The sequence below is a fragment of the Prionailurus viverrinus genome, chromosome F1, assembly GCF_022837055.1.
Source record: "Prionailurus viverrinus isolate Anna chromosome F1, UM_Priviv_1.0, whole genome shotgun sequence".
NCBI lineage: Eukaryota > Metazoa > Chordata > Mammalia > Carnivora > Felidae > Prionailurus > Prionailurus viverrinus.
In genome coordinates, this window is record NC_062577.1 from 46,406,660 (window position 1) to 46,478,748 (window position 72,089).

The following is a 72,089-nucleotide window of genomic DNA, read 5'->3' on the forward strand; positions in this document are numbered from 1 at the left end:
CACTTTCCCTAAATAAGTCATATCAAAATTGTCTTTCATTACATTGTGTATGTCTTCTACCATCATCAGACAAGTCTTACTGACTGAGTCATCACAGCATGTCTCACTATATAGTAATATGCTGCTATATATTAATATATTCCAGTACATAATTGACTTTTAGTGATCTCAATTAGTCATGAAGTTCAAGAATTTCATATAAGCAGCACCAACCTTACTCTCAAAGATTCACTTTATTTAATTTAAGGAATGCCATTTTTAGCCACTTTTTAGTTCACTTTGCACATACTTATCACACTCTGTTGAAGACATTCACTTATCTGTTTTCTCAACATACTATGCCTGCTTCAAATATAAACACACACACACACACACACACACACACACACACACACAAGCTTGTCTTGGTCTTCTTCATGTCTCTACTACTAAAAGTTTCTGTAAACCTTATCTTACTTATCTGTAAAATCAAACTAATACTGTATACATCTCAAAATCATTGTGAAGACTAAATGAATTCATATGTCTGGTGTTCTTTTCCACATACATTTCCAGAGAACCTTACTTATAGTATAAAAACTTCTTGTTATATTTATTCCAAAAAAGTCACTGAGCCACTCTTACCTAAAAGGCAATAAATAAAGATAATATATATATTATCTTTAATATATATATATCTTATATATATTAATATATTTTATTATATATATAATATATAATAAATATATATTATATATTAAATATATATATTAAAGATAATATATATTAATATATAATATAATATAAATAATATAATATAATATTAATATATATATTACCTTTAATATATATATCTTTAATATATATACATATTATATATATATATATATATAGTATATATATATATGTATAACTAAGACATGGTTCCTGGCCTTGAGGAAATTTCAGTCAAGTAGAAGTGTACCAGTCATTAATTGTTGTAAAATAAACTATCCCAAGGGTGACCAGTGTCCAGATTGCCTGAGATTGTGGAGATTCTTGGCACACACTGTCAGTTTAAAACAGAGATAGCCCTTAGTAAGCTGGGTCAAGAAAGTCACCATCCATCCATCCCAAATCTTAGTGGCTTAAAGCAAAAATGGTTAATTGTTTCTCATGAGGCTGGCCAACTCTTCTGCTGGTTTTCCCTGGGCGTATGCAGCTACATCCAACTGGAGAGGCAGCTGGGCTTTTCTGATCACATGGTCCCTGATCCAACCAATTTCTTCACAGCATGGTGGGTGGTCTCAGTTGTAGGACCATAAGTGACCATAAGCCCCACTGCTCAGCAAGCCTTTATTTTCTTCACATTTGCTCCTGTCCTACTGGCCAAAGCAAGTTGGAAGGTGAGTCTTAAGTCAGTGTGGGAAGAGCATACAAAGGGCATAAATCCCTGGAGGCATTACTCTCTTGGAGCCTTTACTGCCAAGATCTACACTCACACAGAGAGTTCAAATATCATGGTCTTCTTGTAAGTGATACAAATGATACAACAGAGGTGGTGTAGAAAAACGAAAGTGGGAGGGAAGAGCAGAGGGCTCAGATCCCCTGGCCAGGGACTGAGCTCTATTCATTGCTTTTTATACCTTAGTTAGCTAATTTCTAGAAGCTTCATTTCGTCATCACTAATACCACCCATGCCAACTTCACAAGGTTATTATGCTATAAAAATGTAAGCTTAAGATATAAAAATACAAAATATTTAAAGATTAACTAAATTATCTTCGGATATGTTTCTTTTTGTTACTTAAATCTTATGACAAGGTTTAAAAAGTCCTAGTAAACAAGCAGTTTACAATTCTTTTTAGAAATTAATAAATGCAGTTACTTGTTAATATAGTTACCTGCTTTAATTATTTTATTTATATTGTCTTCAAATATTATTTTATTCTCCTTACTGTTTCAACTTCCTAGTTGTTTTTATGAATCAAAAGTTGATAATTTTCATTTGGGGGCCAATGAGTTAAAATGGAAACTGATACTTGCCCAAACTTGGAACAAAAGCTATTACCAAGCACACAGAAGTAATCACATCTCACTGTTTGAATATCATGTTCCTTAATCCATTGTAGCATCATGTTAAGATTCAAATATTGTGATTTCTACATTGTCCACTCATGTTAAATTTCACTCAATTTTGATTTATTTTTTAAAAAACAACTATTGTAGGTGGCTCAGTCAGTAAAGCATCTGACTCTTGATTTCAGCTCAGGTCATGATCTCATGGTTCACGGTTTCAAGCCCTGTATCTGGCTCCACACTGACAATGTGGAGCCTTCTTGGGGTTCTCTGTCTCTCTCTGCCCCTCCTGTGCTCTACCTGTCTCCCCAAATAAATAAATAAACTTAAAAAAAACTATTGTATTTTGAATTTAGTAGGCTCTACCCATGTGGTCATTTTATATTTATTTATTTTTATTTGCTTTTTTATTAAATATAATTTATTGTCAAGTTGGTTTCCATACAACACCCAGTGCTCATCCCAACATGTGCCCTCCTCAATGACATGTGGTCATTTTAGACCTGTGCCATTGCCTTTTCCATATGACTTGGACAAAATGTATCTGTTTGAAATCCATTTCATAATGTTTTAACTGTTTATGTAGTATAAGTGACTTCAGAGTATTTTTTCTTTTTCTTTAGACTAAATCCACTGTGTAGCGATTTCCCTTAGGTAAAAATAGGGAGCTAGTATCTGGGTTTTAAAGTTTGTCTAGGTTCACGTGTCAGCTCCCCGAGTTAATAGCTGGGTGTCTTTGAACAAGTTACTTAAACTTTCTCTGCCTTTTCTATTAAATGGGATGATAATAGTATGTTATCTCATGGTATTGCCATGGATAATTAGTAATTTAACAAATGCTAAATGCTTATAACAACTTCTGGCACAAAAGAATGGCTAAGTCAATGTTACCTTTCTTACTACTACTATTACTTATGTTTCATCACAAAACAAACTAAATTTTTCCTCCAGCATTGGTTTATTTATGCATTCATTCAACAAATATTTAAGGGTCTGCTCCATGTCAAGCACTGTTCTAGTAAAGGGATCAGGAGTGTCAGGGTGGAGCAACAGGAACAGGTTGCAATGCTCAAGGTAGCTCTCATTGAGTAGAGGATATTTATGCAATACTTTGAAGGAGGTGCTGAAATAAGCAAGGATGACAGCTGGAGGAGTGATGTTCTAGGTAGAGGAACAGAGAGACTCTAATCCTAACGTGAAGCAGGTGGAAGTATGCCTGGGGTGTTTAAAGGACAAGGAGGCCAGTAGGATTGGTTGGAGCTGAATAAAGAGAGGGAAGAATAGTAGGGGGTCAAAGACAGCTATCGCAGAGGCAGATCACACAGAGACTTCTAAACTTCTGTAAGGACTTGACTTTCCTGCTGAGGGAAATGAGGAGCCCTTCCAGGATTTTGATTGAATGTTTTAAAAGGCTGCTGTGTTGGGTAAAGTGGTAAAGAAACAGAGACCAGACTCCACTGTTAGTGATCTTGCCAAGGTCAGTCATCAAATACCTCGTTGCTCCTATACCCTAAGGGCACTTTCAGTCCTTATGTTACCCAAATTTCCAGCAGTTGGTATCACTAGATCATTCCTTTTCTGTAAAGCGCTCATTCCCTGCCTATTCTGAAGGCACACTTCTTTTTTTTTTTTTTATTTTTTATTTTTTATTTTTTTTTCAACGTTTATTTATTTTGGGGACAGAGAGAGACAGAGCATGAACGGGGGAGGGGCAGAGAGAGAGGGAGACACAGAATCGGAAACAGGCTCCAGGCTCCGAGCCATCAGCCCAGAGCCTGACGCGGGGCTCGAACTCACGGACCGTGAGATCGTGACCTGGCTGAAGTCGGACGCTTAACCGACTGCGCCACCCAGGCGCCCCTGAAGGCACACTTCTTAATGTTCTTCTTACTCCCTAGCTTTTTCTTCTTTGTCTCCTTTATTAGCTGCACTTTCTGTGCCTTTTAAATATTAGTATTGCTCCAAGTTCTCATTCTACACACTATACAGTGGCATAAAGGATATCTAAGTGGAATTAATTTGACCTGGTTCACCTGTCTCAAATAATTACTAGGTGTATGTTCTTGGGCAGATTAGTGAACCTCTAAGTTTCTGTAGAATGAGTATAAAGTTACCTGCTGATGTGTTGTGATGTGAGGTCCAGGAGTGAAAAGTCAAGAAAGAATTCTTGGGATGTTTTCAGTGCAAAAGGGTGGTTTTATTAAGCACGGGGGCAGGACCCATGGGCAGAAAGAGCTGCACTGGGATTGTGGGGAGTGACTGATTATATACTTTTTAGTTGGTGGGGGTTAGAGACAACATAAGTCTCTAAGAAATTTGGAAGCAAGGCTTCCAGGACCTTGAGGGGCTAGATGCTGGTAAGATAAGGTCATTTACTACTGTCTAGTAAAACATTTCTCATGAGACCCTTCAGCTGTATATCAGTGGGCCATATGTTTGGAGGATGATTTCTAACATGTATCTTGGGGAAAAAGGATAAAAGAAGTTTCCAAAGCGATTTTCATATGTTCAGGAAGACTTACAGGATCCTGGAGGTGGAGCTAATGTCAAGCTAAGGTTGCCTTTTGCCTTTAGCAAAGTATTAGTTAACACTGAAGCAGGTGAGCTCCTGGGGGAAGGTCACTGTGCCTGTCTCAAGTACTTGTCAAAGGTCTGCAAGTCGTAAGAAAATTTATTTTTTTCTAAATTTCTTTTGCCTTTATTCTCTAGATCACATACTTTATTGTTATGAAACAAATTTCATATTGTTATGAAAACCAAATCATATGTTTAAACAAATTTAATGTTTATTTATTTTTGAGAGAGACAGAGAGAGAGAGAGAGAGAGAGAGAGCAAGCCAGGGAGAGGCAGAGAGAGAGGAAGAAACAGAATCTGAGCTGTCATCTCAGAGCCCAACCAGGGCTCTAACCCATGAACTGTGAAGTCACGACTTGAGCTGAAGTCGGAGGCTTAACTGACTGAGTCACTCAGGCTCCCCAAATCATATCTTGTTTTGAGGACTGAACTAAATGTGCTTAATCCAGTGCATGGAATATAGTAAGTGCATGTAAGTAGTATTTTACCACCTGGGCAATGGAAAACATTCCCAAGCCTTCATTTTCTAATGAGAAGCTGATGACTTCCAGATGTATATCTTAAAGTCAGTTATGTAGCATATACTTTTGTAATATCAGACATACATATTTAATTTCCTACTAAATATTTCCAATTTAGTTATTCATAAACATTTCACACTCAGTATATGGAAAGCAGAGCTAATCCTTTTAGCTCTTTCCTCCAACCTGTTCTCCTTCCTTTGTTCTTAACAGAGTAGAAGGTGCTGACATCCACTTAGGTAACATCCATTTAGGACTCTCTAAGTTGGCTCCCTGTATCTAGAATCGCCTGCTCCAATTTGTTCTCCACCTTGAAGCTATTTTTCAAATACAAATTACAAATTACATTGTTCATTTGCTTTAAATTTTCATCATAACCACAATTTGGCCAGAGAATAAAGTAACACTCTTTAACATGTCTATCAACCCTCTCCTTGAGTTAGCTCACACCTTTCTTTTTCACACCTTTTCCAATATCCACTTTCTACCATGTTTTCTAGTTATACTAAATTACAGCAAAACCTTGGTTTGTGAGCATAATTTGTTTTGGAAACAAGCTTATAATCCACAGCCCTTGTATATCAAAGCGAATCTCCCCATAATCAATAATGGAAACTCAGATGATTGGTTCTGTAACCCAAAAATATTCATACATAAATGATTACAATACTGTAACATAATAGAAAATAATAAAGAAAATACAAAATATGAAGAAAAATAACCAAATTAACCTGAACTTATCTTTGAAAACCTTTCTCTGGTGTGAAGGAGGCAACAGAGAGGAGGGTTATTGTGTAGGATGACTTTAACTATCACTAATGGAATCACTGCTATTTATTGGCTCAATAGGATCTTTTTCATTTTTTTAATGTTTATTTATTTACCTTGAGAGAGAGACAGAGAGGGAGAGAGAGAGAGACAGAGAGAGAGAGGCAGAGAGAGAGAGAGAGAGAGAGAGAGAGAACATGAGCAGGGTAGGGGCAGAGAGAGAGAGGGAGAATGAGAATCTCAAGCAGGCTCCGTGCTGCTGGCACAGAGCCCCAAGTGGGGCTTGAACTCAGGAACCATGAGATTATGACCTGAGCCGAGACCAAGAATCAGATGCTTAAATGACTGAGCCACCCAGGTGCCCCAATAGAATCTTTTTCCGCATGGGGGCCATTGTATATGCTTACGCGGATGTTGACTACAGTACATTATTAAACTCTTGTCATATACTGTATTTAGTGTAACTGGCAATAAGGCAGCAGAGGAAAGGGTCCATATCTGCAGGCAGCCTGACCTAGAATGAAGCAAAGCATTCCTAAGCTTACCCTTGTATGGAGAAGCAAAGGACTGTCCAGAGGTGCTTTGAAATGACAAAAAATATACTAGTGCCAGTTGTGGGCATCTTCCAATGTTCTGAAAAATCGTTGACTCCTGCCAAACATTGTGGCCTGAGACCAAGCATCTGAGCATGGAAGACAATCCCGCGGAGAGAGAGAGAGACAGAGAGAGACAGAGAGAGAGACAGAGAGAGAACCATTGTGATCATGTGACATTTGGCATCGTGCAAGACATATGCCAGAATAGCTCGTTTATCAAATTAAAATTATTAGAAATGTTTTCTCATCTTGCAGAACACTTGCAGAACAAGTTTCTCTCAATCCGGAATTTTACTGTACTTTAAAACATTGACTAAGCTTTTACTTCTGACTAGAGCATTTTGCCGTGACAACCTTTCCATCTCTGAAGTTTTCTCCAGTCTTTCTTCTGAAGTCTATTTTGGGCATGTGCCACATGTTCTATACTCTATAATTTTTCTATCATTGCCTGTATCCCACAAAGTTAATTATTTTTTTGACAGAGAGCAAGCGTGTGTGCAGGTGTGAGCAAGCAGGGAAGGGGCACAGGAAGAGAGAGAGAGAGACAGAGAGAGAGAGAGAGAGACAGAGAGAGAGAAAATCTTAAGCAGACTCCATGCCCAACACGGAGCCCAACACGGGGATCGATCTCATGACAGCGATATCATGACGAGCTGAAATCAAGAGTCAGACGCTTAAAGACTGATCCACTCAGTTTCCCCCACGAAATTGAAATTTTAATTTTTTTATCTCTCTATAGATCTTAATCTTTATAATGGTCAAATCATGTCTTTCTTGCTCTGGTTCACAGCATACTTTTAGCTTCCCTAACTTATTTTTTTCTCCACATTCCCTCCTAGTGTCATCACTTATAATTTTGCTAGTTTATACCTTCTTTCTCTTATTTACGGGTTTATAATAGAGAATTCAGGTCTCCTACTGCTTTATGGTGTATTTTTTCTAGGTAACACTTCTGAAGAATACAGCCATACACTATTTTGAAGGTTGAAGGAAATTCTCTATACAATCTCTTCTAAAATTATAATTCTGAGATTCTGCGAATCATGCCACATGGAAACATGGGTTTGACCATTGGCATTTAGCACTGTTTCAGGTTGTTTCTCAATGTTAAGGTGCTAAAAATGACTTACAAAATTAATTCTTAAAATGGGGATTCTGTAAGTTTTACAACCCAAACTCCCAGCTTACTCTATCTTTCTCATATATCCCATCATTCACTTATAATGTATTGATAGACTACCAAGTTGGTTAGGCTGAACATGTGGGGAGGAAGAAAGATAAATGTATATACTGAAAAAGACTCAGAGGAAAAACTGCTAGATCATGCTTTAGAATTAACATATTTTTATCATTCAATGTTTCAAATATTTGAGTGTCTATTTATGAAAAGCCTTTTGTTTTCTTCTTTCTTTTTTTTAAACACTACTTAGTTGCATCACAATATATTTAGCTCTAGCCAGAACACCTAGAATTACTCTAGACTTTTCTTTCTCTTTCACCTTTTCTGTCTAGTCAGTCTCTAATTAAAACACATTTTTGTGGTGTCTTTTCTCTATATCTATTTACCTTATTCTCATTATTTATAGTGTCTCAGTTGGACTATCAACCAATTTCCTAACTGGTTTCCTTATCACCAGGTTGTTTCAAAAATTATGAGCAATACCCTACCTTTCCTTTTAAATCCCTGTTTGTGTCTCCTAGATTCCATGAGAAAATAGATCCTCTTTATCATAACATATAAACCTTAAAACATGGTCCCAGTCTGATTCTAACCTGCCCTTAAAGTCATATCCCTTTCCATTCCCTTCACTCACTGTTCTTCCATTAGCCCTCATCAGTTGTGCATCGTAAGGATCCAGATCTTTACATTTCCTGGAATTTCCTGGAATAGTACCCTCAAATTTTGCTACAGATTGTTTATACCTAACTTAAATTTTACTGTTTCTGTTAAGCCATTTATGATGGTTAATATTATGTGTCAACTTGACTGGATTGGGGATGCCCACATACTTAGCATTTAGGATTAGCATTTGAAACAGTAGACTTGGTTAAGCCAATGGCCTTTCCCAATGTGGGTGAGCATCATCCAATCCATTGAGGGCCTGAAAAGAATAAAATGTGGAAGGAGGGAGAGTTCACCCTCCCTTTTTTTCTCCCTGGTTGTTGGAGCTGAGACAGCAGTCTTCTCTTGTTCTTGGACTGGCACTTCCATATTCTGCTCCCCTGGTTCTCAGGCCTTCAGAGTGGGACTGAACTATACTCTTGGCTTTCCTGGGTCTCCAGCTTGCAGATAGCACACTGTGGGACTGCTCAGCTTCCCTAAGTGCATGATCTGATTCCTCCTAATAAATTATCTCTATCTCTATCTCTCTCTATCTTTATCTCTAATCTATATCATCTATATCTATCTATAATCTCCTATTGGTTTTCTTTCTCTGGAGAACCCAAACTGATATATCATCTCTGATAACTCTGAGGACTTAATCATTAAAAGATTTGTGGTCTGTAGCAATTTGTCTGGTATAGTGCATCAAGTATTTGGATTCTAAAGTTAAATTACCTTAGTTTCCCCACCACCTCTAGCACTTAATAGCTGAGACGACTTGTTAACTTCTCAACATTTCTAGTTTTTTTCATGAATAAGTTGAGGATCATACTAATAACACTGAAGATATTTTTGAGGAATAAATTAAAGAATTCAGTAGAAGCTTGAGATAGTCGACTTCCACTACAACTGGTAGAGTGTAACTGTACAGGCTTCTTTTGGTTATTTGTCTATTATGATTTATATTTACCAACTAAATTTTGAATACCTTGATTTACAAACCAGTGTATTCCTCTTTTTCCTATTTCCCTTGCCAAGCAAAGGGTCTATAATATAATAGGCATTCAAATATCTATTGAAAGCTGTAATAAAAAAATGTATGTACCATAGTTGAGATTTTGAAAATGACTATTGGATGTCAAATAGAGGCCAATGGAGCATAGCATTCATGGGAAGGTAGCATTTGATGTAGGACTTAAATAATGCAAGTAGGGCAGGAAAATCCAAGTGAACAGATCACCATGATCAATGACAAAGCTGGGAAAGATGGAGTCCAATTTTCTTAGCACATAAAATATAAACATGAAGTGAGTATATATTATAAAGACTTTGAATGGTAGAAGGAAGTTTATTTCCAATGCAATTGACAGGTTTTGAGCAGGAAGTAGACTCACTCTAAAGGGTTTGTGAATCGAATTAACTGGATAATGGAGTTGAAATGGAAGAGCTTGGGAGAAGTGATTTCAGGATGACTTCCGGTTTTGAGCATGGGAATTTAGAGAATTGTTATATTTAACATTCAGGAATGCTAGGCATAGATTTGGTGTTAGAATGAGATAAGCTGAATTTTGGACTTGTTCTTTTTGAAATATATTATTATTAAGGTGAGTGTCTTAGTTCAGGCTGCTAAAACTAAAATACCATAGACTCAACAAACAGCAAACAGCAACCATTTATTTCTTATTGTTATTGAAACTGGAAGCCCAACATCAGGCTGCCAGCATGGGCTCTTGCTCAGGGCCCTCTGCATGGTTTAAAGAGGACTGCCTTCTTGCTATATCCTCACATGGTGGAGAGAGAGTTCTAGTCTCTTCATCCCTTTATTAGGTCACCCAATGCATCATGGGGGCTGTACTCTCATGACCTAATAACCTCACAAAAACCCAATGTCTAAATACTGTCACATTGGTGATTAGGCTTCAACATATGAATTTGGAGGGGATACAAAGATTCAGTCGACAGCAGTGAGTATATTGACAGTTAAAAACACTGATCTGGAATTCCAAAGAAAGAAGTGGGAATCAAGCATAGGAGAGGAAGTGGGTGATATTGTGGGCACTGAAGATCAATCACTTCTCCCAAATAAAGAGAAATCAAGAGAACAATGAGGATGAGGCTTGGGACACTGAAGATTTCCAATTTTATGGGCTGAAGGAAAGAGGAATGAGTAGAAGATTGAGAAAAGAAGTGATCAGGGATAAGAGGGGAATGCAAAAACTGCAGCATTGCAGAGACAAAGGCAGAGCAGTTTCAGGAAATAAGAGTTCAGCTATGTGACATGTTGGTTCTGTTGAGAAATGAATTTACAGGGACAAGAGACAATATGGAACCCTGTAAGGGGCTTGTGTACTGGAGTCACCAGAACCTAGGTGTATTATCTGCTTTTGCCTCTTCCTAGTTATGATTCCTTAGGCAATTTACTTTCCTAAGCATCAGTTACTTAAAAGATAGACTAGAGTACCAACCTTCCAAGTTATCTGTGTGGATTACATGCAATAATAGCATACGTGAACCTGTCAGCCCAGTCCTCAATGTATAGTAAGTGCCTGTATCATCATCTAGCACAGCACTGTGTGTCTGGTGTGACTGACAAACCGAATTTCTACTTTAATTTTAAATTTTAACAGCCACCAACTAGTCTGGCCTAGAGTGAAGACTGGGCTGCTTGCAAGAAGATAGAACACCATTTGCCATATGACTTTCTGGAGGTGAGGGGTTTAGGCTTGCAAGGATGCTCTGTTCCATGTGGTCTTTCAGGAATTCAGGTTCCTTCAGCTAAAGTCTCCTCTTCCTTTGCGTGTTTCATGCTTTCTCAGAACCAGGACTATGTTCCTACCTTTGGAAGGTGATTTCTTCCTTTTTTAAAAAAAATTTTAATGTTTATTTCTTTTTGAGAGAGAGAGAGACAGAAACAGAGCATGAACAGGGAAGGGTCAGGGAGAGAGGGAGTCCCAGAATCTGAAGCAGGCTCCAGGTCTTGAGCTGTTAGCACAGAGCCCATCATGGGGCTCGAACTCATGAACCGTGAGATCAGGACCTGAGCCAAAGCCAGTAGCTTAACCAACTGAGCCACCCAGGCACCCCGGAATGTGATTTCATTTTAGGTGATACACAACTTCTCCTCAGTTTCCATTGGTACAAAATTGGCCACATGGTCTCAACTTGCTGCAAGTCTGGCTATATGCCTAAATAAAACCAATTACTTTTAGAAAGAGGAGTATAGAGATTTAGAAACAATTAACAGTCCAACATAAAATGTGATAGAAGTACCCGGGTGGCTCAGTTGGTTAAGCCTGCGACTCTTAATTTCGACTTAGATAATGGTGTCATGGTTTGTGAGTTCAAACCCTGCATTGTGCTCCTCACTGACAGCATGGAGCCTGCTTGGGATTTTCTCTCCCTCTCTCTGCCCCTCCCCCTCCCATGTGTCCTCTCTCACCCGTGCATGTTCACACATACTCTCTCTCTCCAAATAAATAAATACACTTTAAAAAGTCATAAATATCAGTTACTTTGTTGTTAGTCCATTACAAGAGATATACTACACATTTTAGTAGTATGTGTCATTGGTATACTTCTTCAATTTAGAATTCTGTGATCACTCTCAGAGAGAGTAATCATGGTACATTTGTACTGAACCTGCTCGTCACATCCTAAAGGTCTCCAAGAAGAGACATTTGCAGATCCTTATAATGATAAAATTATTTTTCTGGTCAGACTATATGCATGGTTTCATTGTCTTTTATTTGATGACCAACATTCATTCCTCCTCTTCTTTACTTAATGTGCTTCACTTTTCTTTGAAATAAATTTTCCTCAACTGTCAATATTACACTTTGGGGGTGAAATTAGTTCCTACATGAGCTACTAGGGTGTACCTCCTGCAAGTGTAAAATTTTGGGGAGCAATTATCTTCTACTTGAGTTTCAAGAGTGGGGCCACACTGCCTAAAATAATCAGTACATCACATTGTGTGCTAACAGCTATTGACACAGCAGTGGGCATGTGGAGCAAATATGTACCATATGTGGGGAGTCTGGAATTTTGCTTGGAGTAATGAAGGATGTGAAGCTTGGGACCTGCTGAAGCTGTGAGTCTGGGCCTGCAGAAAGCCGCACCAGGGAGCAAAGATTGGATGTTGGAGGTATGTTTTTGATTGATAAAGTCATATATAATGCCTGTGTACTGACTGGAATTTTCAGTTAATGAGCCAAATTTTTAATTTTTTTTAATTCAACCTGAGTTGGGGTTTCTTGATGTTTCAACTGAAAAATTATGAGTCACACACAAAGAAATAAAGAGAAAAATATCTTCATCTGCAGCTTTCATCCCAGGCTCCAGATTTTTGAAACATGAGGAAAAAGTTAGGTTTCATAATTGACTGAAAAGTTACTTCAGTCGTCAGTTTCTAGTCAGAAAACAGAAATCATTCTAGGAATTTCAAACAGAGGAAATCATTTTAGTGATTGGTTGCAAATTGATGAAAGGGTTGAAGGAAAATAGCATTGCGAGAGTCCACAGTCACCTGGCAGGAGGACCGCACTGATTACGGGATGCCGGGAGATGCACTGTGTCTGATACAGCACAAGCTCTGAATTTCACCGTGCCGGTTAGAGCCAGAAGTGTGCTTCAGCTTACATCATATTTCCTTTGCAAACTATTAATCTCCAAGATGAAGTATGACTTTTTGGAGAAGGTTTTTAAAAGGAGATTTAATAAAATATATATTTCCTAGCACTGCATCCATGGCAACTGTTCAAGAACACAGTTTAGTTGCCCTTTCTGTTACTTGACTTGCATACCAGATATAGAAATATGGTCCTGAAGGAGCAGTCACTGCAAAACGAAACAAAACCAACAAGCAAAAAACACCTGAGAAAGAATGGAGATGTACTTGGATTAGTATACACTGCATAAGGATGCTATTTGGTGTAATTTTTCTGGGCTTGCCTTTGAGAATGCTATTTTGACAGAGAAATTAAGTCATCATTTACCACAGAATGATCCAAAGAAAAATGAGCATTGTATCTCTCTGAAAATGCAAGTTGATGTAGGGAGAGGCTGATGGAATCAATGAATCACTTCCCTGATATATTTTTGCCACCTCAGCATAGATCATTAACCTAATGGATTATGTTTTGTAGTAGATGCATTTTTTTGGTCTGTGTACTAAAATAACATATAGAACCTTCCCATTTTAATGGTCACTTAACCTTCACTGTGTAAAAGGCTTAAGTGGATTTAAACATTTGTTTTAAAATCCATACCATCTATCTTAGATACTAAGTAGCTAGAAGCTTTCCTTGGCTCTCCCTTACGAGTAGCAACCATTGTTGGCTGGCGCGAAAACACTGTACATGCCTTTGGTTTAGATCTGAGGCACTTTTATTTTTGGAGAAATTGGGAAGTAGAAAAGTTTGCCCTCAGAGTCCTATCTAGATTCTCTCATTTAGTCCCCCATCTTTCAGTCTTAGCTACTCCAATCTTTTTTTTTAATGTTTATTTATTTGGGGGGTGGGGTGGGGTACAGAGCTTCTGAAGTAGGCTCTGTGCTGACAGCAGACAGCCTGATGCAGGGTTTGAACTCATAAACCACAAGATCATGACCTGACCTGAAGTCAGATGCTCAACAGACTAAGCCACCCAAGCATCCCTAGATACTCCAATGTTAAAAGAAATTTCCAATAAAGGGATTTATAGTTATATTAAAGATTTGTGCTGCTTAAAAAAGTAGTCATAGTTTAAAAAAGATCCTAGTAAAAGGATAATTCTTATTTACAAAGAAATAAATCATTAATATTAGCATTTTACGTAGTTTGCAAGTTATTTTGGAAAAAACCTGGTAATTCAGCCATTAATCAGGAAACATTTACTGAACACATATTTTAGGCCAGACTTTTTTTTTCTGGAGTTTGGAGTGACAAAGGTAAATAAAAGAAGATCCTTCACTTCCCAGAGTTTACAGACTAGTGAAGAAAATTTATAAATAATAGATAAATAAACATAGGTCAAAATAATATAATAAATAATTATACAGTGATAACCTCTATGATAGAGGAGAAGTATAGGGAAAGTATAGAGAAAAATATAGGGAACATCAAATACCCCAAAACACAGGCGTTGTTCAGAATGAATCTGGAAGGAAAGCCTTATGCTGAATTGTAAACTATAAGGAAAGTTGGAAATGGTGACTAATGCTGGAGAGCAATTGGGGGTGATCTGAGCATAGACGTAATCAGAAGCATACTTCATATGCAGATAGTGATGTTACCGGGCTGCCTCCAAGCCTTATTACAGAACTGTGGCTGTTGATAGAGAACCCTACCGGGGATTGTGGGTACCCAAGTGAAACAGAAGAAGGAGTCCAAGTGTGTTTACAGAGAGCCCCCAGGCCTCTGCCAGGACAGCACGTTTTGTGGAAGGTGTTGATCCCAAATCCAACTTAGCACCAAGAATGTTTAAGAGTCCACCTCAGTCTAGAGGCAAGAGAATAACAGGTAGGGTAGTTACGGGCTTAGGGAGTGCACCATATCCCTCAAGTAACATCATGCAGACGACTGAGAACATAAGACTGACCCATGCATTCCAGAAGGACTTAGATCTATACAGCGGGACTTTTCCTGGGGAAGCCCTCCACATGCTTTTCCTTAATTCACAAGTTTTTTGCTTTGGGTTCTGTATCTGCACTATGACAAATGCATGCTCACTGACACAGCTCTCGAAGAGCAGGAAGCAGGTCACAGTCAGCCCACAATACTGCAAATAGTATCGAAATCATTAGCCAGCTTGATGAGGCCCAGTTCTGCCAAGAGAGACTTCAGTCAGACTTCCTAATAAATGCTGAAGTTCAGTTTCAGTCAGCACACCCACCTGAAACCTGGTGTTTTAGGAACTGTCACCTAGCAAAAAGTCTGTGGATTGGCCAGAATTTTGATTGCCTATTTGACTCAAAGAGGTTGTTAATTTCTTAATAATGGTGAGATTTTAATAAAGAAAAATAGGACAATTGAGCAAAGGGAGTGAGGCATAATGATTTCCAATCATTTCCCCATTTGTTTCTGTACCACAATTTCAAAGAAAATGAATCAATTAATCAAATAAAGATGTTTATTTTTAAATATAAATTCCAAGCACACAAGACTATGTGATATTTTCTGAGTATATCATGCAGTTTCACGACTTCATGCTTTTCTAGTTCCTTCTGTAAGTCTCTTGCCACATATCTGTCATTTGGAAATATACTCACTCTCCAGTGCTCAACTAAAGTGTCCCTGATCCGTTTGCCTTTCCTTGAGACCACTTCAGGAAGGATTAAACACACCATAGTGCATTTGCTACTAAATTTCTCATGCCACTTATTTGTATCCTTTTTGCTATTATAATTAGAGCTCTTCATGTCTCTTTCCTAATCTAGATTAAACAACATTCATAATAGTACATTTATCGAATTCTGAACAGATGCATTCATTTACTCCTTAAAAGACTCCTGTAAGGTTGATGCTACTGTTGTACCCCCTTTTACAGATAAAGAAACTGAGACACAGAAGGGACTTTCTCAAGATGACTCTAGCAAGTTGCTGAGCAGGTTTCTAAATCCAGAAGTCTGACTATAGACACTCTCTTAACCACTAAGCTCCAAATGACAGATTTTATATAAAAGAAAACTTTGTATAAGTACACAAAACCAAAGACCACATTGTAAGGTGTAAAGCAGTAAAAGGGGACAATCCATTTATGGTGAAATATAATCATGCGTTTTCTCCTATGTTATCAAAATGCAGCAGCATGGTTAACTTGGCATCTATAGAAATAAATGGCACTTAGATACAGAACACGCTTCATGGTAATTTTTCTTCTTTACTTGCATTTTGTCACTTTCTTTGGAATTAGGTCACAAACATACTCTAAAAACGGTCTCGAAGCAAGACTGAAACCTTCCGAAAATTAATTTCTTGATCAAAATGTTTTCTGGGAACTTACATTAAATTCTAGGCAACTTTCTTTAAGGAAAACTCCCAATATCTGTCTTCTAAGACTTCAAATCTGAGAGTTTTCTTCTTACCATCTGCTTGTTGATGAGAAGGAAGTTAATATTCAGTCATTTTTAGTTGCACTGCTTAATTTTTTTAATATATGAATCGTGCAATGTAGCTTTTGACTGGATTTATGTGTGTTGTTTCCGAGGAATTAATTTATTCTACTTTACTCATTTTTAATTTGTGCTCCTGGAAGAAACAAGACTCAAAATGCTAGATATTTTACAAGACATTTAAAGTGAATATGAATGTTAGTACTAAAATTTAGGTGAGGCCAAGGACTAAAAAATCTGTTTAATTCTATAGCAGAAGCATGTGCTTTCATTTGAAAGAAGGAAACCTTTCTCTGTAAGTAGGAGCTACTTGCCAAAGCATGATGGCACCCTTGGCTCTATCTTGATGTTGAGATAATGTTTTTCCATGGCATTAGATGGTCATGTTTACAATTATGTTTAGAAATTATTTTAAAGAAACACACATGCAAAAATGGATTATCTTAATGCAAAAGTTGTTTCTCTTCTCAAAGTTTTCCACTGTAGTTAGGGTTGTCATAAAAAATAACAGCAGTGAGCAAAGTCTCCATAACCTCCACTTCTGGTATTGAAGGAAAAAAATATATATATATAATGAAATCTATATAATGAAAAATATATATCTTACATAGTATAAATGTATATTTTACATAATATAAATATATACTTTATATGAAAATATATAAGCATATATAAGTAAATATATTGCATTCATGTAAAGCATTATAGAATTCCTCTAATTTTTTTTTTTTATTTTTTTTTAACATTTATTTATTTTTGAGACAGAGAGAGACAGAGCATGAATGGGGGAGGGTCAGAGAGAGGGAGACACAGAGTCTGAAACAGGCTCCAGGCTCTGAGCTGTCAACACAGAGCCCGATGCGGGGCTTGAACTCACGGACCGCGAGATCATGACCTGAGCCGAAGTCGGCCACTCAACCGACTGAGCCACCCAGGCGCCCCTAATTTTTAATAATTCTCTTACTAACCGTCCATGTGAGAAATCATGGAAAACTGCTGATGTGAGAATATATTCAGAATATTTTAAGCAAAGATTTTTTTTAACCCACTAGAAAAATACTCTTATGCTCAAGTCTCTAATTTAGTTATGTTATTAGTTACTATTAATGGTGTTACAGATCTGCTTCCTTTTGGAAGAGATAAAAATGGAAAAAAGTGTTTAATAATGTACAAATAGCTAGAGACTATTAGTTAGATATAGGATGAGAAAAGTATTGATTGAGATGAAGATAAAAAAGGAATGGTATCAAACAGGGGCATAACAGGTATGTATAATCATCATTCCAGAACTCTGATACTAAGTTAAAATCTGTATGTTTATTTATTTTCATTTTTTATTTTTATCTTATTTTGTAAAATGTTTATTTATTTATTTTGAGAGAGAGAGAGTGTGTGCATGTGCATGTAGGTTAAGGGCCAGAGAGAGAGGGAGAGAGAGAATCCCAAGCATGCTCTGTGCTCTCAGCACAGAGCCCTACGTGGGGCTCAATCTCGAAAACCATGAGATCATGACCTGAGCCGAGATCAAGAGTCAGACACTTGACTGACTGGGACACCCAGGCACCTATATTTTTAAAAATTATTTTATTGTTGAATAATAAAGTTGCCAATTATTATTTATTACTTTCTCGATTTTTTTAAAAGTTTTTATTTAAATTCCAGTTACTTAACATATAGTGTAGTATTGGTTTCAGGAGTAGAATATAGTGATTCATCACTTACATATAACACCCAGTTCATCACTAATGTCCTCCTTAATATCCATTAAAGCCTGTATGTTTAAATTAATGTTGAACAAGACACAAGTAAGAGAGTGCTTTTATTGAACCAACTGAGCAACGCAGGTGCCTCACAAATCCCTTTGTTTAAAATAAAGTTTATCTATTTTGAGGGAGAGAAAAGAGTGGGGGAGGGGCTCAGAGAGAGGGAGAGAGAGAATCCCAAGCAGGCTCCTCACTGTCAGTGCAGAGCCCAATGTGGGGCTCAAACTAAAGAACCATGAGATCATGACCTGAGCAAAAGTCAGACACTTAACAAACTGTGTGTGCCCCCACACAAATCCCATTTATCCAAGCAGCCTGAATAGCTGTATTCTGGAGGTTCATCTAAGTCATTTCTTCCTGTCTTTGTTTCATGGAATTATTAGTTAATGATATAGGTATTAATATATATCTGTGCCCTTTGCAACCATGTAGTAAGGTTGCAAAGTCATAGCTCATGTTGTTTTTCACATTTTTATTTTATTTATCTGTCACTCTTAACATTTTTGGGTTTCATTTGTTTGTTTTGTTTTGTTGTTTTTTGTTTTTTGTTTTTTTTTTTTTTTTTAGAGAGAGAAAGAGTGCAGAAGCAGAGGAAAGGGAGAGGGAGGATCCCAAGTAGGCCCCATGCTCTGCGAGGAGACAATTGCAGGGATTGATCCCATGACCCTGGATCATGACCTCAGCTGAAACCAAGAGTCAGAGATGCTCAACTGACTGAGCCACCAAGGTGACTCCAAATACCCATCATTCTTAGCACCAAGTATAGGGTCTATCTTCTATGAGAATGTGTGACCCAACATTCAAGAAATGAGCAGTATGGGCAGATAATAGTGGGGGGAAAGGAATTGAATAAAATCTGAGTGCGGGCAGAGCAAAATATTAGCTTCAAATATGAAAAAAATAACAACAGCCCAATTTTACATGCATAGGTAAGTTTGAGATGTCTCATGACAGGACATACTGAATCCCACTGGAATCCATGCATACAAATTATTCTGATAACACTTGAATCAAACTGGTTTGCCCATAACAATTGCAACATAGTCATATATTATCATAACATGTTCTTATCTCTGTCTTAGACAATTTGTATGGATGATTAAAACTAGTTTCCAAATGTTAACTCAAGTGAAGGGTATTTCTTATGCTATTTCATAGCATACTTACTTCTCAAGTTGCAAGACAGTCAGCATTTGAAATGTAGAACCATTTCTTTTCCATGCATTGTTTATTTTTTCTACGTGCTTGCTCATTCTTCTTTACCCTTTTACCCGATTCCTGTTCTACACCCTCCACTCAACATAGGCAACAATATTAATGTGCTTATTGTGTTTATTATTTTACGTGTTCCTTTTCAAATGATCATTTTGTCTGCAGACTGAATATACACAAATAGGATTATATGACATAATTTACTTTTCAAAAAAGTAATCAGTACATTTCTAAGATTATTTATCTTCCTAGATTTCCCTCTAATGTGTTGCTTCTAACTGCCTCCTGATATTTCATGATGCACTGCCACCACGGTTTACCCATCTATTCCACCCATCTCCATAAACAATCCTTCACTGAGCATCTATTTACATGTCATCTAAACTACCTTTGTGAAAATCTTGCTGGGATGTGTGATCAGGAGCAGATTGTATATATTTTATATTTAATTAAGTAATTCAAGACTGCTTTCCAGCAAGGTCTCACCAGTATAACTTTCCACAGTGGAGAATGAGGGCTTATACACGCCCAGCACTTTGTATTAGACAGCTTTCTAATAGAAAAGTGTTGTGTCCTTATTGCTTTAATTTGCATTTCCCTAATAACTATGATTTTGAGCATCACTCTTCTATTTGTCATCTCATTTGTTTTTCTCTGCTGGAAAGGATTTGACATGCCTTTGCTTATTTTTGTTTTTGGATTGCAGGGTTTTTTTCCCTTGTTTTAGATTTATTTCTATACTTTTTTCTTATTGGATTGTGTTTTGAAAGGTTTATTTAAGAAATTATTTTTTTTTGGTTTTGGTCATAGTGATTTCCTAACATTTCTTCCAGTGAACATTTATTCTAGATTTAAGTCTTTAGTCCATCTAAACATTCCATTTTTGCGTGGTATTAAGTAGGGATCCAGTTTTATATTTATCCATATAGTGAGCCAGTTTTTCTACACCAAACAATCTTTCATTTTCTAGTTGATCTCTAGGGTACCCTATTCATAGTGTATCTGTATGCAGGTCTGTCTGTGAGCTCTCCATTTTGGTTTATTGGTTCATTTGCGGGTTGTTGTTGTTGTTGTTGTTTTGCACCAATGGCTTTTGAATTGGTCAGAACAGGGTATGTTATGCTGTGGTAACAAACAGCTTGAAAATATCAGTGACTTAGAACAGTAGAGGTTTAGTTCTCATTCATGCTGCAGATCCCATGCAGGTCTGAAAGGAGCTCCAGTCGTCTCAGTTTCTTAGGAGCACGGCCTGTGGGAGCAACCTGCAAGGTGTGTGCTGTTGTTCATGGACCACAGGGAAGGAAGGGCTAGAGGGTTTCGTGTTGTCCATTCAATAAACGCTCCAGTGCAAAAGTGAAATATCTAACTTTGGCTTATAATTTACCCTCCAAAACAAGGGTTCAGGGAGCAGCATTCTTCCATGTGATCACAACCTGGAAACCCAGACGTGTTTAGTGAACAGGATTAATACTGCTATAACTTATAATTTCTGAATATCATATTCTCTTATTTACACAGCCTTAATATACTCTCTCTTAATTCTCTCCTCTCTAAACACAGAGCTACTTAGTCCAATTTTTTCTAATCTCTTAATAGGGTCACTTAATAACTCCCAGCATTTCCAAATTGCTCTCCAATTTGGCTTCCCTGCTTACAGGGTTACTTTTAACCCTGTCTATCTCCAATTCCAATTTATCACTTTCACTACTATTAATTTAATTATTCTAAATTCAATACTGATATTTTGAATAACCAGCTCAAAGCTGATAATTTTCTCTCCTTGCCACTTGGAATGGCATGGTATATACATAGCCTTTCCCCAACTTGTTCTGCCCTCTCAAATATTTCTCCAGACACACTATGGTCCTTGTATTTACCCAAATGCACAGGAACATTTTATGCCTTAGTGTCTATGTCCAGTAGTTTTTTTTCCTTTGTGTTCTTTTCTCATTTGCTACTTTCTAAATTTTAGGATCCTTCATACTCTAATACTTTAATCATATTTTTTGTCAAAGTAATCACAGTGTCTTTTTCCCTTATTAACTCGCACAAACGTAATGTAAGTATCTTGAAGAAATATGTTACATAGGATTTGACTTTATATTATTTCTTTCTAACATGTAGTTACCATTCAGAAAATATTTTATTAAATTCAAGAGTGCATGAAAGAATAAGCAGGTAAAATATATTAATGCTCTTCATTTATGAATTCCTATAAGGTTCAGTTCTGGGGCCTTAGAATTTCTGGGACTTAACCAGAGTTATTCTTGAACCCCTCTGAAACTTTAGGAAATGTTGCCAGGTTTTTCCACTTAGATTAGATTTCTCTGATTAATAAGTTGCCCTGACTTTGTAGAAGAAAGACTTTAGCAAAGACTTGGTGGAAAGATTCTATGGCTCAGTGCAATGGTTAGAACTTCTAAGCTAGGTGATAAGTGTCAACAGTTCTTCTTGTAAATCACTTGGAAGTTCACATTAGATAATTCAGAAATTCCATATCTAGTATAAATGTAAAGGTAAAAATAGTATGAAATACACACACACACACACACACACACATGCACGCTCACACACACACACAAATACTCCCATTATATTTCACATAATGTAGTTAGAAAATAAACCTTCCTAAGATATGTTTACAATGAGTTTAATTAGATGACCTAAAGCCAGGTGTTTTAACAATGCTGTAGGTATTTTACATTTAGGAAAATATATTATAAACAAACTGTTAAATATATCTTCTTCCAAAGGATACGAGATCCCAAGGAGCCATTGATTTGCACATTGCTTAGCAACATAATCATAACATTTCTAACATTTAGAAACTGAGAATGCAAAAGATATAACCCTATAGTTGTTTCCATGTCCTGTTGTGGGGTATGGAGACCATTTTTTCTATTGTATGCAATGAGCAACTTAAAAAAATACAGTCCAGGCAATCCATTTGCATGAAGTTTTATTAAAGGGCATATTTTTGAATAGTTTTGAGAGTTTCTCGCACTCTGTATTTCTTATTAGATTTTCTATGACCCCATGTGGGAGGAATGGCTAAAATCTGGGAAGAAAGAGTTAGAATTTGAAGTGACTTTGACATATTTGAGAAATGGTTAGTAGTAATTTTTTGTGTTACTTTCATTCTCCAATGCAGTGCTTGATCTGACTGCTAAAAACAGAACAAAGAAAATTCATTTAAATTTGAGCAAGAGTAATTTGGATCAAGCAAAAGAAAAGTCTTTTAATGGTTCAAAGAGAAGTTAGACATAAAAGTGGATTACTCATGAAAGCCATACTTTTCCATTCACTGAATTAAATATGGACAAACCATGATTTGGACCAAAAAGTTAAGATATGGATAATGGAGTAAAATCAATGGCCAAACTCTAAATGACTATTTCCTCTTTTGCTTACTTTGCATATCAATGTTTTCTTGCTATTAGGTACATAAAATAATTAGCTCCAGGAAAATAAATAAATACATATTATGTACATATGCAATGATTATTTTAATAAAATCATAATGGGGCGCCTGGGTGGCTCAGTTGGTTAGGCGACCGACTTCGGCTCAGGTCATGATCTTGCGATTCATGAGTTGGAGCCCCGCATCGGGCTCTGCACTGACAGCTCAGAGCCTGGAGCTTGCTTTGGATTCTGTGTCCCCTTCTCTCTCTGTCCCTTCCCCTGCCCACACTCTATGTCTTTCTGTCTCTCAATAATAAATAAACATTAAAAAAATTAAAAAAAATAAAATCATAATGGTTAGTGTTTATTGTAAACTAGAAGACTTTGGAGGAGTGGTTTAGCTGAAATCTCCACATGACCTACATGATAGAGACAAACCAAACACTCAGGTTTCTCTCTTTGAAAGTTTGGATATAAAAACACAGAATCATATGTTTTAGGGGCAAAAGTTGACCTATACACAAACTATCAGCAGCTTTTTGCTGGTGACACTGTATAATAAAGAATTTGGCCTTGGCCAAACAGACGTTGACCCTTTGCCCTTTGCTTCTAAGAGGCAACCTATGTTATACAAGAGGGAAATACTTTTATTTAGGTTGGAGACTGACCACACACAATAGTCATAGAAAGACCTACTGTGTGATTTTTAGTGGAAACTCTGGATCATTCACAAATCAGGGGGCCGGAGAATGAGTTCCACCATGTGGGCAAATAATCTATTAATGCCTACCTGATCAATCTCCAATAAAGACTCTAGACATTGAGACTCAGGCAAACTTCCCTGGTTAGCAATACTCTGTGTACATTGTCACACATCAGTCTGGGAGGGTAATGTTTCCTGTGGACAACAGAAGCTTCAGATTTAGAACACTTCAAAATTCTGTCTTATGTGTCTCTGCCTGTGACTTATTCTTATTTGTACACTTTCAATGTAACAAACCATACCGTCCCCATGGCTATAATGGCTTTGAATGAGTTCTATAAGTCCTTCCAGAAAATCATTTAAACTGAGGGTAGTTTTGGGGAACTCCTGAGAGTTAGAAGCGAGAGCAGTCTTAGTATGGTGCTCTCAAAATTTGTATTTTGGCTAGCTCTAGGTAGACAAAATGCAGAGCTTTATGAAGAAAGATGGGGTATAGATTTGGAGGGGAAAAATTTCATAATTATAATATTCATAATTATAAGGGACTCAAAGTCCTAGCAGCTTCCATTCATGGTGGGGTAATATCATTTTTGCAATTTTTCTACCTGAAAACAAAGTAAAATTCTTCATCACCATTATTAGTATTGTTCATGTCAGTTAGGGGACAGGAGAAAATTAATTAATATAAAACCAAGTTGCTACAGTTTCCTCTCCTATGAAATAGAATTTGGATTAGTCAGTAAAAGAGCTAGAGCACCACCCACAGAAGTGGAATATGATATTACCATAAAACAGGCCCAGCAAACATTGTGTGTCATTTAAAATAGTGGGCTGTACAAACTATTAGGCACTTTGTTAATTGCTTTACATAGGCTATTAATTTTTCATTAAAATAACTCTGAGATATATGCTATTATTATTCCCCTTTAGCGAGGATAACATTGAGAAAAACAAAAGTTAAGTTACCTGTTTATTGATGCAGCATGTCCCCTGAAAACTTAAAAAGCACCTAAGACATTTTTTGGGTGGTGTTAGAGGGAAGTAAAACACTGTTGCTTCCCTCTAGTGTGATATAGTTATGTCTTGGTGCCTGGGGACACGTGGGAGTCACCAGTGAGAACAACACAGAATCTGCAAAAGGGAGATTAGAAATTCTCAAGAACCAAAACTCTTCTCTTCAATAATTTACACTTCAAAATACAATTTTTCTTTTATAAATTTACCTTTCAAATGTATATATTTTTAAACATGCAGTTGCCTATTTTATTATATATGCTTTAATATATTTTTATTTGTCCTGTATGTGTTCTGCATGGAACTTTATTTCATCATTTAAAGAAACTAGGACAAATGAGAAATAAAATGAAGAAAACTAGCATAGAGAAAATAATGAGGTTAACACAATAAATCATGCTTTTGAGGTGTTACTTATGGAAATGTTAGGCTTGCCATGTTATCTATAAATGTTTCTGGGTATGCTCCTCAAATAAAATAATATAGTTAGTTTGGGATTCTACATATCAACTTCGTTTATAAGCTTGATAGAGGAAATATAAAAAGATATAACTAAAAAAAATATTCTTCATTTAAAAAAATGTCAGAGAGATTTCCAGATTTTAAGGTAATCATGAGTACCCCATAGTACAAGGTTGTGGCTGGAAGCAGCTCCCTCCTCTTTTGTGTCTAAATGTTAACTTATAAATAGTGCTTTCAGGGAAGTTTGGCAACTCTGGATCAAGGTAGAGGTAAAGGTACAATTTCTGTACGTGTTCCTTCCTCTTCCACTGACTTGATATAGACAAGCTTGATAATCTTGGAAGTCATGGGTTCTTAAGATGGAGGGATTCTAGATCTCTGAAGATCTCTCTAGATCACTTGGATTAGAACTGGTCAGGAGTAATTAATGTGAGCAAAAAATAAACTTCCATTATGTTTAAACGATTATATACAGGAGTGTTACCCTAATTAATACACCCTTTTAAAGACATTTCTCAACATGCAGTTTGTAGAACATTATGTCATTCACACATTTATTCAATCATTCATTAACTTATTTTAAAATTTGTATTATTAAATGCTTTATTACTTTCCAGGAAGATGAAGCAACAATATAAAATTAAGTAAATAAGATTATTTCAGATAGATTTAAGTGCATTTAAAGAGATATAGGAAGAAGTAATTTTTTAAAGGTATAAATAGTATTATGCGCTATGTTGTGGTCATTGATCCCTGTGAGAATTGGAATAAGAACTGGAGATTGAGGAAGAGTCAGTCAAATAGATACATAGTCAAGAGTTTTCCAGGAAATGAAATTAATGTAGGAGTTATAAATTTGAAGTACTTGAGGAATAAAAAGAGGATCAGCATGCAAACTAAGCAGAACTTGGTAAAAAAGCAAAACTGAAAACGTGGGTGAAGGCTAAATAATAAAGGAGCTTATATGTCAAGAAAGGGAATTTGAATTTTCTGTACATGCAATAGAATACCACTGGAAGAGAGTTATAACACTCAATTTAAATTTTTTTCCAAGGGCCCCACTGTTGCCGCTCAGTGGAAAATGGATTATATGTTCAAAAAAGTGAAAGGAATGAAGCAGTGAAGAGGCCATTGCAGGGTGGTAATATTGAGGGATATTTGACTGGGGAAATGCTGGAGAAGGAGAGGATTGAGGGGACCAGAAATGTATTTTGCAGTTAGGGACTCTATGTAGCTTGTTAAGAATGAGATGTGAGGGGTAAGGGAAAGGGATCAAAATGACCCATCTTCCATGGCTTGAGAACCTGGGAAGTCAGTGATTTCATTTACTAATACAAAGACACTGGTGTAGAAACGGATTGGGGAAAGCAATGTTCAGTAACTGGGTTTGGGACATGATTAAATTTGAGTTATGCAGCAGACATTTAAGTAAGGGTCTTGCATAGTCACTGGATATGCTCACAGCAAAATCTTGCTCAGCAAAAGATTACTTAAACAATCAATCTTACTGCATTGAAAGCTACCTGGAGATATTGGTCCACTTAATAGTTATTATTTCCAGCACCAGGTCTGGCACATAGATGGTACGAACTCATGACTTGCAGAGTAAACGAATGCTAGGTAAATGGAGCAATTTATTGTTCATTTGTTAAGGTAACACACATAAAAACACAAACACACACACATTCCTTATCATGGTAATCAACACAATGTAGTGATACAGTGTAGAATCCCAAGATTGATATTCCAGTTTTGCTACTCACTAGGTAAGTGGACTTAGGAGGTTATAAAACACATGGTTTCTACCCTTTAACATAGAAATGAAAATACTGCATTAGTTCCACTTCCAGGATGGTGACATGAGGAACTCTGTGGAAAGCTGGTGAAAATTATAAGAACAAAACCAAAAAACTACCTTCTCTGGAAATTGGCCTATGTGCATAGAGCGAATCAAGAAACACTTATTCAAGAAAATCTACTAAACCTCAATAAGAACAGCAAAAATGCTATGGCTTTGAGTCAAAACTCGTTCTCTCTTTTTCCAGCCTGCAGCTCAACTTGATAGAAGCTCAACTCTGGGAGGGTGTAACTAAAAAATGGGGCTCCCTCTCCCCTCAGCTCCTAATCAGGATTTACCATACTTCTCTGATAGGGACAAGCCACAACATTCCTTATTCTCTCTATGCTGAAGAACCTAAATTCCTGGTGAGTGTGGTCAAGAGGTCAGGGACTCCCTTCCTCCACCTATCCCTCACCCATAGAATGGAGGCTGCACTCAAGGTGTGCAGCCTGAGAACCCTGATGCCCCGGTTTCCTTCATTCCAAGGTACTCAGAGGGCAAAGTTTCCACTCTAGAAGAGACAAGACAAGAAGATCAGAGGCTACTGCCCCACTCGGTGTCCAGAGTAGGGGCTCAGAGATTTTGCTCAGAGGGTGAAATAATCCATAAGAGTACATATTTCTGAAGCTTTCCCCACGGAACTGATTTTATTTAAAACAGAGTGTGTGGAAATACTATGTGGAAGGCTAATGGTGCTCTAGAAAAGCAATAACTTCTCTTAATTGTGAACAGCAAGTTAAATGTTAGGTCAGATAGTTCAACAGAGAAAGGGGAAATGAGACAGCGAAGAGGCCTGCTAGGGTCAGAACAAATTTCAGACTGGCCTCAAAAACTACCCCTTCCTGAGTTTAACTGAAGCAGACTGTTGATAAATATGTATACAGGGAATTGCTGAAAATAATAGCCAGCCATTAATTAATGGGGTCTAACTTATAGGTGAGTCAGTCACTTTAACAGAGAAGTTATGGAAAGGGAGTCAAAGACAACACTGCTAATACTGTCATTTCAGGTGACATGCCTAAGGACCCATCCTCTGAGGAGACAAATAAAGGCTTTACATTGTGACAGAAACAGAAATAGCTAAATAACAAAACAAAATAGAAGCGAACAACAAAAATAAGTTCCCTAGAGGGATGGGAGGCAAAATGTATGACCTAATTGCTACAATGTATGACCTAATTTTTCCAATTTTTTGGCAAAAAATATGAGACATGCAGAGATGGGAAATTGTGGCCCACATATAGGAAGAAAGCTGGCAACAGAAACTGTTTATAAGAGGGATTAGATATCAGATTTAACAGAAAAAATATTTCCAAATAGTGGTTATAAGCCATTATAAATATGTTCAGAGACTAATGGACATAATACTTAAAGAAATAAAGGCACTATATATATATATATATATATATATATATATATATATATATAAAGGGAAATGAAAAATGGAACTAAGCAGTGTAGTTGAACTGGTAGGAGAATCAGTAAACTTCAAGATAGATGGATAGAGATTGTGCAATCTAAAGAATAGAGGGAAAATAGAATGAAGAAAAATAAAGAGAGCTTAAGAGAAATGTGGGAACTTACCCTTGAAATTTTTGATAATATTGAGCTCCATTAAAAAGAGATCACAAATTAATGTTTATGTGTAAAGTTTATCAGCTCATCATTTAGTTTTAAGTTGTCCAAAATTTTACATAAATGAGAGAAGAATATTGGTGCGATATATCAACAAATAATTTTGGACCCTTACTCTGTGCCCAGTGGGCATCAAGGGATACAAAGATAGAAAGTATGACATTTGTCTTCAAATTACTTACATTGTTTTCAAGGACACAAATTGGGTGCCTGGGTGGCTCCGTCAGTTGAGCGTCTGACTCTTGATTTCAGCTCAGGCCATCATCCCAGCATTGTGGGATTGAGCCCCATGCCTGGCTCTGTTCTGAGCATGGAGCCTGCTTAAAGATTCTCTCTCAAAAAAAAAGGGTGGGGGGAGACAAATTAGATACACATGGGAGAAGCAGATAATGGTAAAAAGGTTAGCATTAAAAGCTTACAGTGTTGTGTAGACACTAATGTAATGAAAATTTCAAGAAGTTATTATTGAGGAAATGTTAGAATGCTTCCTGCAAAACAGATTTTTCAAAAGACTTTAAAGATCAGATAAGATTTGGACATGTGGAAAAAATGGAGGAGGATGTATGCTGACCATGAAGAATTAATGATTTGGACACCCAAATGATGAATTTGGTCTTTTCCTTGCAAGAGTCTGAAATCTGTGAAGCAATGTGTTGATAGAGATGTGGACAAATCTATGTTTTTGAGATGATAACTGATATTTTACTTGATTATTATAAATTCTGGGAAACTGAGATGGAGGTAAATTGGCCATGAATACCACTGAAAATTCTTAAAGAAATTTATGGGATTTATTTTCTTTAAAGTTCTTTTCATAAGCTTACATACACAAATTCAAATCATAATCTGTGGGCAGATAATTGAAGCTCTTGGTTTCTTTTACTGAAGATAACTTCACTAGTTACTCTGTAACATCACAATAGTTTCAGCATTGCTTAATCACACCAAGCTTCAGCATTTAAAGCCCTTTACATAATATAATTTTACTACGGCACAAATTAAAGTTTAAAAGTCTTTTCCAACAAGTATATAAAACATACGAGGCTACAGCACCATTTAGAAAGTGCAGGAGTAATGTGACCATCAAGACTCATTCCTTTTAATGTTCTGGTTCTCCCCAAATAACGTCTACTTACTATTTGAATTACCTTGGTTGTTTGCCTGAGCTACTTGAACTAGTAAACTATTAAACACATTTTCTTCTATTCAGAAACAAACACTTCTTTCTAATTTCTGTTCTGAGGTTTCCAGTTTTTTAAATATTCCCCTTCTTTGGAATTGTCATAAACAATATATTAAGCTAATGATATTAATGATTTGTTCTCTCTTCTGCTTTTCAGAGCTGTGGCAGGCTAGTTAATCTTCAGTGCAATATGCAAATCGAGTTTCTGAATTTGGCATGCAAATGAACTTGAGAGGTAAGTGTAAAAGTTAACTTCAGTAAAAAAATCAACGCCTGCCCAGGCCTTCATATTTCAGGGTTAGTGTGTTGAATCCATATTCATATTAGTTGTATTTAAGAAATATTATTCAATTTTGATTTATTTATTTATTTATTTATTTATTTATTTATTTATTGTGCTGAAATATTTACTTTGAGTCTAGGTCTCTTAAAAGACACATATTTCCAAAGACCCTTCAAAATACCTCCACTAGCGATATAAGCAAATCTATATGAGTTTTGCATTTTTACTGCCAGCTACTAAGAAAAGTGAAGAGGACTGCATGAAAGAAAAACAATCTTGGATTAACATTGATTCTTTATTTGTCTGACTTTCAAGGAAAGTGGTCCTTTTTAGGACCTTGGTTGCAGTCATTGAAATTATTATTAGTGCAAACTTTTTGGAAATCAAAATACATTTATTAATTAATTTGCTCCCACAGGTACTAAAAACAAAGAAGAGAACATTCTGTGCAATCCCAGTTGTAATTACTGTTTGAAGTTTAAAACTGTCAGGCTATTTTAAAAGTTAATTTCACAGATAATAAGCCCTTAAACAGTAGTTATTCTATCACTGGAATGAAATTACATACAAAACTTAAATAAATTTTTCTTTGATTTTACAGAGATAAAATTAGGTATGGCATGAACATTTGATGATATAGCAAATGTAGCTTGCAAACCATTTTCATTGATTGTATATCTGGTTATAGGTTGGATTCCCTGGGAAGTCGAGTTTGAGATGGGGATTAGTGCGTAGGATGTTTATTAAGGAGTGCTTGGGGGATCAACGCTGTGAAGGGAGAAAGGAAGCAGATGTAGGCAGATGTTCAACTGTGAAGTCATCCCAATAAAGGCCTCCACTAACCCCCACAGGGACATCAAAAGTGAGATTCAGAATTGTCTCATGTAACAGCAAGGGATCTAGGCCTTTCCCTCTTTCATGTGTATCAGTTATTAAATGAAGAATGCCTTTGGATGAAGGCATGAGCTTAGACAGACCAGTATTTTCATCTAAGGGAGACGTCTGACAGTGACAGCAATCCTTTGGAAGGACTCCCAGAAAATAGGGCAATATTGACTTTATTGTGGAGCAGAATCTGGGAGGGCTTATGCAATGACCAATTAGAGAATCATAGTGCAGATCCCTAGTGTTCTGGAGCAAGGCCATACCAACTAAAATGGAGAATTATTACTTTTTGGAAATCAGTTTCTGTGTTGCCTGGCCATGGTACAGATAGAGTGTCTGAACAGTGAACACTCAATAACCATGAAGCCAGAACTATTAGTCATGAGGTGTATTCTACTGGATCTACCAGGTCAAAAATCTGGGCAGGCCCAGCAGGTACAGTTCACCCCTAACTTCTGGCCTAGGGAGGTCCCATCCCTGCATCTTTTCCCACCACTGATACCTCCAAAACAATAGGGTCTAATATGTCAAATGGCTTCAGCCACAGAGCTGCTTGCACCATGATCTGGATTTGCTGCAGAGCTCTTTCTTCCTTTGGATTTGATACATATATTAGAGCTTTTCATATTACCTTTGCGGGGTATTGGTCTGCTTGAACTGTCATAACGTAATACAATAGACTGGGTAGCTTAAACAACAGAAACATTACTGTTATTATGCCTAATAGGTATAGAGGCTAGCAATTCAAGATCAAGATGCCAGGAAGATAGATTTCATTATGAGGCTGCTTGGCTTGTAGGTTGCCACCATCTCTCTGTGTGATCTCTTCTTTGTGCACACACAGGGAAAGAAAGGTTGAGTGAGCTTTCAGGTGTCTCCTCTTATAAGGACTCTTATCCTATCAAATCAGGGCCCCATCCTTACGGCCTCAATTAACCTTAATTACCTTCTTATGGGCCCTATCTGCAAATACAACATATTGGGGGTTAAGGCTTAAGCATATGAACTTGAAGTGGAACACAATTTGTATTTTTTTTTATTTTTAAAAGTTTATTTTGAGAGAGAGAGAAAAGGAGAAAGAGAAAGAGAGGGAGAGAGAAGGGGAGGAGCAGAGAGAGGGAGGCAGAATCCCAAGCAGGCTCCATACTTGTCAGCACAGAGCTTAACATGGGACTTGAACTCACAAACCGTGAGATCGTGACCTGAGCTGAGATTAAGAGTTGGACGCTTAACTGACTGAGCCACCCAGGCACCCCCACAATTTATATATTTTATATATTTATTTTTTATATTTTATATATTTGCAATTTGTATTTTACCCATTCCCTTCAGGCCATGACCTCAGAATATACTCTCCCAGACTCTGCTAACACATATATTCAAGATCCTTTGCTGTTCTTTCATGGTATACCTTTTACTCACTTTGATCAGCATGTTCCTGTTTGACTCTTACCACCAATTATTGGCATAATAACCATGAATGGAAGAAATTCATAATGGAAACACTTGTTTTCTGCAATAAGTTTATGAAAATGGGAGTTCTAGCTCTTAACTTGGAGGATGGGCCCATTCTTTGTGTCCAAATGGTTCAGGGCAAGCTGGAAATTAAAAAAATGAGAGGACGAGATAAAACCAGGTTTCAAGGCTGTATTCTTTCTCAACCAGGACTCTGAACTTAGTGAGGCAAACCTGCCTGGTTTGGGAGTTTCACCTCTTTGGAACTCAGCTATTCTTACGGTGGAGTCCTGGGTTTGATGCTCATTGTCAGATAGATAGAAAGCAATCCAGCTCCAACATCCCATCTCAATATTTGTATTTTTGGAACACTCCTGGTTCTCATAACAACTTTTGCATGCTGGATTCCCTGGGGGTTAGATTATGAGGTAAATGTTACCATATAGTATTTTATTATTAGGAAGTGCACTTAGTACACGGGTAGAAGGGTGAGGAAAGAAGCCAGATTGGGCAAAAGGGGAAGTTGAGCTGCAATGCAGATCAACAGAGGCCTACATTGACCTTATAAGGTGCTCTGCAGCTGAGATGAGTCTTCAGAATCCTTTTGGAAAGAGGTATGACCTTAGGTCACTTTTCTTTATCTAAGACACTAAGAGAGCTGAGAGTCAAAGGTCATTTCTTGGCAGCATCCCCATAGGTGGGAAATAGAGAGTCCATTTCTGAAGGGGCATATAGCAGCAAATTGCAGCATCCATCACATGTTGCCACTGGAAAAATACTGGGGTCATGAAACCAGTTTATGGCACATTTTAACTTCTATTTCTGGCAATCATTTCCTCTTTCTTGCTTCCTCCTTCTTTCTTTGGTGTCTAAAGACATCTGTGCCCCTTAAGACCATTACATAAGAGATTTCATAAATATAGACGCAAAAGGAATGAGCCTGAGCATTCACAAGAAAGAAACCTGACAATTCTACCTTTCCTCTAAAGTATCATGTGTAGGACTGTCAATCTCCACCTGCAAGGTTAAATGAAGTGTTAGACTACCCTTATCCACTTGGTTAAAATTTCCTCACCCATGAAGACTCACTTCAATTATGATCTTCCATAAGAACCCTTGCTTATTTCTCCCTTAAACTAGGTTTTGTTTATGTGCATGCATTACTTTTATAAATATAAAAAGTTGAATTAAAAATTAACATTTAGGAGTTGCGGCAAGATGGCGGCTTAGGAGGACGCTGGGCTCACCGCACGTCCTGCTGATCACTTAGATTCCATCTACACCTGCCTAAATAACCCAGAAAACCGCCAGAGGATTAGCAGAACAGAGTCGCCGGAGCCAAACGCAGACGAGAGGCCCACGGAAGAGGGTAGGAAGGGCGGCGAGGCGGTGCGCGCTCCACGGACTGGCGGGAGGGAGCCGGGGCGGAGGGGCGGCTCGCCGGCCAAGCAGAGCCCCCGAGTCGGGCTTGCAAAAGCGGAGGGGCCGGGCGGACTGTGTTCCGACAGCAAGCGCGACTTAGCGTCTGGGAGGTCAGAAATTAACAGCTCTGCTCGGAAAGCGGGAAGGCTGGAGGACAAAGGGAGGGAGAGCTGCTGAGCCCCCTGACAACAGAGCTCAGTTTGGTGGGGAACAAAGGCGCTCGCCAGCGCCATTTCCCCCGCCCATCCCCCAGCCGAAATCCCAAAGGGAACCGGTTCCTGCCAGGGAACTTGCTCGCTCCGCGCAAACACCCAACTCTGCGCTTCTGCGGAACCAAACCTCCGGCAGCGGATCTGACTCCCTCCCGCTGCCACAGGGCCCCTCCTGAAGTGGATCACCTAAGGAGAAGCGATCTAAGCCTGCCCCTCCTGCCCCCGAGCACCTTGCCTACCCACCCCAGCTAATACGCCAGATCCCCAGCATCACAAGCCTGGCACGGTGCAAGTAGCCCAGACGAGCCACACCACCCCACAGTGAATCCCGCCCCTAGGAGAGGGGAAGAGAAGGCACACACCAGTCTGACTGTGGCCCCAGCGGTGGGCTGGGGGCAGACATCAGGTCTGACTGCGGCCCCGCCCACCAACTCCAGGTATACACCACAGCACAGGGGAAGTGCCCTGCAGGTCCTCACCACGCCAGGGACTATCCAAAATGACCAAGCGGAAGAACTCCCCTCAGAAGAATCTCCAGGAAATAACAACAGCTAATGAGCTGATCAAAAAGGATTTAAATAATATAACAGAGAGTGAATTTAGAATAATAGTCATAAAATTAATCGCTGGGCTTGAAAACAGTATACAGGACAGCAGAGAATCTCTTGCTACAGAGATCAAGGGACTAAGGAACAGTCACGAGGAGCTGAAAAACGCTTTAAACGAAATGCATAACAAAATGGAAACCACCACAGCTCGGCTTGAAGAGGCAGAGGAGAGAATAGGTGAACTAGAAGATAAAGTTATGGAAAAAGAGGAAGCTGAGAAAAAGAGAGATAAAAAAATCCAGGAGTATGAGGGGAAAATTAGAGAATTAAGTGATACACTAAAAAGAAATAATATACGCATAATTGGTATCCCAGAGGAGGAAGAGAGAGGGAAAGGTGCTGAAGGGGTACTTGAAGAAATCATAGCTGAGAACTTCCCTGAACTGGGGAAGGAAAAAGGCATTGAAATCCAAGAGGCACAGAGAACTCCCTTCAGACGTAACTTGAATCGATCTTCTGCACGACATATCATAGTGAAACTGGCAAAATACAAGGATAAAGAGAAAATTCTGAAAGCAGCAAGGGGTAAACGTGCCCTCACATATAAAGGGAGACCTATAAGACTCGTGACTGATCTCTCTTTTGAAACTTGGCAGGCCAGAAAGAATTGGCAAGAGATTTTCAGGGTGCTAGACAGAAAAAATATGCAGCCAAGAATCCTTTATCCAGCAAGTCTGTCATTTAGAATAGAAGGAGAGATAAAGGTCTTCCCAAACAAACAAAAACTGAAGGAATTTGTCACCACTAAACCAGCCCTACAAGAGATCCTAAGGGGGACCCTGTGAGACAAAGTCCCAGAGACATCACTATAAGCATAAAACATACAGACATCACAATGACTCTAAACCCGTATCTTTCTATAATAACACTGAATGTAAATGGATTAAATGCGCCAACCAAAAGACATAGGGTATCAGAATGGATAAAAAAACAAGACCCATCTATTTGCTGTCTACAAGAGACTCATTTTAGACCTGAGGACACCTTTAGATTGAGAGTGAGGGGATGGAGAACTATTTATCATGCGACTGGAAGCCAAAAGAAAGCTGGAGTAGCCATACTTATATCAGACAAACTAGACTTTAAATTAAAGGCTGTAACAAGAGATGAAGAAGGACATTATATAATAGTTACAGGGTCTATCCATCAGGAAGAGCTAACAATTATCAATGTCTATGCGCCGAATACCGGAGCCCCCAAATATATAAAACAATTACTCATAAACATAAGCAACCTTATTGATAAGAATGTGGTAATTGCAGGGGACTTTAATACACCACTTACAGAAATGGATAGATCAACTAGACACACGGTCAATAAAGAAACAAGGGCCCTGAATGAGACATTGGATGAGATGGACTTGACAGATATATTTAGAACTCTGCATCCCAAAGCAACAGAATATACTTTCTTCTCGAGTGCACATGGAACATTCTCCAAGATAGATCATATACTGGGTCACAAAACAGCCCTTCATAAGTTTACAAGAATTGAAATTATACCATGCTTACTTTCAGACCACAATGCCATGAAGCTTGAAATCAACCACAGGAAAAAGTCTGGAAAACCTCCAAAAGCATGGAGGTTAAAGAACACCCTACTAACGAATGAGTGGGTCAACCAGGCAATTAGAGAAGAAATTAAAAAATATATGGAAACAAACGAAAATGAAAATACAACAATCCAAACGCTTTGGGACGCAGCAAAGGCAGTCCTGAGAGGAAAATACATTGCAATCCAGGCCTATCTCAAGAAACAAGAAAAATCCCAAATACAAAATCTAACAGCACACCTAAAGGAACTAGAAGCAGAACAGCAAAGGCAGCCTAAGCCCAGCAGAAGAAGAGAAATAATAAAGATCAGAGCAGAAATAAACAATATAGAAACTAAAAAAACTGTAGAGCAGATCAACGAAACCAAGAGTTGGTTTTTTGAAAAAATAAACAAAATTGACAAACCTCTAGCCAGGCTTCTCAAAAAGAAAAGGGAGATGACCCAAATAGATAAAATCATGAATGAAAATGGAACTATTACAACCAATCCCTCAGAGATACAAACAATTATCAGGGAATACTATGAAAACTTATATGCCAACAAATTGGACAACCTGGAAGAAATGGACGAATTCCTGAACACCCACACGCTTCCAAAACTCAATCAGGAGGAAATAGAAAGCTTGAACAGACCCATAACCAGCGAAGAAATTGAATCGGTTATCAAAAATCTCCCAACAAATAAGAGTCCAGGACCAGATGGCTTCCCAGGGGAGTTCTACCAGACGTTTAAAGCAGAGATAATACCTATCCTTCTCAAGCTATTCCAAGAAATAGAAAGGGAAGGAAAACTTCCAGACTCATTCTATGAAGCCAGTATTACTTTGATTCCTAAACCAGACAGAGACCCAGTAAAAAAAGAGAACTACAGGCCAATATCCCTGATGAATATGGATGCAAAAATTCTCAATAAGATACTAGCAAATCGAATTCAACGGCATATAAAAAGAATTATTCACCATGATCAAGTGGGATTCATTCCTGGGATGCAGGGCTGGTTCAACATTCGCAAATCAATCAACGTGATACATCACATTAACAAAAAAAGAGAGAAGAACCATATGATCCTGTCAATCGATGCAGAAAAGGCCTTCGACAAAATCCAGCACCCTTTCTTAATAAAAACCCTTGAGAAAGTCGGGATAGAAGGAACATACTTAAAGATCATAAAAGCCATTTATGAAAAGCCCACAGCTAACATCATCCTCAACGGGGAAAAACTGAAAGCTTTTTCCCTGAGATCAGGAACACGACAAGGATGCCCACTCTCACCGCTGCTGTTTAACATAGTGCTGGAAGTTCTAGCATCAGCAATCAGACAACAAAAGGAAATCAAAGGCATCAAAATTGGCAAAGATGAAGTCAAGCTTTCGCTTTTTGCAGATGACATGATATTATACATGGAAAATCCGATAGACTCCACCAAAAGTCTGCTAGAACTGATACAGGAATTCAGCAAAGTTGCAGGCTACAAAATCAATGTACAGAAATCAGTTGCATTCTTATACACTAACAATGAAGCAACAGAAAGACAAATAAAGAAACTGATCCCATTCACAATTGCACCAAGAAGCATAAAATACCTAGGAATAAATCTAACCAAAGATGTAAAGGATCTGTATGCTGAAAACTATAGAAAGCTTCTGAAGGAAATTGAAGAAGATTTAAAGAAATGGAAAGACATTCCCTGCTCATGGATTGGAAAAATAAATATTGTCAAAATGTCAATACTACCCAAAGCTATCTACACATTCAATGCAATCCCAATCAAAATTGCACCAGCATTCTTCTCGAAACTAGAACAAGCAATCCTAAAATTCATATGGAACCACAAAAGGCCCCGAATAGCCAAAGGAATTTTGAAGAAGAAGACCAAAGCAGGAGGCATCACAATCCCAGACTTTAGCCTCTACTACAAAGCTGTCATCATCAAGACAGCATGGTATTGGCACCAAAACAGACACATAGACCAATGGAATAGAATAGAAACCCCAGAACTAGACCCACAAACGTATGGCCAACTCATCTTTGACAAAGCAGGAAAGAACATCCAATGGAAAAAAGACAGCCTCTTTAACAAATGGTGCTGGGAGAACTGGACAGCAACATGCAGAAGGTTGAAACTAGACCACTTTCTCACACCATTCACAAAAATAAACTCAAAATGGATAAAGGACCTAAATGTGAGACAGGAAACCATCAAAACCTTAGAGGAGAAAGCAGGAAAAGACCTCTCTGACCTCAGCCGTAGCAATCTCTTACTCGACACATCCCCAAAGGCAAGGGAATTAAAAGCAAAAGTGAATTACTGGGACCTTATGAAGATAAAAAGCTTCTGCACAGCAAAGGAAACAACCAACAAAACTAAAAGGCAACCAACGGAATGGGAAAAGATATTCGCAAATGACATATCGGACAAAGGGCTAGTATCCAAAATCTATAAAGAGCTCACCAAACTCCACACCCGAAAAACAAATAACCCAGTGAAGAAATGGGCAGAAAACATGAATAGACACTTCTCTAAAGAAGACATCCGGATGGCCAACAGACACATGAAAAGATGTTCAGCGTCGCTCCTTATCAGGGAAATACAAATCAAAACCACACTCAGGTATCACCTCACGCCAGTCAGAGTGGCCAAAATGAACAAATCAGGAGACTATAGATGCTGGAGAGGATGTGGAGAAACGGGAACCCTCTTGCACTGTTGGTGGGAATGCAAATTGGTGCAGCCGCTCTGGAAAGCAGTGTGGAGGTTCCTCAGAAAATTAAAAATAGACCTACCCTATGACCCAGCAATAGCACTGCTAGGAATTTATCCAAGGGATACAGGAGCACTGATGCATAGGGCCACTTGTACCCCAATGTTCATAGCAGCACTCTCAACAATAGCCAAATTATGGAAAGAGCCTAAATGTCCATCAACTGATGAATGGATAAAGAAATTGTGGTTTATATACACAATGGAATATTACATGGCAATGAGAAAAAATGAAATATGGCCTTTTGTAGCAACGTGGATGGAACTGGAGAGTGTGATGCTAAGTGAAATAAGCCATACAGAGAAAGACAGATACCATATGGTCTCACTCTTATGTGGATCCTGAGAAACTTAACAGGAACCCATGGGGGAGGGGAAGGAAAAAAAAAAAAAAAAGAGGTTAGAAAGGGAGAGAGCCAAAGCATAAGAGACTGTTAAAAACTGAGAACAAACTGAGGGTTGATGGGGGGTGGGAGGGAGGAGAGGGTGGGTGATGGGTATTGAGGAGGGCACCTTTTGGGATGAGCACTGGGTGTTGTATGGAAACCAATTTGTCAATAAATTTCAGAAAAAAAAAAAAAAAAAAAAAAAAAAAAAAAAAAAAATTAACATTTAACATTTTAGGACTAACCCTAGATAGTCCTGGTGAGGAAAACTTCTGAGAAATTGAGCTTTACCTTACTCTGTCCTAAAGAAAACAATCAAAGGCATTTTGGAAATGTTACCTGTTACCTTTTCCCATTAGGAAGGTAGGCAGTCATTTGCCAGAAAAGTTGGGGGAGATGCTAGGATTGTATAAATGTCCTGCAAGAATGACAAAAGCTGTTTCAGGGAATGTTCCCAGAGGGATATGGTGAACAATATGTCTCCACATCCAGCTCGCCCTCTCCGTTTTGTAGGTTGTTGGATTTACCCCTGGTGCAGGGGAAGGACATGATTTGTCTAAGCCAATAAAGTGATACCACTCCCTTTCCCTTGTTGATTTCTTTTGAAACAGTGATTTCTTAGCTAATTAGCATATAGCATTTTAAATCTACAGGGACTTATTTATTCAAGAATAAGCATACAATCTGATATTGGCCAATGAGATGTGAAGTTAAGTTAGGTGGGGATTTCTAGGAAAGAAGATTCTAAGATCTCATTGGAGAGTTTCCAGAAATGACTCTATTCTCTTTCTTTGGACATGGAAGTTTATGGATTTAAAATTTTTTTCAGTTCCCAACTCTTAAAAGAGACTGATTATTCTGCAACTATTGTGATAAGAATCCTACAGAATCAGTTTTAAGCTATTAAATTAAACAGAGACAATACTGTTCATTGACCATACTTCTGAAAATTAACTAATGGCACCCTCCCCCCCCGTCTCTGAACATTGGAAAGTCAGGAACAGCCATACTCCAGGAGCCCAAAGGCAAGGCTTAACTAATGTCTAAAGGAACAGTCCCACCTCTGACAGCCCACCAATCTCTGAATTCCATGCTTCCTAAAACGCTGTATAGGATCAACTTTCCTCAGAGAGAGTCTGCCTAAAAAGACAGTTCTTCCTTGCTTACTTAAACAATAAGCTTTCTGTTTCAGATATTGAATGCTGGTCTCTTCCTTCAACAGGATCTAGGAAAAGCCATTTTGTATCTGTGAAGACTGAGGATTAAAGCAACACAGAGAGATGTTTATAGCCAAGAGAAATAAGAAGATATTGATTGAGCTGGAACCACTGGAGTAGGCTCATTTAGAAATACCTCCTTCCTTTGGACTTCCAGCTTTGTGAGCTAATAAATTCTGTCATTATTAAAGCCAGTTAAGTAGGTTTTCTCTTACTTGAATGCTATGCGAGCTAACTGATAAAAGAAGTGATGTTTAGGCTAATTCCTGAAAGATGTATTGGAGCTAATGAACAAGATAGGTGGAGAGGGCCTTGGAAGCAGAAGGAACAGCAACTAGAAAGGTAAAGGAAGGAATAAGAACAGCTGTGTTAAGGAACTTTTAAGTACCATTACTCAATGTAGTGGAATTATGAATGTATGTGGAGAACTGGGGAGAGAGAAATTATAAAAGTTATGAAATTAAAATACAGTTTAAGAAAAAAATAGCACATCTAAGTCTCTTGTATTCTTATATTTATTCTTATAAGAATCTCTAGGATTCTTATATTTATCTGCCCTCTGATGATCCACCCAAGTGTGCCATATTACCTGACTTATTCAAACTGATTTTTTTCTCCTCCACTTCTTCTGGGTATTATAGTATTGCCTTCTTTTTTTTTTTTTTTCAACGTTTTTTTTAATTTATTTTTGGGACAGAGAGAGACAGAACATGAACGGGGGAGGGGCAGAGAGAGAGGGAGACACAGAATCGGAAACAGGCTCCAGGCTCTGAGCTGTCAGCACAGAGCCCGACGCGGGGCTCGAACTCACGGACCGCAAGATCGTGACCTGGCTGAAGTCGGACGCTTAACCGACTGCGCCACCCAGGTGCCCCGGTATTGCCTTCTTAATCAACAGCTCTGTGTTCCCTGTTACTCATGCTAGGTGGCCTTCTTTTTAATATCTCTCATTTCTCTCTCTCTCTCTCTCCCTCTTCATTTTAACCTATGCTCCTCACCAGGGAATCATTTAGAAATCATACTTTGTCTTTCCTTTTTGCTATACCACAATAATTCTGGCTTTTTGGGGGTTCCTAGAGTATACTACTTATATTTTTATTTTTTGATGTTTTAACTTTTTGGTGTGTACTGCTCTTCAGATTACCACGTGAAGATTTATTTCTTTCTGTCTAGTCTCATCTCAAATGTCACCTCATAGAGGCCTCTCTGAGGCCTCATCACAAACTAAAAGCATAGTCAACATCTCGTTACTGTTGATTATGTCCCTCTTTTCACTTTCTTCCTAAAAGTGATCACAATCTAAATTTAATTTCTATTTTTTTTTGTTTGTTTATTACTATTCTCCTCCTTTTAGACTATAGGTTTCATGAAGGAAAGAAACTTTCATGACTTGTTCATGTATCTACAAGACCAGGAAAATGTCCTGCCACTTAGTAGATGCCGACTTGATTATTGCTAAAATAGCAAAATGATAATAATCTGAGCTGAAAATGTTTTTCTTTGCCCAATTTTTTTGCCTGACATAGAAATGAAAAAAACAAAAAAGAATAAAATGAATATTAAGAGTGTGAAGAATGGAAAAATTACATGAATAAATCAGCAATCTCCATAACTAGCTAAAGATATGAAGAAGGTGATTACATTTTGACAGACGACCCAGAAATGGAAACGGAGTTGCCTATTGTCTATGTGTTTTGGTCAATAACTAGAAGCTGGTAGGTTAATTTCCCTTTGGCAACTTAGAGAAAGGTTATACAGATAGAGGTGACAAATCATGACAGTGATGGAAAGAGGCAGAACAGAATGGCCTTGGAGCCAGTTTCCTCTGGTGGCTTTGTCTTTGAGCAGTGCCTTGTACTACCTGGCTAGCAGTTTTTCTGATCCTTTTTCCCCAAAGTCCCCACTTTCCCCAAACTGTGCAGGGCACACTAATACAATGTCTTGAACACCCAAGTCATTTGATCAAGGCATCCTATTTGCACTTAGGAAAGGGATGAAGGCATTCAGATGGTAACTGCTGCGAGGATTTTATTTGTTTGTTTAGCTGTGATCAGGTCTCTGTATGACACACTTCTTAATTTGAGAGTTTTCTCCTTATTTATAGGATTGAATTGCAGAAATCACAACCTTATGTTCTTGGATACATTTAATATTTTCAGATATACTAAAGACTTAAGCAAAACCAAGGAGAATTCTTTTCCTTCTGTTTCAGGAATCTGAAGCTATGGTTCTGCAATTCAACTTGTCCTGGACTGATTATTTGACTTTCCTTAATATCAACTTGGAAGTTGAGGTTGTCAACTTTGAGAAGGAGGTGCTTTGTAAGATAATGTGTATGGTGAAGACCTAAAGTCAGATTTGCAGAAGGGAAGCAAAATAAAATTAAAATGAAGTATATTTGCCGAGAAATAGAGATGTGAGACCAATGTGAGAGTAAGATTTGGGATCTCTAATAGTTTTACAAGTTGAGTTCCAGTCCTTTGGGAAGTCTAGGTGCTCCTGGTTGCCATGACATACATATTCAGGTGTGTTATTTAGAGGATCAAAAGACTCTGTTCTTTGGCCTTACAGGTAGAATTATATGATTAATGTGATGGAGATAATATTGTGTGTGTTTTGTAGTATGTTCTTCATCTTCTTAGTCATGTTCACAAATAAACAGACTCTACCAATTCATCCCTAAAGAAGGAAAACAATGCAGTCGATTAAAAGCATCAGATAAGAAGAAGTGGAATGACCACTCCTCCCAGATCTAGCTGATGATGGGAGAAAGAGCCTGAAAGTGGGCAAGACATCATGGTGCACCTGTCTTCTTCACTTGTTCTCTCGCAACTTAAGTCCCTGAAGGAGGATGTACGTTACATTATATTTGTTGAAATAAAAGACAAAACTAAGGAGCCTTTTGTCCCATTCACATCTGGGGTTCTGGGGGGGAGACTCCTTGCCAAATGACAGGAAAAAAACAGTGGTGTAGAATGCTTACATGGAGGGATTGATCAGAATCTCTTATCTATCACCAACCATATACAATGTATCTGAGTCAGTGATGATAGCTGTCAAATTTGGAAGAAGAGTGGGGTTGTTCTCGTTGAGGCAAAATGATCCTCATATTGAGGGTTGAGGGGAGACTCCCTTGGCAAGGATTAAATTTGGATCATTTCAGACCTTAGGAAAATATACAGAGAGGGCCTGAGGGGAAGGGTTCAGCTCTTCAGAGTTTATTGCTCCCAAGAGCTTGCTCATCATGTTGTCCTCTGCTCATAGGGGAAGCACTGAACAGGCCAGCATGAAATAGCATCTCTGTAGGGTCCAGCAAGGACCAGAGAGTAGCACTACCTAGTGAGTGTAGATTAGGGGCCTACAACCTCTCATCACCATGTGCTAGAGAAAATCCCGCAGTCTGTGAATCTACCTGAAATAAACTGTCGAAACAGAAAAAAAAAAGGTTTAAATTTGAAAGGGCTAAATATCACTGGTTGTCAGGTTTAATTTTTTTTTTTCTTTTGCTACCTATCCCGTGGGGGCTTTGAGGAAGGTCAAATTCATTACAGACACCAAGGAAACTACATTTTCTTTGTACATGTGCATAGTAATAGTGAGTAAAGTCAGAATAGATTATTTTTGCTGTGATAACAAACAATACAGACAAAATGGTTCACTTCTTACATATACAGCGTGTCTATCATGGGTCAGCAGAGGCATTTCCTCCTCATAGTCACTCAGGTACACTGAGGCATCCAGCATCACAGGCATTGTTGGTAGCTTGCAGTGGGAAGAGAGAGGGTTTCACACTGGCATTTAAAATTTCTTTTAATATTTATTTATTTTTGAGAGAGAGAGAGAGAGACCAAGTGCAAGCAAGGGAGGGGCAGAGAGAGAGGGAGACACAGAATTCAAAGCAGGTTCCAGGTTCTAAGCTGTCAGCACAGAGTCCGTCATAGGACCCAAACCCACAAACCACGAGATCATGACCTGAGCTGAAGTCAGACACTTAACTGACTGAGCCACCCAGGCACCCCCACAGAGGCATTTAGATGGTCCTGCTCAGAAATGACATTCGCCATTCACTGCTAATTGATCAGAACTGATGACGTTGTTTCATCTAATTTCAGAGGGGCCGGGAAGTACAACCCTACCATGTGGCCGGAAGGGAGAAGAATCAGAAATATTTCAGAGATAGCACCAATGACTCTAATGAGTACCACTGATATCAGGGAAAAAAAATCAATTATCCTTCTGCTCGTTTCCATTTAAGAAACTGAGGTGGAGGAAAGTCATAGATAGATGTGCTTTATCAGGGTGCATTTACACAAAGGTAAGCCCTAGAGCTGAGTGGAAAGAACTGAGCTCAATTATTCTGCTTAATGAAGTAAGGGAAATACAAAGGTGAGAAAGTCTTGAGGGAGAGACTCTGAGTTTCATGCCTGTGTGACTAAATGGCTTCTACAAAGGAGGCATCTAATATTTATAACCATTAGTGCTGCTGTGAGCTTATCCCCAATGTAACCCAGAACTCTGTAAAGTGTGTAACACCATAAAATGCCTTTTATGAAGGTTTGTTGTTATTTGTTTGTTTTGAGAAAATTAAAAGGTTGGGTTAAATATCTGTGTAGACACAGAGTGAAGAGAGAGAGGAGAGAGAGAGAAAGGGAGGGAGGGAAAGTGAGGGAGAGAGGGAAGCAGAATGGGGTGGGAGAACGCTAAGTTCAATTGAGAATTAAATATGTACAAGGACATGGAGCCAGTGTAAATCCTGAGAATTTTCACATATTGGTGAGGGTATTGAATTGCCTACAGAGTACGGGATAGAGTGCTCGTAACAATTTTGTTTAAAATTCAAAGCCGCGATCTAAATAATATTCTCATATATTTTCTCTGTTTGTGCTAGCCTGAAGTGCATGCCTGTTATCTGAAACCAAAGTAAATGTGAATAAGACACTTTATAGAATACTTGGTAACCAGGAGAAGCTGCATAGATTTTCCATGTCCATAACAAAAGAAGCATGACAATTATATGAAAAAAAATATTTTAAGCGTATTTTAAACACTTATGTTTCTCCAGACTAATTTTGCTCCATAACCAAAGTAATGATATTTGTTATTTATGGCCCTACCTGTACTTTGGATGACAGCAAACTGGAACATTTTAGTTTCAAATACCTTTTAGTTTTTGACACAAGCCTTTAAATTCACGATACTCTGAATTGCCAAGAACAAGCTACTATCAGCCTGGAAAATTATGCTCTCTATAACAAGAGAATGATATTCTTTGGCTAAATTCTTTCACACATGGAGGAATTTAATCCCTCTATTTTTCAAAAATATTGCATGAAGCTTAAAGGAGGTATTTTTTAAGAACATCAAGATATATTATTTAATTTTCCAGATAACTGACAAAAACAAACAAACTGAAAATTATTTTTAAGAAGATATCTACAAGAAGAAATAAGCGTGGCTGTTTTAAAAATGTTCAATGAGGAATGTAATTCCTTTAGCCAGGCTTCTGACATGTGGAAGGGCCAGATGCTCGCGCAAATTAAACAGTCAGACAGTCTGCTTTTAAGATGTTCCCTTGGCCAACGTCGCTTCCTCAGTCCGCATGATAAAGGTACAGATGTGTGTGCAGCCGCTGTGTATCACAGGAACCTGCCTCCGTGTGCTTTGTCTATTTACTCAAGGTATATCGTCTCCTTTTTCCTGCAAATGCGGCGTGGAGGGAGATAGCCCCTACACCTCATGTCAGCTCAGTGCACTCAAGCTTCACACTTGAGAAAGTGAGGCTTGTAATGTCTAAATAAGTATTCTAAGTGGGCAATTTCAGTAAATTGAATGGCAGTCAATGGACCTTTCTACTACTCCCTTCCCTTCATCTATTACCATTACTTCTATGTGGGAGGTTTTAGCTCAGGGCAGATGTTACTGAAGAGCTCATGAATGACAGAAATTTTGAACTATCTTCCTCCTACAGCCCCCAGTGATTTCAGCGACTGTACTCTGTATAAGAATTTAACAAGGAAGCAATGTTTTACTCTCTGCAACTTTTGTAAAGAGATTTAAACTTTTAAAACATTTCAAAAGTAGCTTGCAGATGTTGCTTTATAAAAAGTGGTCAAATGTTAGATCAGACATTATGCTAATTTTTTTATTACTTGAAGCAGTGCTTTTTTTTTAAGGTTTTTTTCAAATTCCAGGTAGTTCACGTATTAGTTTCAAGTGTACAACATAGTGATTCAACACTTCCATGCACCCTGTGCAAATCACAGCAAGTGCCCTCCTTAATCCCCATCACGTATTTAACCCATCCTCCCATCCAACTACACTAAATTTTAAAAGAAAAGATATTTAAGTCCTATGATAGTTTTGTGTGGATGCGTAGGCTTCATGATCATGCTAAAATCTGTAGATGGGAATAAAAATATGTAGACTAGAAAGCATTGTAAAGCTAATTACTGGATTTTGTTCCTAACTCAGTATCTTTCAACTATATATTGAGTTAAATCCATGAATATTCTTAATTTTTCTGACTGTTTATCAAATACTTTATATCAACAAGTGTTTTCCTGTGAGAGTTTGTAAAGTGTGCGTTGTGGTTTTTAGATTCATAGAAAACAACACAAATTTCCGAAAACCAAAAGAGGCCAATTGATTTGATATTTGTGAATAACTTCTTTCTTCTTAAAAAGGTATAAACTAATTTAATAATAAGCCTTTAAGAAAAATTATCTTGTATCTTTCATTGCATTATATTATGTATCTATTTTTTAATTTGTCTTGCAAAGTCTAAGACCACTGCTGTAGCTTTGCAACTTCAAATCCAAATAAGATATTGAAATCGGAAATAGCAACGTACTTAAGTATTCGGACCAGCATTTTATACGCTTCTGTGTTTGCCTCAGAACAGTTTGAAAATTTTTATGGTACGTATAGACATAATTGGATTAAATCCAATGTAATTTGGCTTTGGTTACAATAGTGAAATAGGGAAAATGTTATTATGTATCTCTTTCTAAAGTCTCTTCCCACTTTATTATAGATTTATATACATGCATACATACAAATATAGAAATATACACACATGCATATATAGTGCCACTTTTTAAATTCATTGTTCCTTATTATTCAATGATCTTTTGGTTCTGGTCTGTCACCTGCTATGTCCTTTTTTCTGAGGATATGAAAAAGAAAACAAAAGTAATGCCTTTCCTAATTTGTTTTTGGTTGTAGGGTTTTTCGTTTTTTTCTTCCACTTGCTAGGAGGCAAATAAAGGTTCTTTTCAATTTGTTTACCTACTATTTTCATTTAAGATGATGTCCGAATCCTTGGAAGAGCAGGGTGTGGAAGTTATTGTCTCCACCAGCTGCACTAGAAACAGTTTGAAGAAAGCAATGTTGGATGGGCTTGGAAGTGAGGGCTTGCAGATGAAGCCCAGACGCTCCACATCTGCCCTAGGAGAGGAAGCTCTTTCAATAACCCTCACTTTGGAGCAATCTTTACTGGAACCAAGAGAACAGATAGATGGGAATTTGGTAAACCAATTTGTCCCTTAAAAAATTACCTAAGTTTAGGTTCAAAATGAGACTGTTAAAGAAAATTGCCTTTATTCCTCAGAGAAATTTAAGGTTTGCAGATAACAGCAGTTTTTTGTCACCTATAACATCATCTGACTTACTTTTTCTAGGTCAAATTATATAAAGGACCAGGTTATGTTTCTCAATTAAATATCACCTTTTTTTTGAGAACCAAATAATGGAACAAGTTAAGATAAAGTAGTTGATAGTTTGAAGCCAAAAAGAATCAGATAGTATGGGTGATTAACAATGTTTAATGCACCTATGGCTTTTTTCTTTCATATCTATTGATTCACACTTTAGACCTCTAAATTCTTATGTAAAATTGGTAATGTTGCTTCATATCTTCATAATTCATTTTCATCATTAAATTTTTGTTTCACAGATTGCTTTTAAGATCACTTAAAAATCATTTTTAGGAAAAACTGCTTTATGACTGTTTGTCAAATTTGGATGGGTCTAGAGTTTTGAAGCGCTTTTACAAAAATAAGAGGATATTTCCTGTACCTGAAGAAAGATATTTTCCTTCCCATCAGGTTTTTCTCTGTCTGTTTATGATCATAAATGATTATTATCTAATCCAAAACCATGATATTCCTCACACTTAAGGCAGTATGGTAGAAAGAATTCAGGAGTTGCTTTGTCTAATATTCAGTTTCTATTACATAGCTAGGATTAAATAATTAATGTCATTAAATGTCCTTAAACACAGATTTTTTTTCATTTGCAACACAAGGAGTGCTCCAGACCATCTCTGGGGTACTCTATTTATGACATCATAATTCTTATAATAATTGTTTTATTTATAGACCACTTTGCTTTTTATTAAAAGCAAAATGTTTCAATTTTTAAATAAAATTTAATATTCAACAATGATTCTCTTTTGAGATTATCTAATCCCTCTCTAATATAAAAGACAAAATAATATGAATTACTTGATACATTCATGAATATAGATATTAACTAAAAATTAGTTTAACTCTGGACAATAGCTTAAAATGAAATCCAGATAATTTATTTTAAAAATTTTTTGTTCTATGGGGCACCTGGGTGGCTCAGTCGGTTGAGCGACCGACCTCGGCTCAGGTCATGATCTCACAGTTGGTGAGTTCGAGTCCCACATCAGGCTCTGGGCTGACAGCTCAGGGCCTGGAGCCTGCTTCGGATTCTGTGTCTCTTTCTCTCTCTGCCCTTCCCCCACTGACACTCTATCTCTCTCTCTCTCTCTCTCTCTCTCTCTCAAAAATAAATAAACATTAAAAAAAATTTTTTTTTGTTCTATAAAATCGAATAAAAGGTAGGGGAGGAGTTAAGATGGCAGAGTAGTAGAGGGATCCTGGGCTTGTCTCATCCCTCAAACACAGCTGAATCAATATCAAATCATTTTGAAATCAATCTGAGGATTAAGAGAACAATCTGCATAGGGGCACCTGAGTGGTTCAGTTGGGTAAGTATCTGACTTAATTTCAGCTTAGGTCATGATCTCACAGTTCATGGGTTCAAGCACTGTCTCAGGATCAATGGTGACAGTGCAGAACATGCTTGAGATTCTCTTTCTCTCCACTCTCTCTGCCCCTCCCCCCTCAAAAAAAGTAAATAAACTTAAAAAAAAAGCAGAATAGAAGGAGAGATAAAGAGATTCCAACACAAGCAAAAACTAAAGGAGTTCATAAGCACTAAGCCACCTCTGCAAGAATTATTATTTTTAAAAACATATTTTTAAAATTTATTTATTTTTGAGAAACAGAGAGAGACAAAGCACAAGCAGGGGAGGGGAAGGGAGAGAGGGAGACACAGAATCTGAATCAGGCTCCAGGCTCCAAGCTGTTCAGCACAGAGCCCAATGCGGGGCTTGAACCCATGAACCACCAGATCATGCCCTGAGGGGAAGCTGGCACTCAACCAACTAAGCCACCCAGGCTCAGATTTAGCTCGGTAAGAATTATTAAAGGGGGCACTTTGAGTGGGAAAGAGATACCAAAAGCAACAAAGACTAGAAAGGAACAGACAATCTATAGGGACAGTAACTTTACAGGTAATACAATAGCACTAAATTCATAACTATCAATAATTACTCTGAATGTAGATGGACTAAATGCTCCAATCAAAAGACATAGGGCATCAAAATAGATTTAAACAATTATGCCCATCGATATGCTGCTTACAAGAGACTCATTTTAGAGGAAAGACACTTTCAGATTGAAAGTGAGGGGATGGAGAATCATTTATCATGCTAATGGACATCAAAAGAAAGCTGGGGTGGCCATACTTATATCAGACAAACTAGATTTTGAACTGAAGACTGTGATAAGAGATGTAGAAGGGCACTATATCAGAATAAAGGGGTCTATTCAACAAGAATATCTAACAATCATAAATATTTATAACCCCAATTAGAAAGTACCAATTAGAATTCATCAACTTATAAGGGTGCCTGGGTGGCTCAGTTGGTTGAGCGTCTGACTTTGGCTCAGGTCATGCTCTCACAGCTCATGAGTTTAAGCCCAGCGTCGGGCTCTGTGCTGACAGCTCAGAGCCTGGAGACTGCTTTGGATTCTGTGTCTCCCTCTCCCTCTCTGCCCCTAACCCACTCGCATTCTGTCTCTGTCTTTCTCAAAAATAAATAGACATTAAAAAAAAAGAAAAAAACATGAACTTATATTGATAAATATAATTATACCCAATTAGAGAGATCAATTTATATTGATATAAATCAATTAATAACAAACTTAAAGAAACTCATTGATAATAATACCACAATAGTAGGAGACTTTAACACCCCACTTACGACAATGGACAGATCATCTAAGCAGAAGATCAACAAGGAAACAATGGCTTTGAATGACACACTGGACCAGATGGACTTAACAGATATATTCAGAGCATTTCACCCTAAAGCAGCATAATACACAACATTCTTTTCAAGTGCACTTGGAACAGTCTCCATAATAGATCACATACTGGGACACAAATCAAGCCTCAACCAATCCAAAAAATTGAGATCAAACTACGTATATTTTCTGACCAGAACACTATAAAACTTGAAATCAATCATAAGAAAAAAATTGAAAATACCACAAATACTTGGAGGTTAAAGAGCATCATACTAAGGAATGAATGGATCAACCAGGAAATAAAGAAGAAATAAAAAAATACATGGGAGCCAATGAAAATGAAAACACAAGAGTCAAAAATCTTTGGGATGAAGCAAAGATGGTCATAAAAGGGAAGTATATAGCAATATAGGCCTTTCTCAAGAAGGAAGAAACGTCTCAAATACACAACCTAACCTTACACCTAAAGGAGCTGGGGAAAAAAAACAGCCAATAATGCCTTAAGCCAGCAGAAGAAGGGAAATAATAAAGATTAGAGAAGAAATAAATGATATGGAAACCAAAAAAAAAAAAAAAGAACAAATCAACAAAACTAGGAGGTGGTTCTTTGAAAGAATTAACAAAGTTGATAAACCTCTATCAAAAAGAAAAGAGAAAAACCTAAATAAATAAAATCATAAATGAAAGAGGAGAAATGACAACCAACACTGCAGAAATACAAACAATTGTAAGGGAATATTATGAAAAATTATATGCCAACAAACTGGGCAATCAGGAAGAATGGATAAATTCCTAGAAACATATAGACAACCAAAACCGAAACAGGAAGAAATAGAAAATTTGAACAGACCCATAACCAGTAAAGAAATTGAATCACTAGTAAAAAATCTCCTAACAAACAAGAGTCCAGGGGCAAATGGCCTCCCAGGGGATTTCTACCAAACACTTAAAGTAGAATTAATACTTACTCTTTTGAAACTGTTCCAAAAAATAGAGATAGAAATGAAACTTCCAAACTTATTTTATGAGGCCAGCATTACCTTGATCCAAAACCAGACAAACAGCTCACTAAAAAGGGGAATTACAGACCAATATCTCTGCTGAACATGGATGCAAAAATTCTCAAAAGATACTAGCAAATCAAATCTAACAGTACACTAAAAGAATTATTCACCATGATCAAGTGGGATTTATTCCTGGTCTGCATGGATGTTTCAATATCTGCAAATCAATCAATGTGATAAACCACATTAACAAAAGAAAGGATAAGAACTATATGATTCTCTCAACAGATGCAAAAGAAGCATTTGACAAAATGTAGCATCATTGTGAAAAGCCATCAGAAAACTAGGGATAGAAGGAGCAAGCCATTTACAATGATGTGGATGGAGCAAAAGTTTAAGTGAAATAAGTCAGTCAGAGAAAGACAAATACCATAGGATTTCACTCATATCTGAAATTTAAGAAACAAAGCAGATGAACATAGGGGAAAGGAAAGAAAAATAAAATAATATAAAAACAGAGATGGAGGCAAACCATAAGAGAGTCTTAACTATAGAGAACAAACTGAGGGCTGGTGGAGGAGAAGTAAGTGGGGGATCGCCTAAATGGGTGATGGAAATTAAAGAGGGCACTGGTTGGGATGAACACTGAGCGTTATTCCAGTTTAGTGATGAATCACTAAATTCTACCCCTGAAACCAATACTACACTATACATTAACTAACTTGAATTTAAATAAATCTTGAAAGAAGAAAAATTGAATTAAAACCAAAAATGGTAACCTTTTTTCCAGAAAATTTATTTACTTAGTGCAAACTATTTTTAATAAAAATATTCATTGCACTTTAATTTATTGGGAGATTACATGTAATGATTTTTTGCAAGTTTATATTTTTCCTCTTTATAATTTAGTCTGATTTTCTGAATTCTCATAAAACATAAATTAAATCAAAGAACGGGTCAGAAAAGGTACAGTTCACAATACTTCTTTCATTTTCCTCCCTTTGTCTTCTTACTTTAATGTTTGCATCCAGAAGTTATTCACCTAAACCCCTTTCCACTTTCACCTTCAGGCACCCAACACCTGCCACCAAATGAAAGTACTTAGGCCCAAATGATGACAATAATTTTAAAAGAAGCTTAAATTAATTTAAAAATGTAATAGAACAGATTATTTATTTAACATGATGGTTGTCACCATGGGAATTGGAAGAATGAAAAACTCTGGAATGAGCAAAGTAAAGCAAAGTGAAGTAAAACAAAACAGTTGTAAATTCCAAATTACATTGGGATAAAACACTTGAAAATATTACATATTTAAATCATTTTGCTTTACTTTTCTAAACTCTTCATTTCTATCTTCCTTTATTTTATGTCTACTTTAACAAAGTACATTTTCCAGCATTTGATTTATTAAGAATTATTTGTAATTAATTTTAAATGTTCAGAGTTTGATAACCAAAGAAGTTTCAGGCTGTACCTATGACCTTTGGCATGCATTTGAACAGAAATGGAAACTTAAAATGATGGTGTCTTGTGTTTCAGACATTATATCAGGCATCTAGATTATTCCAGGTGCCTAATAAACCTTCTCTATATGTTTCTAAATTTGTAAAAAATGATTTTCTTGCTTCAGCAGAAGGAACTAGTTTCCCATTGTTTACTTCTGTAGGCCTAATTATTCTCTCTTAAAACCTATTCCAAGATCATGTTGGGGAATGTGCTGTTGGTCAGACTGTGCAGGCTATTTGCCCTTTTTATCTCATAACAATTCTTGCAATGTGTGTGCTGTCCAAGATCAGTTTCTCAGCGTGAATAATGGAGACCATTTTAATTGTCTTCCATTTAGACCTTGAATTCTCGGCTTGATTTGCTGATCTAATTATATTATGTCTATATTCATTATGACTTAGAAGGGTTTTAGTATGTTTCCTATTGCTAGGATCAGAGGATGACTCACATATTCCCTTAGCCCCCACGACTGCTGGGCAAGACCTGTCTCTGAGAAGAGACAGTATACTCAGTATCCATATAAAGTAATGTAACTGGTTTTGTGTTATGTGTATATAACATATACATATTCATATAACTAAATGCATTCATAGATACCATATTCATATTATAAATATCTGCATTCACAAACATATATTCATATTATTACACGTATTTAATTTATATATTGCATATTTTGAGATATATGATGTATACTGGGGTTACCCAAAAATAGACCTTGAAACAACATTTCAAATGCAGATAATTCATTTAGAAGATGATCTTAGGAAGTCTGAAAGAAAAAGAGAGAAAACAGAAATAGGAGCAAGAGAAAAGCCAAATAGATGTGCATTTATTAATGGCTTATTACTGTGGTCAACTAGGACTCAATCCCATTGGGGGAATTTCTGAGAAACTTGCCACTAAATTATCTTTCTGCGTAATGGGAGCCTAAGGCCTCATGCACAGACTTCCACCCTTGGCAGAAGACTGCTCTTGGCACATCTTCTCCATCTCTGACGTGTTATTGGCAGAAACTACAATTTTGGGTGAACTCAGGTATATCAAGGGAGCGTGAGATAAGGGACCAGCAGTACTGCTACTGTTCATCCCTTGATTTTTTAAAATATTTTATGAAAATACTTTATTGCTGGTATTCCATGATGATAGCTGGTATTCCAAGACAATACTTTAGAAATCTTTAAAGTAAGCATAAATGAAGCAAACTACAGTCTTATTAATGAAACTAATTTAGACAACTTTAGAAACTAAAGTTCCATGGGAAGGAAACAAAAATTCCCCAAAGAGATCACTGAGTGTGGTGATTCTTACTTCTGTCCCATGGTTCTTGGTTGTATGTATTCTAGCTACTGGACACACAATATCATCTATTTGTTACTGACTCAATATTTGTGCCACATTCTGGAAGAGATTGCTCCAACCCAGCAGAGTGCCTCCTCCTACTTGTTACCTTAGGTAAACAATTGAGTGTTCATTCTAAAATTCAGGGTGTGAAATTCTGGGTGATGGGTAATAGGACTAGTGAGTCTTCTGGGTACATATTCATTGTTACATTCTTTTGCTGTAAAATGACTTGATGGGTTCTAAGGCAATATTTTTTAGTATACCACATCAGTGAATCTGTCAAGACTTGGATAGTGGTATTGGTACAAGGAAGAAAAACATTGTTCTGGAATAAATTTCAATTGCAGTAAGGATGAACCATTGTTCCCTTCATGATATAAGAGGTTTTGTGTGTACAACATGCTACCCAGTGATTCTCTGCTGTTGGAAGTTCAGATGTTCAGCAATGTCTGTAACTTTTATAGTTATAATGTCTATAACTATTAATGCCTTGGTAAAAGAGAGTCCATGCTTTGTGCCCATGCATAGCCTTTGTTTCTATTACCATAGCTACTCTGCTCATTGCTTAATCATGCAAGCAATAGGATAGCCAAGGATAGAGGCTGACTGACATCTACTGGACAAATCATCTTATCTACCTCGTTCAGTATCTCCTCTGAAGTAAACGTTCTATTATGAATATCGACACGACACATAAAAGTCTTCATAATTCAGGTGCATTCACATAGACCCATCCACATTTCTCTTCACAATAACTCTTGTATTAAATCTTTTAATCCTGTTCCTTCTAGTGCCATTTGCCACTACTGAACAACCTGTGTGTATCTCGATCTCAACCATTTCTTCCTCCCCAAAAGAAGATGATCAAAGTACTGCTCAAAGTTCTTATCACTGGGGAGATTTGTCCTCATCATGTCCTTAGGGTCATCTCTGAATGGAGATATGTGTGAGAGTGCCATTTCTGGATTTCTAAGATACCAAGCTAACACATCGGTAAACTAGGTTTAGTATTTTTTCTTTCTTTTCTTTCAGTTGAATAGGGAACATCAACAAGACTACTAGTGTGAGTTAAGGGAGAGTCAGTTGTGTAACAGAGGTATATGACAGGTCCATGTAGCCACCTGTTCAGGTAATATATTTGTGTCTTTTGGATCAAGTTGGGTTTGATCCCAAGTATACCATTCCCATCATACAGGGAAGTTCTTCTATATACATCCAAATTATATCTTAATGGATGTGATAATATCTAGCTTAAATTGACAACTCTAGTTTCATTGTAACTTGGTGTTCTGTGGTCAGACACTCAGTCTCTACTAAAAGCAAGGAGCATACCAGCAGCTCCTTTTCATATGATGAGTAGTTTTCTCCTTGAGATCTGCACTTCAACTTCTATTGGAACATTAAAGAAATTCCACATAGCATGCTTATCTACCGTGAAAACCTCTGGTATCATTGTGTTTCTGAATCATATGGTCCCAGAATCAGAGTGCTTGTACTTTGTCCTAAATCTGATGAAGAACCTTCTCTGCCTATAGAGTCACCTGATACGTGGCTTGAAGGAGTATTACAGAGAATGTTATATGCTGCCTCCAAAATTCAAAAAGAACCACCACATATCTTTTTCATTGTGGTAAGAATGTAGTAACTTGTCTTTTACTATATAGTGGATGTTCCCTCATCCCTAAGATCACTGGACCTCTAAAGATGTCACTGGAGGGGCAGGGTTCTAATTTTTGTAGGGTTTCTCCCCCACTCTCTGGTGTATGTGTGTCTTACCAGGAGATCCATTATATTCCTGATAATTATTATTAACTAAGCCCATTTAGTATAAAGTCATCAATATGTTCTACAAAGAGTCAAGATAATTAATTTTTTTATAGACAGTAGGAGAGTTAAAATAGCCCTAGAAAAGATAGTGACCATGGTTTGATTTCTTTCTCAAGTGAAGATGCACATCTTTCCTGATAGAAAAATCATATTCTCTAGGTCAGGGTTTGGCCAACTATGGCCCATGGGCCAAATCTGACCCAAAATTATTTTTATAAATAACATTTATTGGAATGTAGTCACATCCATTTATTTACATGTTGTGCATGGCTGCTGTTCTGCTGCAATGACAGAGTTGAGTAATTGTGACATAGAACATATGGCCTGCAAATCTAAAATTTTTACTGAGTGGACTTTTACAAAGAAATATTGCTCATTCCAGTTCTAGATCAAGAGCTGCATGGCAAGTGCCAGAAGCAGTGTTAACCTCTGATAGAAGATACCATCATATATAGCACAACAGCTGCAACTTGTCTAGTGTTTGCTTAAATTAATGATAATTTATTATCATCCCCATGACCCACTCACTTTTTTAAAAAAAAACATCCTGGTGTGATGAATGGGGTAGAGTGGGAATCATCAACTAAATACTTGTAACTAACATTTATAATTCCACCCAAGATACATTATTGTCTCTGATTTACTATTAAGGCCAGTGGAGATAGTTTTAGGGATTTTGACTTGACCTTTTGCACCATAATGACTCCTTTTATACTGGCTAGAGAGGTTTGGCTAAGTATATCCGTCTCAATTATATGCACTGAGACAGGGAAGCAAATACAGAATGGGTCCACAAACCCATGGGGCCCTTTGCCAAATGGAAAGAAACTAGGACCTCACTTTTCACTGGCATTCCTAAATCCCCATACTAATAGAACCGTGATAACCTTTGTCTTGGCTAAAAGTCTATGTCCAATGGCTCTCAAAACACTAGGTAATTCTCTTTTTCAGTCTTATGTTGCCCTGATAAATAGCCAGAATTGTGATATATTTTCTGAATATACTTGTGGTGGAATTTTGTGGATCTTCCTCAATGGCACTCGTGTCTCTGATTTAATTGTGGACTCTTGCTGTGAGATTTTTTTTTTAAACGTTTATTTATTTTTGAGACAGAGAGAGACAGAGCATGAACAGGGGAGGGGCAGAGAGAGAGGGAGACACAGAATCTGAAACAGGCTCCAGGCTCTGAGCTGTCAGCACAGAGCCCGACGCGGGGCTCGAACTCAGGGACCATGAGATCATGACCTGAGCCGAAGTCGGACGCTTAACCGACCAAGCCACCCAGGAGCCCCTCTTGCTGTGAGATTTTAATGAATTCCGAAAATTGGTAGAAAGTTTGTGTTTTTCTGCTGTGGGATCTGATTTCAACCTTCTCTGTTCACCCATTCTTGATTTATTTTTGTTGTTAAAAGCCAAACAATACCCTCATTGAATAACTCCTCAATTATATTACATTCTGAAGCTTCATAAACCATTGTTATAGATCCTTCAAGGTTAGGGTCCTAATTATCACCTAGACACTGTTATTTATTATAAAATAAAGCTCACCTTACCTCTGACACAACCTGATCCCTGCAATTCTAGAATACTATTATCCACACAATAGATGGAGCCCATCCTGTAGAGCCCAGTTCCATGACAGCATCTTATGACATTAAGCCCTCCTACAGAGAACAGCCACCACTTTCTCAATTATGTTACAGTCTAGCTCTTTAGAATATTCTCTGCTGCTTTAGTAAAGGAAGTGTCCTCTGGGTCCTCGCAGGGAACATAGCCAGCTAGTGGGATAACTTGTAATAGGTAATAAATCCATTAAAACATGCTTCCCTCTCTAAGCCTCCTGATATCTACCTCAGGAATCTCTCAAAGTTCCAGTAGAACCATCTCAGAAAACTGACAAAACGGGCTCCAGATACCTTTGGCAGTAAATTAAATACCGAATCGTTGGGGACTCAGGAGGGTATCCCACATCAATAATTTTTCCTGGAACAGTAATATATTCTACTACCCTGGTGGTCAATACCCTCAAGGTTCTCTCCCACTTAGACTCTCCTTATTCCTGCTAACATGTTATTACCAGGTCTTGAAGATCCCTTAATGAATAAGCTGCTTCCTCCAATAGATGAGAGAAAATGAGAGAGGAAGGGACAAATACTGATGAGGACAAATATTGTCATGAGGCATGCACTTCAGGTGAAGTCTTTGCTTGATCTCTAGCTACTGGGAAAATGGCATGCTTCTTTGCAACAAATTCAGGGAATAGGGACACTCAGGTAGTCTAGAGAGCTCAGGGCAACAGGATTCAAGCTTCTCAAGCATTCAACTAAATGCTCCCATCCCAAGTCTCAAGGTCTCACTTCTCTGTCAGGGCACTGGCTTTAGCATAGGTGACCTGCTGACACCATGTATACAGTATTTCCAAGATCTTTATGATCAAATTCTAGACAAAAATAATCAGTTCAGTGTGTATTCAAGCTGCTTAAGAGAAAGGTCTCTTCGAATGATGCTAGTTGATAACTGGCTGCCCCAAACTTATCTTTCTTCTATATAAAGGCTTTTAGGGCAAGTAACTCCACAATCCTTATTGTCACCTTTGTCCTCACATCATCAAGTGCTAGAGATCTTGCCTAAACTAGTACTTCTCCATCCACCTCGATCTCACCCCAACCCAGCAGAAATGAGGGTTTTAATTATGATGCTATACCATTGGTAGGTATTTCCCAGTAACTTGATCCCTATTGTCCTCTGACTAGGAAATGGACCGATTCCAGAGTCTTATCTTCAGAGACTACTTTTGGTACTGACTTTCAGTTTTGTTCCTTCAAAAGCAGACCTAAGATAAAGATATGAAATTAAATATTTTGTATGGGAGGTGATTTCAGAAAGCTCAAGTGGAGAAGTGTGGACAGTGAGTTAAGGAAAGGTGGAAAGTGAATAACAGAGTATATTATTCAATGGGTAACCATTATGGGAAACTGGGGTTGAATACCACAGGGAACATTCTGAGAAACATATATCACACTTGTTGTACCAGACTATGGGGATACTGGGACATTTATCCAACGTCCCTCTTCCACCATTGTTTGAAGAGTGCTCTCAGGATCTGAATTCCTGGATGAAATGGAACAATGTTCTGTGATGCCAAAGAAAACCTGAGGCAGAGAAGGGGTGGGAGGCAGGCACTTAAGGTGACAAGCTGTTGCTGTGCTGGGGGATATAGCAGCAGATAAACAGAAAAGGATGTTGTACTATGAAGTGAGGCATCAACAATGTCAGCTCTGTGTATTTATTGAAATGATGGTGCCACGGCTCAAAGCTTTTTACAAACCTTCATTTGAAGTCACCTTTACTGTGTTCAGTCTTTGGAACAGCTGTGCTCAAGGGACCAGAAGATGACTCACACAAGACTGGGAGGAATGAATGTGACTATACCAAAGTTAAGAAGTGACAATGGTAATTGATAAGACTCTTTTACTAGTGTGCAGGCTTTCCCCCAAAGGCTCTTCTTAAGGCTGTTTGTTTAAAGTGACCAAGTGATCAGTATTGCCATTTTTTGGTGTCAGGAATAGTTAACTCACAATTGTGTTCTTCATTGTGGAAGCTTTTAAGTTGAGAGTTTGCAAGAGAAGGAATTTATCTACCTATCTTATTAACACATTTTTTACATGTGAAGTAGGCCTTCAGGATGCACTGCAAATTAAAAAAAAAAAAAGGAAACTTAAATTCCCTGAAGTTACCTCTTACCTTATAGAAAGGACTGACTGAGAAAAGTAAGAACAAATACAAGCTACAGATATTGATAAATAGTCTGTGCAACAGGTAAAATAGATAATAAGGCAATTAAATATAAAGCTTGCATATTTTCTGATTCTCTTTATTTCCTCCTACCATTTCCTATGAAAATGAAATTTTGTCCCCCTTATTTTAAACTCACAACCCTGTTCATTATAGACAAGGAAGGCTGCAAGTTTGAAAACATTTTTCTATCTCTTAAAATGTCACTTCCCAGAAATGCAGTTTTTGGAGTTTGACTAGGGAGTAGTGTGCAAGACCATCACTGACCCAAGCATTTATTGTCATGTTGCTGTTTGCAGTAAACTCCCAGATAAATGCTCTGTTATGATTTACCCTGAATTGAATGCAACCTTTTCAGTGCAGCAAGAATTGTATTCCTCAAGTAACTCCCAGGTTGGGAATCTTCCTTAACTTCCTGTTTCTTCTTCCTCAGTATAAGCCTATAACGTGTGCACATTAATATCTTCTATTGCCAATGCATCTTTCCAAATCTAATTTCATTGTTAGTTTTTAATTAATAGACCATTAAAATCAATACTTCCCTCTCTTAGATTTCCATAAACTTTTTATTTATTTATTTACTTACTTCTTTATTTATATTTTTAATATAATTTATTGTCAAATTGGTTTCCATACAACATCCATAAACTTTTTAAAGTAATGAATCTTATCTTCCACAAGATTTCATAATGGTATCTCCATTTAGGTTATGTTGGTTTTCCTAATTTTTTCTTATGGCTCTTAGACAAATTCCTCCTACTTTTCACTGTCTTTTTTTCTTCCTCCCTATTTATTTAAATGACATATTCTCTAAAATCCAAATAAAATGCCATTTTTTTTAGAAAGCCTTCCCAAATGAAGCCATTGTGTGGTGATATTGCCTTTATCTAAATTCAAAGCTTTTGGAAATGCCTTTCTGACATCAACTCTGTGGCTGCCTTGAGTTGCTCTTAAACTCTTGTGTTATTTAATTTTCATGTCTTAATGACCTAGTCAACAAATTCAACAATACTAAACCACTAGTGTGTATCAGGTAATTTCACATATACTTTTATTTAATCCTCACAAAATACACATGAGATACGTGTAATTATTTTTATCTTACAAGGGAATAAACTTTAACAATAGGGTAATTTCCCCAAGCCACACAACTGATTAATTTCGGGGAATATAAGTGATTCTCAAACCTCTGATTCTAACTATAGCATATTCTTTTTATATGATGGCTATTATTTCTTTCCCAATAGAATTTTAAGTTACTAAAAAATGAGTCTAGGGGCGCCTGGGTGGCTCAGTCGGTTAAGTGTCCGAATTCAGCTCAGATCATTATCTCCCGGTTTGTGAGTTTGAGCCCTGCATCAGCCTCTGTACTGACAGCTCAGAGCCTGGATCCTGCTTCGGATTTTGTCTTCCTCTCTCTCTCTCTGCCCCTACCCTGTTCACATTCTGTCTCTCTCTCTCTCCAAAACAAATAAACATAAGAAAAAAATGAGTCTATGTGTGATGCATTTTTATGATCCACCTCACTTTGCCAAGTACCTTGCAAGCAACAGAAACAACAGAGACATACTTGTTGGTTGGTAAATCAATCACACAGCTCTCCTTCCTGAAATATCCACATTTTTGACCAACCCCTAACTAAATTCTATGCATCAGCCAAAGGAAATATCATATTTTACCTCATTTATTAGACCATGGCTGTAAACTATATTTTTCTGGGTTACTGTTCTCCTAATGTACTCTTGGGTACTTGTTCATATGACACCTTATTACCTGCTTCATATTTCATGTATCAAATATTTTATGTTTGTTATTCAATCACTTTTTCCAATGTCCTGTCAAAGATAGTTAATATCTGGAAGACTCAGAGTCACAACTTTTCTTCTTCAAGATTTTCTCTTAGTATTTTATTTTCTGCAGCTCGGATAGGATATACCTTGGGGGGTTTTGTTTGTTTCTTTGTTTGTTATTGTTGTTTTGTTTTTATTTTTGTACTTCTTATGCTAGATAGTCACTGAGCTTCCTGGACCTGTGGTTTAGCGACTGTCATTAATTTTGGCAAATTCTCAGTCATTATTTCTTCAAATATTTCTTCTGTTCCTTTTTTATTTTCTTCTGGGATTTCCATTATAATTTTTGGATATTCTGTTCCATATTTTTCATTCTTTTTTCTTCACATTTCAGTTTTGGAAGTTTCTACTGACATGTCTTCAAGTTCTTTGATTTCTTCCTTGACCATGTCCAGCCTATTCATTAACTACATTTTTTTATTTTTATTTTTTAAAAATATCTTTGACTTGTAACATTACCTTTTGATTCTTGGCGTTTCCATCACTCTGTTTCTATTTATTACTTATCTGTTCTTGCAAGGGGTCTACACTTTCTGTTTAAACCCTTAGCACATTCATCATAGTTATTTTAAATTATTTATCAGATAATTCTAAAACCCCTGCCATTTATGAATCTGATTCTCAGACTCAATTTATCTCATCACATTTTGGGTTTTACCTTTTAGCATGCCTTGTAATTTTTTGTTGAAACCAGGCATGATGTGCCAGGTAAATGGAACTAATGTAGATAGACCTTCAGGTGAAGCTTTATGGTTATCAGACTGGAAGTTAAGTTGTTTTTATTGTTTGCTGTAGCCTTGCTGTCAGAAGCTTAGCTTTTCTCTTGTATCATCCTTTGTGTCTCTCCTGTTGTTTTCAGGTGTCCCTAGAGACTTCAGTCATATCTGAAGTTTAAGGTTCATTTATCTGTAATCACCTATTATTTTACAGGAACTCTATTGAGGTGGTGGTAAACTGAGTGAGGAAGGGGATTATTCTATGATTCTATGATTAGGGCTCTGTCTTTTAGTGAGATTGAATTGGGTATTTCTATTTCCCCACATAAAAGGCTACAAGGGGCTGGAATTAGGTGTTTTTCTATCGCCATGTCAATTAAACTGGTATAACCCCAGTGGGTTAGGCTCTGGGAAAATAGTTTCCTTTCAGGGCAGGTCTTGTTAAGGAGAACAGGGAACTCGGCATAATCCGACAAGGTTTACGTTTTCCTTCTCTCTCTGCTGGATGCACTAGGGGATTATTTAGTAATCATCACAATAGGAACCCAATAGGGCAAAATGTGGGAGCTCCTCTAAGCCTGGACTCCTTTGGAATTTTTAACTCTCCAGCTAGTATACACTGAGCCCTCAACAACCAGTTATAGTTTAAAATGTTCTGATATTGGCTCAGCTGTGGGCTTCTGCTCCTGGTAAATTTTGATTCTCCATATCCATCTGTCTGTCCAGTTCTCAGGGCAGTAGTTTGTCCTGTGACTTCAATTCTGATGGCTCTAAAAAGAGTTGTTGATTTTCAGTTTGTTCGGCTGTTTTCCTGTTGTAAGGAAGGAGGTGATGACTTCCAAGCTTCGTGCATGTCAGACTGGGAACCAGATGTCATATTTACACATATTTTGGCAATTTATTGGATCTTTATTGTTTTATCATTCACCTGTGATGTCTCAAGAGCAACCAAGACTTAAATGATACCTGAGTCAAAGAATATCACAAAAGAGAGAATTGTTGATAAAGAAAAGAGGAAGGAAAAAGAGGTAATGTTAAAAAAACAAAATCTGAATATTCTCATTCCATTTAACTTGTTGCATTCTATTTTTAAGATACTCAGCTTATTACAAGACATCTAAAATCTTCATCCAAATAAAATAAAACAAAATAAAATAAAATAAAATAAAATAAAATAAAATAAAATAAAATAATAAAACAAAATAAAATCTTCATCCAAGCTTACAAATACACCCAAAAACTTACAGGCTTGGCTCTTAAGAAATTTGTTAAAAGTTAATTCTCAGAATAGAACAATGAATACTCTTTTGCCCATTGAATGAAGGCAGTCCACAGTTTTTAAATCATAGTGTCATATACGTTAGTTAATCACACACTCTCATAAAAATAACCTTACAGTTTATTGTATTTTCCATATTTCTGATACTATTTAAAGTAACAACAAGAAGTAGATAAATAAATTAAATTGGTTTTAGTTGAGCAAAATAAGAGAAAAATACTTGCTTCGATTTTCCATTTTCTTGATGCAAATAAAATGTCAAAACAATTGTAAATGTTATCATGCTTAACTTTATTTCTTTCACCTACATCATCTTTAGGGATGACAGTCGGCTTCTGATGAATTCCTCCTTGCATTTGTATGATCACTGTTTTAGAAATTGAAAGAGGTGAGTAAAATCAACCAGAAAAATGGCATATAGCCTTCCACTAGGGAGAAGCTAATAGCTATATCTGGGAAATTTTTCTTCAGAAAACAAATTATACCACGAGATTATTTACATATCTATAAATACAAATTTTAAAATATATACCATAATGAAAAAAACCATGTAAAAACATGTGAATGAGAGAAAATAAGTTTATTCAGCCCAGGTTGTTTGGGGGAATTTTCTGAACCCATTGCAAAGATCCTATTAGCAGCTTAGTCTTGTTCATAATGTGTTTTATGCACAGCACTGCTGTTCACATTCTCCAAACACACCCTGACTCTATTCTTTTGTCTTAAGTGCATTGTATTTGCAGTGTTTGACACTGGGAACATTTTTCTCCTCTTTGCTTCAGTCCCTTGAGGACCAGGCACAGACTTCACTATTCCTATATATCATATTCTTTTCACCTTCATCTGACAATTGAGTTTTGTTCCACACATATCTTCCCAAAAAGGAAGGTCATTAAAATTATGAAATTGAAATTTTATTTTAAAGTCTATTTCTACAATATAAAAACACTACCAGCTTTTTTTCCCAATTGATTATTTTTTCATTTATCATATTATTTTTTTGGCTTGGGTAGAATTTTTATTGCCATGAATGAAGTTAACAAAATGTTCTCAGAAGAATAATGATTTTAACCTGTTAAAAGAAACAGGATGTTAGTTAGATACCATTTTATCAATTTTTTAAGCCAAAGAGAAATAATCTAGAATAAAATACAACTAATTACACTTATCTAATAGAATGATTAATGAGCATGACCATTATTTTGATAAGGTCAGAGCTTTTTTTTTTTTAATTTTTTTTTAATGTTTATTTATTTTTGAGACAGAGAGAGACAGAGCATGAACAGGGGAGGGGCAGAGAGAGAGGGAGACACAGAATCCGAAATGGGCTCCAGGCTCTGAGCTGTCAGCACAGAGCCCGACGCGGGGCTCGAACTCATGGACCACGAGATCATGACCTGAGCCGAAGTTGGACGCTCAACCGACTGAGCCACCCAGGCGCCCCGGTCAGAGCTTTTTTTAAAAAAAAAATCTCAGCAGTTTCCTAAGAACTGGGTGAAGATAGACTGTGTAATGTTTGAAGCACCTCTAGCCTTTGCTACTTAAGGAAAGTAGAAATCAGATGTTATTTGTCCATTTTACATTTTCATGGTTTTCAAGGGATTGTGAAGCATAATAAAACATGGTTTTTTTTTTTTGAAATTTATTTAGGTAACATGTTTTAAGCTGTTAACAGGCAAAGGCAACTTGCTGACTTTTTCTACATAGTATATCATGCACAAAAGGACATTTAAAATGAAAGAAAAATAAACTCATATAAGGAGAGATAAAGAAGACTTTCAAATATACTGAAAACAAAGAACAAAATATCTATGACGTAGAAACCAGCAGCAACTATTTTTATATCAAAGCTCTCTAGCATTTAAGTAAGGAATAAAAATAGTAGTCATATTTTCTGCCAGTCTGAAATAAAGCACTCTAAGGGAAGATTCACCAGTGGAGACCAACACCCAGCCCTCTAAGATCTGGTCTGGTTGAAATGAATGCTACAGTAACCAACATTTTATAAGGCATATCGATTTCTCCATGAAAACTTTCTGAAATAGTGCTTCTGTGTCCATCAGCACCTCTCTCTCAGCCTCTGTTAAAAGACTGCACTTACACATTTATGCTGTACAGGCAGTATGTGAAGGCCTCCATTCCTTCTTACCTACATATTTTCATGAGTTTTTATTTTTAGCCATATTTCTGGTGGATAAACACAGGTGTGGTGGGCACACACACACACACGTCATGCATAAATGCCATTGTATTGTAAATTTGCACTTTACTGAGGACAGATGATGTTGAACACTATTTTATGTTTATTGGCCATTCAGTCTTATGAAGCTATAGAATTTCTTTTCATTTAAAGTTTATTTATTTATTTTGACAAAGAGAGAGAGAGAGAGAGAGAGAGCAAGAGAGTGCACATGCACATGAAATGGAGGTGGGGCAGAAAGAGAATCCCAAGCAGGCTATGTACTGTCAGCACAGAACCAGATGTGGGGCTTGATCCCATGAACTATGAGATTATGACCTGAGCGGAAATCAAAAGTCATAGGGGATGCATAACTGACTGAGCCCCCCAGGCATCCCAGACCTTCTTTTCTTAATAAATAAATAAATAAATAAATAAATAAATAAAGGTGTGTGTGTGTGTGTGTGTGTGTGTGTGCGCGCGCGCGCTAGATGTTAGCTTTTTAGCCAATATGTATCAAAAGGTTTTTCTGGGGTGCCTGGGTGGCTCAGTCAGCTTAGCATTCAACTCTTAATTTCAGCTCAGGTCACCATCTCAGGGTTGCAGGATTGAGCCCCATGTCAACCTCCATGTGGAACCTGCTTAAGATTCTCTCTCTCTTCCTCAGCCCCTCTTCCTCACTCACGTGCTCTCTCTCTCTCAAAACAAAAAAAAAAGTCTTTTCCTTTGGCTTGTTTTTTCATTCTCTTAGTGTTATTGTGATTAAGAGAATCTTAATTCTAATGTTCACCAAAATATCAATATTTATTCTAGCTAATTCTTCCTTTGTCATGTTTAAAATATATTTTCCTATTCTAAGGCCATGAGGATATCTTACTGTATTATTGTGTAGTAGCTTTATTGTTTTATTGTTTTACCTGTCCCATACAGATGGAATATGTAGAAGTGAATTTTGTTTATGGTTGAATGTTGGGCCATTTTTTAAATGGATATTCAATAAAAAGACCTTTTCTGGTCTTTTTCTTTAGTCTGAACCTTTAGTCTGGACCTTTTCTTTAGTCTTTAACATTAGACTGTTTTGTTTAATAAAATAGTATTTCACTTATCATATTTTTTAATAAGTTCATACCTGGTAAAGAATGTCCACCCAACTTGTTTTCTTGAAGAGTGTATTTGTATTGCCTCTTGTATTGAAATTGTATAAAAAAAAGTTCCTAAATTCACTTACAAATAATAATTAATCCTTATTTATTTGAAAGGTATATTATGATATTTTACTATGATTGTTGTTTTAGCTATAGTTTTGTTATTCAATCACTGTTGTTTCTGCATCTTTAGGGTAGTTTTGGTCAGTTGTTTTTTCTTACCTTTCTACATTTTACCTTTTTGTGCTTTATATTTAAGGTTTGCCTCTTAAAAGCAGGATCCCAATTCTAATCTAGCATCCTTAATTGCAATATTTAATTTGTTCACATTTACGTATTTATTTACATTTATTTACTTAACATAATTATTGATATACTTGGGTTTAAATTTACCATGTTACCATATACTGTTATTTGTACTGCCTTGTTTTGTATTTTCTTTATCTTTTCAACTTTTTTCTTGAAATATATATATATATATATATTTAATTCTTTTTAATGCTTATTTATTTTTGAGAGAGAGAGAGAGACAGAGCGCAAGCAGGGGAGGGGCAGAGAGAGAGGGAGACACAGAATCTGAGGCAGACTCCCGGCTCTGAGGGGTCTGCACAAAGCCCGACGCGGGGCTCGAACTCTTGAGCTGTGAGATCATGACTTGAGCCAGTCAGAGGCTTAACTTACTGAGCCACCCAGGTGCCCCTGAAATATATATATTTTAACAATTTTGTCTTCTTCAGTTATTAGATACTCCTTTACTGTTTTAATACTGAATGGACTACTTGTATCATATTTCATATCCAGTAGCATATAACCACTATAGTGGTGCTATTTTCATTCTCTTTGTAATTTAAAGCCTAAAGTAAATGATTATTATACTTTGTACAGTCAATTTTAATTTCTATTTACTTATTTACTATTTTCTTTGCTTTGGGTTCCTAAACATCTCTGATGGTGCCAGTTATCACTTCATTGCCTTTCAGCTCCGAAACCACTCATTGTCTTCTCTGAGATCACGGGGATGAACTTCGTGATGATCTTAACAGGCTGATGTGAACTTAAGCTTTGTCAGCAGAGGGCATGGAAGAGACAGTGGGGAATGGAGGTATTCTCTTCCTGTTTCCGAGGTGCCCTATCACCAGCGTTTGCGTTGTGCAGGACTTCTCCAGTGGTTGGCTCCTGCAGCATGCACAGCTTCTCCCAACACCATCTCCTATGCACACAGAAGCTGTCGGAAACCCAGCACCCAGCACCCCATTGGGGGACTTCACAGTGGAGTGCCGCTGGTAAGCCACCTCACCGTTAATGACTTACTGCCTCTTTGGCGGCTTTGCACCAAGTTCTTAGGTGTGACACCTCCCTCTGAAAAGCTTCCCTCACCTTTCCTGATAGATTTCTAGTCAGTTCTACCAGCACTACACCTTAGCAGCGTTACTATCCAATGCCCTAAAGCTGCACCCTCACCATTGAGGCCTTGATTTCAGTATGGCGAGAGGTTATTTTTTACCATAGTGGCTGCTCCTTATATCTGCTCTTCCTATTTTTATAGACTTCTCTTTACTCTTTTTAGCCAATTCTTCATTACCCCAATCCCCTATTACAGTTAATTATTATTTAACTTAAATGTTCTCTATTCAAATAATTATATAGTTTCTGTGCCTTAGAACTGGTTATTACACTGACTTTCTACCTAGGATTTTTTTTTTTAAATAGAGTTTGTTTTTTCCAGTGGTGCTAGGTTCATAGCAAAATTGAGCAGAAAGTACAGAGTTAATACATACTGCCCCTCCCACATACAGATCCTCCTCGGTTAACATCCCACACCATCATATTTGTGAAAATGGATGAACCAACAATGACACATCATTATTTCTTGAAGTCAATAGTTTACATTAGAGTTCACTCTTGTGAACACAGACCACACTCTTGTATGGTCTGTGAGTTTTGACAAATATATAATAACATGTACCCATCTTTATGGTGTACAGAATAGTTTAATTGCCCTAAAAATGTTCTGTGGTCTACCTATTCATTCCTCCCTCCTCCCAAATCCCTGGCAACCATCGATCTTTTAATTCTCTTTATAGTTTTACCTTTTCTAGGATGTCATGCAGTTGAAATCACACAGTGTACAGCCTTTTCAGTTTGGCTTCTTTAACCTAACAATCTGCACTTAGGTTTCCTCCATGCATTTTTATGGTTTGAGAGTTCATCTCTTTTTAGTACTGAATAAAATTCCATTGTCTGTTTGCACCAGTGTATTTATTCATTTACCATCTGTCCTATAAACATATGCATGTAGGTTTTTGTGTGGATATAAGTTTTCAGTTCCTTCTGGTAAATAACAAGGAGTGTGATGTGAGACAGCAGGTAAGAGTATGTTTAGTTTTGTAAGAAAATGCCAAACTCTGTCTTCCAAAGAGGCTATACCATTTTTCATTTCCATTAGCAATGATGTTTTTGTTTTGTTGTTGAAGTTTTTAAGACTTTTTTCTTTGTTTTTGGTATTCAGCAGTTCTACTGTGGAATGATTAGGTTAATTTTATAATAATTTTGGCTTGAGATATAGAGGACTATTAACTTTTCATTAGCTTTGGAAAATTCTCAGTTGTTATCTCTTCAAATATTTTATCTTTCAAATTTCCTCTGTCCTTTCTTCTAGTACTTTAATTAAAATAACCATTAGAATATTTTACTATATTCTTCATTCTCTTGTTTTCTGAAATTGCCATTATTTTTCTTTTTTCAACTATCAATCTAGATATTTTCTTCTGACTCACCTTTCAGGTTAATAATTTTGCCTTTGTTTGTGTTTAATCTGCTGTTAAATCTACCCATGAATGTTCACTTTTTTTCCCATTCATTTTATCAGTCCTAGAATTTTCATTTTATATTTTTAATTTCCTGCCCATATAGTTTTTTTCTTTTTTTTTTTTAATATTTTGGAGCTTGTTGGAGCATGGTGAAAATACTCATGAAATCATTGTGTACAGTATCTCAATTTTTGGTGGTGTTTCTTGATCTGTTTTTTTATCCTTCTATTATATTAACAACATCCTCTTATTTTGAATTGAGTTGTGGAAAGTTTATGTCAAAACTTGTGAAGATAATTTGAGTTAAGATGATGTTATCTGCCCATAGAGAAGATTTATTTTTGCTTCTTTAAAAATTTTTTTTTGTATGTTTATTTATTTTTGAGAGAAAGAAAAAGAGAGAGAGAGAGAGTGTGCAAGTGGGGGACGGGCAGAGAGAGAGGAAGACACAGAATCCAAAGCAGGCTCCAGGCTCCAACCTGTCAGCGCAGAGCTTGATGCAGAGCTTGAACTCACAGACCAGGGAATCATGACCTGAGCTGAAGTCAGACGCTCAGTGAACTGAGCCACCCAGGTGCCCCTTAATTTTTGCTTCTGATCTGAGGCTAAAGGACTGGTAATCTCAGATGTTCATAATTCAGTTTTTGGGATTGTGGCATCTAGAAGCCAGCATTCACTTGATTCCTAGCTCAACCTTAACCCTTACCACTGGGCATAAGCCTTCAGGGTACAAACTCTGTGAGATCAGTTTTATCAAGCATTTCCTCCTTTGGTGCCCTCGATTCAGTTTCTGTCTGTACAGTTCCTTAAAAACATCTCTAGTATTTGAACATCACACCAGGCTTGAAGTTAGTACAAGAAAAGACCCTAAAACGTTTAATTTATCTCTCTAGGATTTCTTCTTTTCATGGATCTTGGCCACATATTTTTTACTGCCTTGTGAGGCTTTTCTTCTAAGGAAGATGCTTTTTATATTTCTATATTTTCTAAATGTCCTCAGAAGTTTTCTGAATTACCTAGTTCACTGTGACTGTGTAGTGGAAATACTTTGCTTCCTAAGAATTATTTTAAAATTTTAGAATTTTAAAAATTCTAGAAGTGAAAAAAGCAAAAAGAAAAAAAATATTCACAAAAGTAAAAATGAGATTGACCTTAGAGTTCTCTTTCACAAGATCAAAATCTAGCCGATCTTAACATCTCCACAATATTAAATATAAGATTAAATAAATGTAAATATGCTTATAAAATTTTAAAAGAAAAAAACTTTTAAAAGTCTTAAAATACAATTATTTTAAAGGAGAAAATGATAAATTAAATGATATCTACTTCACAGATTATTTTTGCCTAGAAAATAGATTAATTCCCATATTATAGAAACACAACATATTATAGAAAACACAGACAAAAATAGAAAGAATTGAAATATAACCAACCCAAATAGTAATCAGGATAAAAACAAATTTATACTTTATACTTTACTTTATACTCTACTATTATAAAACAAAGTTTCTCAAGATTGGTTTGAATAGAAAATCATCTTTGCACTTGTGCTTTTACATACACATACATATCCAAACCAAATACAAAGACATTTTAACAATTGAAAGATAGACAAAATATAATTTAGGTTTGGTAAAAGTTTGCAATTCAAATGTGAATACTCAGCATCATTTAAGATATTAAGATGACAATAATTTAAAACCCTGAAAGACTTTGAATGAAGAAAGTAGATGATTTTGCTTATGGTAAGTATGTTCAACAACAGAGATACTACAGTGCTCATCATTTTGCATTAAATAAAAAAGAATCCATTCCACCATT